Source organism: Tamandua tetradactyla, chromosome 13, assembly GCF_023851605.1.
Source record: "Tamandua tetradactyla isolate mTamTet1 chromosome 13, mTamTet1.pri, whole genome shotgun sequence".
Lineage (NCBI taxonomy): Eukaryota > Metazoa > Chordata > Mammalia > Pilosa > Myrmecophagidae > Tamandua > Tamandua tetradactyla.
The window spans coordinates 90670795-90742618 of NC_135339.1; the positions used below are offsets into that span (position 1 = coordinate 90670795).

The 71824-nt window shown below is 42.2% G+C and overlaps 1 protein-coding gene and 1 long non-coding RNA gene across 5 annotated transcripts; both read right to left on the minus strand.

Moving 5' to 3' along the window:
* Window positions 1-2054: 2054 nt before the first annotated feature.
* On the minus strand, window positions 2055-30218 carry MKI67 (marker of proliferation Ki-67). 2 transcript variants are annotated; one of them, XM_077126410.1, is made up of 16 exons: window positions 30106-30218; window positions 29343-29531; window positions 26521-26599; window positions 26278-26393; window positions 23198-23264; window positions 20944-20989; window positions 19375-20469; window positions 17860-18038; window positions 16418-16739; window positions 16210-16325; window positions 15930-16098; window positions 13284-13439; window positions 8525-11301; window positions 7610-7664; window positions 5376-7321; window positions 2055-2307 (listed from the first exon to the last, which is right to left on the minus strand). In XM_077126410.1, the coding sequence occupies exons 2-16, from the start codon at window positions 29432-29434 to the stop codon at window positions 2248-2250; spliced, it is 7275 nt and encodes a 2424-aa protein (XP_076982525.1). In that variant the 5' UTR covers window positions 29435-29531; window positions 30106-30218; the 3' UTR covers window positions 2055-2247. The 2 variants fall into 2 exon arrangements, with proteins under 2 accessions (XP_076982525.1, XP_076982526.1); XM_077126411.1 differs by lacking the exons at window positions 2055-2307; window positions 5376-7321; window positions 7610-7664; window positions 8525-11301; window positions 13284-13439 and adding an exon at window positions 14756-15019.
* A 37899-nt stretch (window positions 30219-68117) lies between these two features.
* On the minus strand, window positions 68118-70040 carry LOC143653297 (uncharacterized). 3 transcript variants are annotated; one of them, XR_013161233.1, is made up of 4 exons: window positions 69541-70040; window positions 68837-68933; window positions 68639-68735; window positions 68118-68486 (listed from the first exon to the last, which is right to left on the minus strand). It is a non-coding gene; the product is annotated as an uncharacterized LOC143653297 (long non-coding RNA). The 3 variants fall into 3 exon arrangements; XR_013161232.1 differs by having other exon boundaries at window positions 69332-70040; XR_013161231.1 differs by having other exon boundaries at window positions 69329-70040.
* Window positions 70041-71824: the final 1784 nt, after the last annotated feature.

The following is a 71824-nucleotide window of genomic DNA, read 5'->3' on the forward strand; positions in this document are numbered from 1 at the left end:
AATGAAAATACAGACAATTCCTAGGCTTTGGGTAATGTACCACCTAAGAATAAACTCAATGAGATGCATTCTAAACGCATAGTCATACTGATTAATCAGCTGGGGAAAATATATCTTATTAAGAATTAACTCTACATTGATCATTTCTCCTGGACCAGGTGCGGTAACACCTGAATTCCAGCACTGGAATCTGCAACATCAGGAGCTATTATCAACAGCCAAATATCGTTTACAGGGCCAAACTCCGGAGGGCAGCCGAGAGGCGGCTGCCTAGGGGCGGAACCCTCACCCTCGCCTTGTTGCCATGCAGCGGGAGGAAGCAACCCGTGGGCGTAGGGGCGGGGCCTCGGACCCAAAGTGCTTGGGGCCTGGAAGTGGGGCAGCCCCGCCGCCCCCGCAGACGCGGAGGTGAGCCTCGGCGAAGGCCTCGGGTTCCCTGCTGTGTGCGCTTCTTCCCGAGCCCAGCTGGGCGCTCGGTCCGGGAGGACCCGGCGGGCGGGCATCCCAGGGCAGGGGGCGCAGGGCCCTCGGAGTCCCGGGGCTGCGGTGCTCGTGGACCTCTTAGATGCGGAGAACCCCGGGGTAGACAGGTGTCCTCGACGCGCAGCAGCAAGCCCGCGGCTTACATGTGGTGCGCACGGTTACACACGGTACACCCGGTTACGCGGCTCCACTGATGACGTGTGCACAACCGCCTTCCAACGGTGCATCCCGTTAAGGGATGAGGACGCCACGGACTGGACGGTCCACGCAGGTGACCAGTGGCCCTGTAGGCGGCCCAAACGCTGTTTCATGAATCCAGTTATTTGTTCATTAATCTTTCCTGAGCACCTACTCAGTGTTGGGGCACAGGAATGGAAGTCCCCGCCTTTCGCCCGGGACGCTAATGAGGCGCAGCCCGGCGAGTGCTGCAGTTTAAGGACTGCCCTGGAAACTCGGCTCCATTCTGCCCAAGTGTCTCGGAGCCTCGCATGCCTCCCTCTGCCTGGACACCAAGGCGAGTGAGCTGTCTGGGTTGGCAGCACATACAGAGCTGCTGGGAGACTTCGGCATGTCCTGTGCTACTCCACTGGGGGAAACTCTTGGAAACCTGCTCCTGGTCTCTCCCAGGCCTGGTCCCATGCGCCTTTTCCCTCGTGGCTGCACCTGTTCGTGGGAGTAACTAACCAGGAATATACAACTTCAGAGTCCACAGTCCTTCTAGTGAGTCATTATCAAGTTTTAGGGTGGTCTGGGACCCCTGGCACTGGTTTAAAACAGTGAAAATAATGGGAAAAAAAATTTAAAAAGAACACTGAGAACTAAGAAGGGAACATAGCTAACAAGTGTCTCTTGTGTAAAGCTATTTTTTTTTGTATCAAGTACACCTGCATGAGCTCATTTCTTAAAATCATCCTGAGAGGTACTATTATTATTTCCACTTTACAGATAAGTGTGAAACAGAAGGGAGGTAGTCAGAATTCAGACAAAGGCAGTCTAATCCCAGAGCCTGCCTTCAGTCACCACACTTCATGGTTCAAGTCAGTTCAAGCCACAGAATTAAAAAGGAAAAACACAAGACAGGAAAAATGTGAACTAGATATTGAGTCAAAAGTCAAGCCAAGAACATGTAAAACCAAACTAAAATCAGAAACCGAGATGAAACCTAGTGTGTCAAAACAAACCTCTCTAATCCCAATAATTTGAATTACTGAATAACTTAAAATTGTTAAGTCAAATAAACTAGGCAGGCCCCACGGTATTATAATGAATGTACAATAGGGTTTTCTCGTGGAGGTCTCTGGGCCTGGAAAGGGGAACCCAACATGCTTGAGCTGGAGCAGCACAATGTGAAAAAGGGAGTGTGGGTGTGTCGGGCTGCACTGCCTTCACTTCCAAACAGCACCCCAGCGGCAGAGCCGGTCAGGAACACAGGCGAGGGTTTGGTGCAGGACCGCGGCACCTGGGGCAGGCACATTTATCATCTTCTTTTATAAAACAGCTTCTCCCTAAAGTAAATTTCAGTGACATTATCTAACTTCCCAATTTTATCTCCATAATTACAGAAAGCTAAATGGCACAAGAGTTTATAGACATTTGCTAAAGACAAATTTATTGAAGATTTACATGGAATACAGAAGGGATTATACCATGCCACATAACATTTCCTATAGAATTTACTTTCAATCTTATTGTAAAAAATTATGCTATGGGGATACTAATACTTAACACTAAGCTAGTTGTGTTTTTTCCTCTTCCGCTTCTTAGCTAAACATCTTCGATGTCTTTTCCAGTTTTCCTCTTTTTGGTTTGAATGCTATTCTTTTCCTGTTTGGAAAGAAAAATATCTTGTCAGTAATTTATAAAGAACCATTTTTTTTGGTCATCAACCCTACTCTGCAAAACAAAACAAATTCTTACCAGATGTCATGCAGATCTTTAGGTCTAGAAAACTGATTTTGAGGTTGGAAATGAGTTTTAAGATAATCCTGTTACTTTTTTGTGGTTAACTGCTTTTACTGTTTAGCTTTTAAAACTTAAAATTTTTGTACTTTCAAAGAAAAGTTTGTAATCTGTCTTTTTCAATACAAAAGGGAAAAAATCTGTACCCATTTATACTTCTTTTTACACTAATTAAAAATACCACTTGGATCCAATAGGAAGCTCTTGATTTTCAGCTGCTTCAGGGGGGGATAGAGAAAAACACCCTCATGCAATGGGGGTAAATAAATGTTCTTACTCAGAAGTGATGGACCGAATCGTGTCCCCCACAAGGACATGCTCAGGTCCCAACCCTGGATCCTGTGGGTGTGGCCCCATTTGTAAATAGGACCTTTTAAAATATTTTAATTAAGGTCAGACCAAACTGAATCAGGGTGGGCCCTAATCCAATATTATTGGAAGAAATTTGGACACGGTAAAAAAAAAAAAAAAACCACTTGGAAAAAAGTGGACTTAGATGTACAGAATATAATCAGGACTAAATCTTTTGGGTCTTGTAAATCAAACTACCTCTATGAAGGCCAGTCAGTGCCTCTACCGTAGTGCAGAGACAGCCTTAAGGAGCCTCTAAGCAGGACAGGCTCCTCTGAGCAGCTGGAGGTGCAGGGGCTCCTGGTTGAGTTCACTTTCCCAAGGCCTTTATGTAACAAACCCTTTCCTTTTGATCTTTCTTGGCTGAACTCTAATCTGCATAATATACCCAGGGCTTCCTTACTTGGCAGACTCATCCATTTAAAGCATTAAAATCTGAAAAGAAAAAGATGACTCCTGGCTTTTCAAACTGGGATCCCAAAGCCTTAGCGTGTGTGCTTTAGTACTAGAAAGCTCCTCAAGTGTCTGCTCTCACACTTTAGTTTCCTGAAAGAGCTAATTGTGATGTCAGGTATACTTTCAGAAGCAGTCAAACTAACAACTCTATCAAGTGACCACTGACAAGTGAGGGGAGAGAGTTAGAAAACAAAAGACAAGAATTAAAGACGTCTAAGATTTCATTTGTACGCAGTGCTCTGAAATCCCTCAATGGGTCTGAAGACTTCACTGTATCAGCCCAAACGTTCCCAGAACACCAGGAAGAGGTCAAATGACTGGCTGAACACTCATCCAGAAGGCTGTAAAGTCTAGTCAGACAGTAACGCTACGAGCAAATAGCTGAGGGGGTGGGATCCTCTGTGCTGCAGACCAAGCAGCGCCAGGGCTTGGCTCCCCGACTCTATCAGGCTGGTTGGGGACAGAGGTGAGATTTTGGATGGAAGTGTATGTCACTGTTGTCTCACTAGGCCTAGGCAAAAGAATATGTCTCTTCTGCTTGCCATGGGTGACCATTCAGACAGCCATCTGCAAAGCCAGCCCTTCCACCCGGTGCCTGAGCATGGTCCCATCACATGACGCTCTCCCAGCCTCAACTCACACAACACGTGTGAAGTAGTATTTCATCGAGCCAATGTTTTCATTTTGTCATCAATACCAAGATAGGTAAATCTTAATGTCAGTCAATTTTTACTAATTCTGCTCCTTGCCTTTCATTATCAGGCTGGTTCTTAATCTCTGGAGGCCGAGGAGGCACCACTTTGAAGATGATGAAGTTATAAATCTTTTCCTGGAAAAATACATTTTATATATGCAGCTTCTGGAAAAGCCTATCAGTGGACATCAGGTTAAGAACCAAGCACCAGAGAAAACTACGGTTCTGTGTTTTAAGAAAGGATCCCCAGGCATGAACTCTCTGGGCTACAGCTGAGCCCAGACCATGCTAACTTATGCTTTCAGTGCCTAATTGTTGTCCCTAGGAATCATCTAAAGAGTATTTGCTTTTACTAATTCTTAAATTTCACTTGGGCTAAAGCACTATTTTCCAAACTATCAATTTTGTAAATATTTAGAATTTTATTTAAAAATGGAACACATGGGGTGAACTATATGTTCCCATCAGGGAACTATAGGGGAACTATATGCTCCCATCAGGCCCTCTGCATTTCTTTGGTCCCTGTGATCATGTCTGGCCATTGTTACTGCTACTGCCGGCCAGACCCTGGTTCTTTCACTTCTGACATTTGTCTGGGAATTGATGGCCTCCTCCCACCAGGAGATAACAGGAGGCAGCTCCTGCCCACCGCCTGTAACGCAGTCCTCCTTCCAAGCACGCTGCCTGCCTGTACTGCACGCCAGGATGGCTGTGAAGCACTGGCTCTTCTCATTCTAGAGAGTTAGCACTAGTCTGGATGACTGGAGTTGCCAGAATTCTGGTATCCGAAGAGATTATTGCTACATTCGGTTCATTTGCTGAACTCAGAAAATTGTAATTATAGGCCCACATTTTGTGTACTAAGAAGCAAATTTATACCACTCATGAAAAGATTAACTGTTCAACCTATTTGTAAAATAGCTAAATCAAGTATTCCCCAGAACACTGAATTTAATCATGCATTATGGATTTATTCAAATGATAGACAATTCATGTGCTCCTAAATTTGACATTACTTTAACAGCAGTTAAAGTTCCTTGGCTCAATACTCTTTTGTTGGGGGTGGTGGGCGGAGGGGGAGTGGATACAAGCACTTCCTACTGCACAAGAACTTACGGAGTTCCATTTGTTTTATGGACACCCCCAACTTTTAATTTAGCTTTCAAAAGGAAATCCTTTGTAAACCAGACATAATAACTTTTCTCTTTCAGTAAGTTTAGGTCAACTAGTATGGGGGTATATCATAAGCAGTTGAAATGTAATAACTAAGTTAATTCCTAGTTCTTTCTAAATTAAGTATTCATTTTATGGATTTGCTATTTTAAGTGAAATTCCCAAAACAGATACATTTAAAATAGCTACGAAGACAAAATGTATGATGAGAATATAACAACAAATTCTGCACTCATCCAGAAAGCAGTAAGCTGCTGACCTGTTTTGGGCTTGGGGCCACTGCCTCCACCGCAACACCGCGCTTAGCGCTCCGCGTAGCTCTCTGGCTGTGCCTTGGTCCTTTAGGTGAAGTGTCAACTTTAGAGACCAGGGAGTTTTTTAAAGTGATCCCTTTGTTTGCCGTCTCTGTGACTGAGACTTTAACTTTTCTAGATCTCAGACACAGCTGATTTATTGTTGCCTCTGGGTCTTCTGGCTTTGTTGCCCAAATTTTCTTCACTGGATTTTCTTTGGCTTCCCCCATCTGTATTATTTCTGAAGGCAGTGTGGCTGCATTTGTTTTTCTAAATCTAGAGGGTCGGAGTCCTACAGCATTTTCTTTCTCCCAAGAGGGGTGCTCTGCTCTATCACGTAGAGACTCCTGCACCTTTGCAGTGAGATGGTGCCTACTTCTGTTGCTGGACCTTAGACGCACTTCTTTGTTGGCTGCTGTGCCCTGCTGCTCCTGGCTTTTCCCAGGACACTCTGCCATCTCCTCCACATGCGGTGTTTCTGTTATGCTAGATATGCTCAAAAGTCCCTCAGAGTCTGTGCTTGCTTTGCTTTTAGCTCTCATAGACCTACCATCTTGAGTTTGAGCTTTGTGCTTTGCCCGCCTTCTCTCTTTATCACTGTCTTCTATGGGTGTTTTTTCAAAAATAATGGGCAGAGAATTGGAATGCTGCACTTCTCCCTCAAGAAATTTAGTTTGGTATCTTGTCCTTACTGATGTTGCCTCTGGTTTCGTCGCTCTTTCCTTGGGCCTGTCTAGGGTTTTCCTAGCAGGCTTTTCAAATTCCTCAAAGCCTGTCACCTCGGATGTACTAAAGGATGACTGGGGGTCTGGACATGTTTGCCCAGTTCCAGATCTTGAGGATCTAACCTTCTTCTCTTTTAGGTTTTCCTCTGGTTTCTCCTCATCCTTGCTCACAGGCATTCTATTTGTCGTACCAGATAAAAGATCAGTAGGAAAGACCTTACTTGAGCCTCTAAACCTCAAAGATGACCCTGGAGTTTCACGTGCTGTATCTTTGACATTCCTACGGGTTTTCCTTATGGGCTCTTCAACTTCTTCTGTAGGTGGGATCTTAGTAATAACAGGTAGACATGGAAATACCTCTGAATTTATATAGTTTTTACTCCTGCTTCTAGAAGTTCTTGAAGTCGTGGTGCCCTGAGTTCTTACTGCACTGGTTAAGACTTTAACTGCAGAACTGTCAATTTTATCTTCTGCCTCTTCATCAGCTACCTTTGTTTCATTGGAGGGAGGATTAGAACCTTCCAACTTCATGCCTTTTTTACTTTGCCTTCTAGAAGAGAATACTTTGTCTTGATTTATTTCCATGCCTTCTAAGTTCTTCTCCTGTACATTATTCATAAACATTACAGTTTTGGGGTGAGTTTTCTCTTCATAATTAGCTTTGATTCTTTTAGATCTTAAAAACATCTCTTCATTTATAGATTTAACTTTTTCTTGCAAACTCTTCATTAGTTTGTCATTGTTCTCTGTTATACTAGCCAAACAGCCAGATTCCTGAAGATGTATACCATGCTTACTTTTGCCCCTAGATCTTAGCGTCACTGTCTTTTCTTTCATCACTCCATCTTCTGAGTTCTCCTCTTGGAAGTGCTTAGTAGTCTTTTCACTTTTATTTATTTCAATCTTTTCTGACACAAGTAACTGAGGCTCCTGCAGTTCTGCATCAGTTTTGTATCTGGGTTTAGAACGTAGGGACATTCCCTGACTCGGTTTCTTGTGTAAATGAAGCTCAGCTTTGACATTTGTCTTGGCCAACATATGCTCTGCTTGACTGGGCAAATGTTCAGATTCTGGTGATTTTCTGGCACTTTTTTTCCTGAGGACATATCTTGCCCTTTGACTCACAGTTCTGCTTTGCAATTTCTCTGGCAATAAATCTTCAGATTTGGAGGCACCAGTTTTGGATTCTGTTGAACACAGAGGGACATGTAAATATTTATAGAATCAATTTCAAACAAAGCATCATAGAAGTACAGGAACTTCCTTTTCATTTCAGTTACTTTTTACACTAATATGAAATCCCTGGCAGCCTGTGCTGACACAGGTGTACAGGAGAAAGGAGCAACATGATACAATAGTAGTCTATCCTTTGGACTTTTTAGCAATTCCTAAAAAATAATTGTTCCAGTTTTATCCAAACCACTAAATGTAGTAAGTGTTGCAAAGAATCCATGTCCACAAAGGTTTCCACTCACCACTGTTAGGTGGATTATGAGAGGAGTTTCTGTGAGAGAGCTCCCCGGGCCTATCCTAAGGAGAAAAGAAGACATCCATAATGAGTAGAACGTAGCTCAGGGCTCAACATAGACAACAATCAAATGCAAACCCAAAGGGGGAATTCATTTGAAAACTTTACATTGATTTATTTTCTAAGATGCCTCTAATTTAAAATTTTCAAGGTAATGCCTTCCTATTCTGTTCCTGTGGAGAAATGATCATCTTCACTCATCAGTCAAAAACAGTATAGTTTAGGATACTCTTTAATCATAATGCCTGAATGCAATGTTAAACTAATCTGATTACAACACTTTACATTATAGTAAAGTGTCTGATTTTATACAGAGCAAATGCATTCCTAATCCTTTAATAATGACTTCTGAAACTGAACAGGAAAAACCTCAATTTTGTGGAATTCTGCCAAATTTCTCTCAAAGCTGTAGTCTTTCCATAAACACTCCTGACAGTCAAGTTCTCCTCAAAGAGCCCACTCCCTATTTGTACTGCCCTGATCTGTGCAATTCATGACCTTGATTATCCATTTCTACCCAGTAGGCCTGGCAGTAGTGACTAGACAACCCAGAATTACTGATTTGCCCGCCCCTTCTTGAACAACTTCTCACACATCTGAAGACAAACAAAATCCATCCACTTCCAAGAAACTCCTCTTAAAATGTATAATCATTTGGCTAATTCTTTTTCTCAAGGAGTCTGCTCACTCCATAAAGCCCGACCTGAGTGCTCCCCAAGGCCTGCGATCATTCAGTGTCACAGACCCCTTTGAGAAAAGACATCCAATTAAGTCACCTACTTAAAAGTAGCTATCCTGAAACTGAGAGCATACGTTCCAATTAACACCGAATCATCACTTTATGATCACTGAGTGTGCTTACCTGATTTTTGTTTCCAAGATCAAACATTTCCTGAAGCCCCGTATAGTCAATTTCCAAACAGGGTGTTTTTTGTTTGGGTTCTGCCATTAACCTCTGTATGCCCAAGAAACCTTCAATCGTACTTTTCCTTTTCTTCACTGGTTTCAGTGATTCACTGGTAATTTTTGGCTCAGGGTGTTCTTTTGATGTTCCCAAAGGTCCTGTCAGGTCATCCACCACATTTTGTTTTGATTGGAAAGCATGGATGCTCTGGGGATACTCTACAGTTGCTCCCATGCCCTGGGTTTCTTGAGTAGTATTTTTCACATCTGTTATTTCAGGAGTTTTAGGCAATGGTATTTCCTGTAGTTTCTCTATGTTTGAATCAGTGCCAAGTCTTTCCTTTGCATAAGTTTTCAGGACTGTGGGTATACCTGAAGCATCTTCTACTGCCTTACTTGGAGTTGTCATAGGTAATGTTAAGTCTTCTGTGGAATATACCTTGGTAGGAGTTTTCATAAACCTCTTCACGCTTGTCAGGTTTTCTATGGATTCCCATCTCCGCTTTGGAGTTCCTGTGAGGCTACTGACCCTTGTCAGTCCTTCTGTTTGATTTCCCTTTGCTTCAGGAGATTGCTGTGGTCTCTTGAGGCCAGACAGGACTGGTACTAGTTCTGTTTTTCTCAAAGAAGTTCTCAGAAGTTTACTGATGTCTATCAGATCTTCAGCTGACTCACCTTTTTCCCTGGAAGCTCTCTTGAGTTTGCTGATTGTCCTATCTCCTGGGTCTACCGTTTGTTGCAGAGTTTCTGACCCCTCAGGTCCAGCTAGGCTGCCCGCTGGATCTGCCTTTTCTTCAGGTGTCCTAAACAGTATCTGGAGGCCAGTTAGGTTTTCGCTTTTTCCGCGTTTCCTCCTGGGAGACAGGGAATTTTTGCTGCTTTCATTATCTGGACACATCGTTTGTTTTGGAGTTTGCAGGTCTTCTACCGCGGAGCCTGTGTTTTCTTTGGGCGTGGCCAGCAGCCTTCCGAGTACTGCTAGATGTTCCACTGGCTCCTGCTTGGGCTGCGGAGTGTTCCTCGCCCTTCTGTTGGTGCTGTCCCTGTTAATGGGCTCCTCTGGTTCCTTTGATGCTTGTAGCAACATTTTGACACCTGTCAGATCTCCTGCAGATTCTGGCTTTACTCTAGGTGTTCTCAGCAGTCTCTTTAGCCCTGTTTGACTTTCTACTGGTTCTGGTTCATGCTTCGGCGTGTAGTTCAGCTTCCTCTGGACTTGGTCACTGCTCATGGGTTCCTCGGATTGTTTTGGTGCTTGTGGGGATGCTGTCGCACCATCCAAATCCCCTGTAGTTTCCAGTGTTACTATCGGTGTTCCAAGCACCTTTGTGAGGATTCGTGGAGTGTCCGCTGGACCCTCTTTGTGCTTTAGAGATGTCCTCAGGTCTCCCACAGGCTCTGGTTTGATTTTAGGTGTTCGGAGCCATTTCTTAAAGTCCATTGGAGATCCTGCCGATTCTCGCTTCTGCTTTGGAGTGTCCCTAAACTTTCTGGGGTTTTGTTCCTCTGGTGGTTTTGAGGCTGGTAGGGACTCTCCGATATGTGCCAGCTCTTGCACAGGGTCTGTTTTTCCTTCAGATGTCCTCACCAGTCTTCTGAGGAGTACTGGATGCTCTCCCAGCCCTTGCTGGTGCTTTGGAGTGCTCCTCAGCCTCCTGTGGACACTGTCACCACCTGCCGGCTGCGCTGCTGCTGGCGGAGTTTGTGGGTGGCCTTCAGCAATCACCAGACCTTCCACAGGGTGAGACTTTTCCTTAGGCGACTTCAGCAGTCTCCTGCTGTCTGTTAGATTTCCTTCTGGTTCTCTTTTCTGTTCTGGGGTTTTCTTAACTGTTTTGAGGCCTTTATTATCACTTATTGGTTCTTTTGCCTCTTCTGCTGTTTCCATAAGCTTTCTGAATGCCAATGATTTTTCTACTAATTTCCCCTTCTCAGGTGTCTTGAACAGTCTCTCAAGGCCTGTTGGGGTGTCTATGGGTTCTGCTTTCTGCTGTGGAGACTTATAAGGGTCTTTAGTGACTCCATCATACTTTATTGTTCCCTCTGTTTGCTCTGGTGTTTGAAGGACCTCTCTGGTAGGTGTGTGGTCTTCCACAGGCTCTACCTTGGTCTCAGGAGTGCTCTCCAGTCTGTGAGTGCCTGCTGAACTTCGTACTGGCTCTACTTTGCTCTGCCTTGGAGTTTTCTGAAGCTTTATGTCAACATCATCATGGGTTATTAGTTCTGCTGGTTGTTTAGGCATTCCCATAGACTCTTCTATTTGTTCTGTCTTTTTACTGGATGTCGGCAGCCTCTGCACAGGGATTGAGTCTTCAGGTACACATTTCTGCTCCAAAGTTCTTCTCGATCTTGTGACAACCACTGCCTTTTCAGAACTGTCTTTTGATTCAGCGTTTTTCTTGGATGTTTCGCCGGGTCTTTCACTTTTTTTTATCTCTCCCTCAAGATGCCATTCCTTGGCTGGTGTCTTCCTTGGAGTCTTAATCCCTACGTTAAACTCAGCAATGTCTTTTTCATTATTCATCTCTATACGTATCACCTGAATGTTTCCAAGCTCTGCAGACCTTCTAAACCTATCTGCACTCAAGACCTTCAGAGGCTCTGTCTCAGATTCTGGAGTTTTCACCTCAATACTTGTCATGGTATGGGCCTCAGGAATTTTCATTAATGAGCTTGCAGAACTCTTATCAGATGGCTCTTGTGCGACATTCTGAGTACTGGGAAGCAGATTCTCTTCTATAAGAAACAAAAATATATGCAATAAGTATATTCTGTTCACTTTGTGCTGACTTAGTGTATTTTCTCATAAAATACTGAGTAAAAGCATCAATCACCTTCATTATTTGACAGACTAAGCACATCAGGCTACTTATATAGCCTTAAAACTGTTTTATGTATGAGCCGTGCACACTTTAATGTTCTCTGGTGATGTGTAGAATACTTAACTGAAAGTTAGAATCTTTAGTGATTGCATAAGGGAAAAAGGTCACAGTAAAAAAGTATGCATCCAAAGTCCTGAAGAGGGGGCTTTCTAAAAACTGACATCTGTATCTCAACAAATTCAAACATTTTTCTTCAAATATAAGAAAAATAACTATTTCCTCTGTTGAAACTTCCAATGTATAACATGGCTCATATTTAGTATACTTAAGATCTGTTACATAGGCAATAGCTAACTTTTAACCACAAGAATTGCATTCAGTGTAGCAAGCCATGACGGAGCACAGAAACCAGTCCCAAGTGAGAGGAAGGCAGATTCATATCTCCTTTCTTCTACTACCAGTGGGGCATGCTGTCAGCAAGATGAGCAGGAATAATTGCAGGGTATACAAAAGATTATTCTTCCATAGGTATGCCTGAGAGTTACTGCTGGGGTGCTCTTTTGTTGCTCAGATGTGGCCTCACTCTAAGCCCAACTCTGAAAGTGAAATCACTGCCCTCTCCCCTACTTGGGACATGACATCCAGCGGGGAAAGAACCCCTGGATCCATGAGAGATGATTCCCAGAGATGAGTCCAGCCCTGGCACCATGGGATCAATGATGCCATCCTGACCAAAAGTGAGCAAAGTGTGACAAATAAGGTATCAGTGGCTAAGAGAGTTCAAATAGCATCAAGAAGCTACTTGGGAGGTCACTCTTACGCAATCTTCAGTTAGATATAGCTATCTATCATAACTTGACAAACCCCAACCAAACTATTCCAGCCAATCCTAAAGAACACCTAGGGCAATATATAAGATTCTACAAAAGTTCCATGCACTAGGGTAAATTTCCAGAAACTTAGAACCTCCAGATAGGTCCTTGGACCAGATAAGTCTTAAAACCTAGAGGGCCCAGCCTCTCTAGAACATAATCAATCTAGTTGCAACTCTCTACCCTGTATTATTGCCACCCCCTTCCAAAATAAGAAAGTTAACATGGGCATAATTCAATACCCTTAAAGAGTGGGAGAAGATCCAAGGTGAAGGTGGAGTTATTCAGAGAAGGTAGGGTTTAACAAATAAGTATGATTGCTGAATCATTATATTGATATTTCTTTCAATCTCTAGTACCTTAGAGCAACTAGAAGTAAAAACCTAAAATTGTGGAATTGTAACCCATACCCAACTCTGAAATCTGTTCTACAACTAATTGTTGTTCTGAGCTGTGAGATTTATTGCTTTTTATATATATATATAAATTTTCACAAAAAAGAGAAAGTCAATTGTGATAATAAAAAATTATTCCTTCTAGCCTCCAAATGTTCTGGAGCAGCTAAAAGAAAAATCTGAGATGATGGTATAGTAACTCATGACCAAATCTGGGATCTATCCTGTAACTGCTTCTTGAAGAGTACTCTGAACATTATTGCTTTTTTCTTTCTTTGCTTTGTATATGTTATATTATACAATAAAAAAAAGTTAAAAAAAATTATTCTTCTCTTTTGTAATTTGCACTGACTCTGAGTACTTCATATATAAAAGTATGATGAGAAATCATTATACTATTCTGCTGTTATCCCTTCTACTTAAATAAAGAAGCCAAAAGTATACACAAGTAGTGTAACTTATTAACCAAGTATTTATGTTTGCCAACAAATGCCATGCCAGTTCAACTGATGAACAGAGCAGAGAAACTGGAAATGGTATATTAACAGGACATCTGTTGTAAAGAAACAATAGCATTCACAAGCTCCTATCCAAAAGCATCATAGTGCTAGAAAAAAAATTAAGCCAACCAAAATTTTCTGAAGTGCACAGCAGAGGTTCTTCTCCTGAATTAGTTACTTGAAATTCTTCCTCAAGCAAAATCTTGGAATTTGCAACAGTGTCAGGATTTATGTTTATCTCTTGAGGTTTCTCTTTAGCTGGAGTTTTAAACATTTCTGTTAGTCCTGTTATAAGAAAATATTCAGAGAGCAATTAGTATATTACTTATACATATGCAAACAACCATCCCAGTCCTCACAGCAACCTAAATGGTGGGAAATAAACAGATCACTCTCTAGCACTCCTGGCAGATAGGGCCTGAGCCCATTAATATTGAACTCTAATATTAAAAAGAGACTAAAGAGAAAGTATATGCATACACATTTTCTTTCTCTTTCCTTTTTAGAAAGGAAATCAAATGAAGGAAGCAAAATCTTTAGTCTTCCAAACTAGTATCAAAACTCAGGTACCATACCTCTCAGCCAACACAGCAAGCAAACTTACTGCCCTACTCCTCTCTACATGGGACATGACTCCCAGGCGTTTAAACCTCGCTGGCAACATGGGACAGAAATCCTAGAATGAGCTGGGACTCAGCATCAAGGGATTGAGGAAACCTTCTTGATGAAAGGGGAAAAAAGAAATGAGACAAAATAGTGTCAGTGGCTGAGAGATTTCAGAGTCGAGGGGTTATCCTGGAGGTTATTCTTAGGCATTATATAGATATCCCCTTTTCAGTTTAAGGTGTATTAGAGAGGACAGAGGGAAGTGCCTGAAATGGCAGTGCTGTGTTCCAGTAGCCATGTTTCTTGAAGATAATTGTATGATATAGCTTTCACAATGTGACTGTGTGATTGTGAAAATCTTGTGTCTGATGTTCCTTTTATCTACGGTATGGACAAATGAGTAAATATGGATTAAAAATAAATAAATAAAAGGGGGAACAATTGTTAAAATAAATTGTGTAGAGGGAAATAGTAGTGGTCAATGAGAGGGAGAGGTAAGGGATATGGTATAAATGAGCTTCTTTTTTCTTTTTATTCCTTTTTCTGGAGAGATGCAATGTTCTAAGAAATGATCATGGTGATGAATATACAACCATGTGATGATATTGTGAGCCATTGAATGCACATCAAGTATGAAATGTTCATGTTAAGAAGGTTTGTGTTTGTATGTTCTTTGATTTTATCCATAAAAATTAAAAACAAAAACAAACAAATCTAAGGCAGCATCAGGTTGGCAACTGGTATTCATCAATGCCTTCCCCTCAAGCCCTCCCATCCAGGCATCCAGAAGCTAGTGCCCTCATGCTGTCTTCTAAAAGTCGTGAATCCCACACTTACGAATTTTATGTACAGATAAAATATCCCCAACATTTTAGAAAATGGCATGGGGCTGCCTACTTTTAGTACTGTAAAGTAATGATGTTTTACAAAAAATAAATCTAATATCATCATCTTTCCATTTCAACACCAAAAAAGTGTGACTGAAAAAAATATAAGAAAAAAGTAATAAAATACTTTAAGTTGAAGATCTGACTTTCTAGAAAACAAGTTTTTCCGTGTTATTATTTTTCTTATTCAGGCATTATGAGAAATTACTTTCTCAATTTGGCAAAATGTGTTTTATGAACCTTGACTAAAGCTTCCCATCCAAACTAGCCCACCTGCTTAGAAGTCTCCTGCTTCTGCCACCTCTCAGGCCTCATTGAAAATATCCAAGATTAGTCTTCAATAGATATTAACAGTATATAAGCTACTGACACCTAGAGGTCAAAACGATTTGAACAAATGAACAAATTTCAAATGAACACCTAAGACAATTGTGTGCTGAGTTTTAAACCTCTATTTTATCTTAAAAACATGTGTTTTTAAATGTTGTATAACATGCATTAGTACTGATAATACAACAGATACTTGAGAGACGTGAGCACACACATACACCTACATATACACGTGCACACACATGTACGCATATTAGGCAGCATATGCTTGAATTTTTTGTAATGATGGAGATGCTATTAATATTTGTGGATACCAGTGGCTCTAGATGTTCAGCTTTGAAGATAAATATTTATTAATCCAGATGTGATCTAACTGTAGGGGACCTTATATGGATTATACTGGGGAGCACAACTCTTCCAAGTACCAGCGTTGGCTCAACTATCACTGGCTTAAGGAAACCTTTTCACAGGGCTTAGTGTCAAGAACCTGTTAAGCTAAGAAGGAAAGCAAATCTTGAAGCAGCAAAACATTGCTCAAAACAAAAATAAAACCAAAAACCTGCTCCAACTCTAGGCTAATATATTAGTGTAAATTAGGGAAAGGGGCAATCATAACAACTTAGGGAAAAGTTGTTTCTTCACTGTAAAGCAGCTTCCAGTTTTCTATATATATGCTGCTCTCTAAGGTAAAGATTTGCATCTGACCTTTTCATACCTATTTCATAAAGAATATATGATTCCAAGAATTTGTCAGAGTTCTGCTCCTGAACTCCAAACCAACTTTTTCTTCCCTATGACCCTTCTTTCTCTTATGACCCCAAGAAGTTCTCTACATTATTTGTTTCCCTACCCTACTCACAGCAGACAACTAAATTTAGCACACATCAACATAGTTACAAATAGCAGGCTCATCAGGGGTATGATTTTTAAGAACACCAAGGCATGTTTTTACCTGAAAAATCTTCATTGCAGTCCCTTTTGTTCCAAACAAAAGTGTTAGGCATTCTGTAGGGCCAAGGAGGAACATTAACTTTTTTAATACGTGCTTTCCCTATTACTATGGTACAAGGAGAGTTTGCATGGCCTGTGCTAAATTGATTCTGAATGTCGTTTGTAGGTTTCTGTAGAAAAAAAATAACAAAATTAGCAAAACTCCAAAGCATAAACACATGATGTAACCTTAAATAATATGATTATTGTGCAAGAGAGCAATTCGATATGGAATTTCCTACCTTTGGAGTATTAGTTCTTTGTTTTCTCTTAATCCGTCTTTGATGGCCATGTCTTTCAACTTTCGTTTGTGGTTTCTTAGCTCCCAGTTTTACAACATCTGCCCAAGATCTTGCAACTGTTAAAGGGAAAAAATATTGTGAAACTTTTCAAAAACTAGCATTAGAAAGAAAATTCACCTTAAAATATATTTGCTAATTAAACACTAACCAATTAAATTGGCTTCAGAAGCACCACTCTGTCTTTTGGAATAAATCATCTGTAAAGTATCATGTTTGCTTTTATCAAAGGACCTTCTCTTTAAAGATAAGTTCCCACTCTTTCTCCCTCCTTTCTTAGGTGTCTTTCTCTGAGGAGGAGATCTGCCTCTAGAGATTGGAGAAGCCTTGGGTGATGCAGGACTTTGATCACTTGCAGCTGGCAAAACTGTCTTAGAAGTAAAGGCTGAAGAGCTCAGAAACATATGTGGTGCAGAAGTCACTTCCAAATGGATTTCCGAAGACTCTTCTTTGCCTGGTGTTTGAGGTTGCACCTGACAAAATCAAAATATTCATAAGAAATCAAGTATGTATATCATTTCTGCAATGAATGTTAAAAGCCTTTTCAGTTAGGAATTTCAGCTTTTGAAATCTTTAAGGCCCAAAGGTTTAAACTATGGTTTCACTGTGTCAAATCTGAGGTTATGGTGGGAGTCCATCCCACTTAATTAAGGAAAAAAAGGAAAGAAAACAAAGGCAGCAAGCAAGCTTTAACTGAGCTATGTCTGGTTGTAAGAGGAAGGAACCACCTGATGACTGCAGTGCTTGCTGGCCTCAGTCTCTGTGGAAGCAGGGCTGCTCCCTTCTGTGAAAAAGCATAAAGAAGGAAACTGGACACACCTTACCACTCCTTGTGGTACAATAAGGAAGTAAAGACTGCATAGGCAGTGTGAGCTTTGGGCCATACATAACCCTCCTAGACATCTCTGAACAAAAGGTGACACCACAGCCCGGGGGAGGCAATTAAAAGTTTGGAGTTGATGACAGAAAAGACATGTTTTGCCATCAAAGATCTATCTTTATTACCAGTTAAAGACCTGAAATATTGCCTTATAATTCTAAAACAAAACAAAAAACTTTGTGGTTATGTTTTGTGATATGTCCAAATTATTTTTATCCGTAGGTTTTTTTACTATAATCATAAGTTAATTATTTGACCCTCTAAGAGCCCAATCAATGGATGGAGGTGGCTGAAGCACACTGACTGAGAAGAATGGCAAACTGATGTTTATATATGATGGGACAGTGTGTGACTACAGAAAGGAACGAAGTTGTGAGGCCTGCAATGAGGTGAATGAACCTGGGAAATATTACGTGATGCAAAGTAAGCCAGAAACAAAAAAACCAGGAGTGACCGTCCTTTTTTTGGAAAGCACTGCACACATGCCTAAAGCTGGACTGCACACATGCCTAAAGCTGGGCCATATGAGAGCCATAGTTAAGAGCCCAGGTTTGAGTTTTCCAGCACCCAACTAAATGAGCTTTTCTAAAATTAAAAACAAAACAACAACAAAAAATCATTAATTATAATTCTACCTGAGTCAGGAGTTAGGAAACAGCATGTACCAGGTGTACAAGCATTAAATAGGAGTAATACTAGTTGTTAAAACTTACTTTGATGATTTTCTTCAGAACAGCTGGAGCATGGGTTCCAAGAGACTTTCTTTTCCCCGGAATTTCTCCTCTTTTGAGAGGTGTATTGGGAGGTAAATTTTCATCAAATAATTCGGGTTTTAGACGACCACCAAAGGATACCCTCCTCCTTTTCAGAGACAGTTCCCCATTCTTGTCAACTTAAAAAAAAAGGAAGTACAATGAAAAAAACTACACCAACACAATTTGTCTCACATAACCAACAAAAACCAACTAATTTAAGTTACTGAAACTTAAAATCAATAGCACACTTTTACATTCTCGCATCACGCTAAAGAAGCTACTGCTCTAAGAGTTCATGAGAGAGCTGATGATAAACTATTACATTCACTCTCAATTTGACAGTGCAGTGATTTTGCTTAGAATGCTGAAAATCCTATCTAGACATAATTTAACAAACTGATTAGTCTAAGGCAGGAGTTTACACCTTTGCGAGGGGGGGAGTGGTGGTGGTGGGGGATATGGATAGAAGCTTTGGCAGTGACCTGAGCAAACTGGACACTACTTCGGGCTCATGCCAGACCTACATGGTGAGTAGAATTTATGACCTGTGGACATTTCTGCAGGTGATTCTGACAGATAACTCCCACAACTCACCCCTCACCACTAGTAAGCATAAATCCCTCATCTCATTGATGCTTCTCCTTTATGAGACAAAGAGGAAAACTCTCAGCATTGTGTATATTACCTGATTAGTCACATTCCTTCCCTGCTTATCAGTCCTATGGGGAAATTAATATTGCTGCATCAAGATAAGCAGCTTTCCTTTCTAAGGGCCAGCCCTGAGAAGTTCACAGAGCTCCAAAAAAAGTTATAAAAGTCCTATCCCTGCCACTTACTGTGTGACCCTGGGTAGTCAGTTTCCCATTTGAAGTTAGTAGGCATCCTACCTCATGGGAACTTCTACTGCACGGAAGATCTAAAGTGTTCATATCTCTAAACATGCAGGCCAGTGGCTGACACCCAGCCCTCTGCCAGTCTTAGCTGTTTCAGGTTGAAGTTGCCCACAGCTGTAGCCCAGTGTTTTATAATCCCATGCCTATCAGAAAGCTTGAGAGGAGATCACAGATACCTGAGAGCCTTCCCTGCCATCCAAAGATTCCCAACAGGTTTCCTTTGACTTAAACAGCATGTCAAACTCAGGTGATAGAGGTGCTTGTAGTTCAGAATGAAACCCCCTTTGGAAGGTAATTACACTATTTTCCTTCCTGTTTTGTTGATGGAACAGAACCCAGTGGTTTGGATGCCCTCTTTCCCTAGATCCCACTCGCCTCCTATGCTTCCCTAAGAGTTTGCGGTTCTTCTATCACACCTTGTTGTAAGTTTCCACACTGTTAACCAGTGTGAACGATCACATGTCTTCACACTGGACCCACATGGCTAGGAGAGTGTCGACTAGAGCAAATCTTACTGACTGAATCTCTGGTAGATAGAAGGAAGGTGTAAAGCTTTGGGGAAATATAAATTTAAACTTACTAGAATCTGAAATGGAATCATCACAGCCGCTGATATCAAGCGAACTAGAACTGGGTGAGTCGGTGCATATCTGCCCAGCTTTGGCATTCAGATTCCTAGGCTTGCCCAGGGTATCATTCTGCATTTTCCTTTCAACTTGAGCAAGGAATTCCGTCAGAGATGTCTGTCCCTGCAGCTGAGCTTCTGAAGAGTGAGGAAGAACTTCAGCACATGAAGGAATACTTGCCTTCTTTCTGGAAGAGGGCTTTTTTGGTGTATTTCCTGAATCATCAGCACCTGCAACTTTAACTGGTGTTTGTTCTCTACTTAGTAACTTACTAGGAATAAGTGTCAAACTTTTTGCCCCTGAGCCTTCATTTTTCTCAAAGTTCACAGATAACCTTCCACGAGTAATACTCAGTTCCTCACTCTTACGTTTCCGTGAAGAATTTTGTGGTTGTGAATATTGAACTGGGGTCTCCATTTTCATCATCTCAGCGAGAGGAACGCTAGAATTTTGGGCCTCTCTGGAAATCTGACCAGGTTCTACATTTGTTCCCTTTTCCTCCATCTGGGTAGTTTCTCGCTCATACAATGCAGGGTTTGCTTTTTGGCTTCTTCTACCTGATTTCTGGTTTGATTTAGGTCTCTCCCCATGTAAAGCACTTTCTTTTCCTGAAACAGAAGTCGGTGTTCCTGATTTCCTATGAATCAGTGCCACATTTTCCTTTTGTAATTTGACGTCAAACTCCTCTTTCATCAACCCATAGAGTTTCCTAAAGGGAGATTCATTTTTTTCACTATTCTCCAAATGCTGCCCAGCGTGAACTGACTCCAATTCTTGATTACAACTAGTTAACGTTACCCTGGAAATATTTCCTTTAAGATCCCCAGGAGTGGGATTGGTTGCTGCTCTGTCCTTTTCTGGACATTCTGGGTAACGAGGATGACTCCCATCTCTGTGAGCTGCCTGTGGTGTTCTCCTGGTAACACGATTCTGTGAGCCATCTGACACCCTATCATCTTCTCTGATATTCCTGAGAGGCACTGGAGACCTTCCTGAAATATTCTCTTCAGTGAACTTTGAATGGGCACTGGGATCCTTATCTTTTCCATCTAGGCAATGAGTCAGGAAAGAAGAAACAAAAGTTGAAAATTTTCTCAATGATTAATGTATAGTATGCAAATCTAAAATTATTTCAGATTGACTTGAAACCTAGATTTTCACTTAGTCGACAAGTTACTCAATACCCAAATGTCTAATAATGTCTGACATTAGTGTTACGATCCAAATAAGCCAGTCATGTTACCCTCCCATAAGCAATGGGAGGTTGTCTAATTCCTACTTGGAATTAAGCTGACAACTGAGTAAGCAAATTTATGTATATCTGAACTCTCCTGAAAGCAGGGTGTCCCAACAATCACTTGGGAAAAAGCCAGCTCAGGTTATCTGCTTCTGTATGCCACATTAAACAAGACGACTTCCTCAGACTTCTATACAACACATTTGTCTTCTGGCCTTCCCTCCTCACATAATACCACCCAGTTGTCTGATTTTGAAGGATCTCAGAGCAAAAGCAAACCACTAACCAGGATCGTGAGACAAGCTCGATCTTGAGAGGCGACGCAGCAATTCCTGTGAATGAACAAAGTAAAAAGAACAATTTAAAGGCCTTCACAACAGTGACGGGCATCATTATGAAAATATTCTTCCTATTGATCATGCTCCTCCCCAAACTGCTCTGATGGGACTCCTTAAAACAACCTTTTATTATAGTGACACATTCAACATTTCCCATGGTAACCACCACGAAGTGTGTGAATCAGTGGAAGGTGTTAGCTACATCCACAACATTGTGCCACCATCACCAACACCCTCTACCCTTTTTCATCACCTTACTCTGAAACTCTGCCCCCATAAAGCAATAACTCCCTCTCCCCCACCTCCACATGACTTTCAGATTTCATTTGAGAAATACGCCTAAGACATTTAGGTGTTAGTGATCATAATACAGCACTTATTAACTAACTTAAAATATACATATATATATAGTAAATGATGAATAAACAAATTCGAGGCTTAAAATTAATGACATCAAACCTTCCTTCAACTTGCTTCCTAATATCACATGAAAGAAGAACCAAAGCTAAAATTAAACATCACCTATACTGAATATGTTAATTCAACATAGATGGAGAACTGTTGACTTTTTGATCAGTTTAATCAGTTATCAGCGATTGGACCTGTCAGTGAATTTAGGGTCTATTTAACCTAAGTACCCTCTTGGCTGCCAGACATGGAGGGTGCATGTGAGAGGCCAGAAGTTAAGGCAAAGCAAACACAGTGCAACCGCGGGCACCACAATCTCAGACATACCAACCTGATTCAGTGCTACCACTCAGCACCCATAAACAGTGCCTTCAGTCTTTCATGTGGGAAAAAGATTGGGGGCTGTGGTGAAATGGAAGGTAATACATACATAAAATATAAGCCCAATATTGTTTCAGAGTAGGAAAAATATATCATCTGAATTACTGGGGTGTGGGGAAGGGAGCTCCACAAAATATTTTCAAAGGCAAAGAATTTAATTTTCTCAATTTCAAATTTCTTTCAAATCTAACCCAATGCTTATCAAACTATGTGAGGGACAGCTTTCTATTTTCAATCTGAGGTGGAACAATAACCTTATAATAAACAATAAAAATAAAAAGATGTAAAAAGTCTTTTTTGTATTATTTTGTTCAATAGCCATAAAATGATTGCCAAATTGCTGTAACATTTTCTAAAGATTCAATTTCAAGAGCTATTTTATCACAGCCCAATAATAACGAGTTCACAGACTGCTGCGTGGCATTTATTTAACCCACAGTCCATTCAGATAGCCTTTTGGTTGATTTCTTTATACCAACTAACAAGTTAAGATGGTGGCCAGTGTTGGGGTATCACACAAACGAGTTTTCCCCCACAGAGGCTGATGAGCAAGTTCAACATTCAGGCTATTCCTTGAGAGAAGAGTCTACACTCAGCAGTGGCTGGGGCCTTGTAACTATCATACCGATTGCTAATTTCAGGTGTACCTAAGCCAGTAAATTGTACCTAAACCAGTGAATTCTATTTTGCTCATAGTTAGACTAACCTGGGAAGCTTCCTAAAGAACAGGAAAAACAGAACCTCTCAGGACATACCCTAAACCTACAAAGTCAGAGTCTCCAAGGATGGGCCCAGAATTTTGTTTTAATAAACTGCATAATTTAGAATATCCCTTTTCCACACTGACACACTCATGTAATGGAATTCTCTCCCATGACAAAGCATGGCGAACCTCTTCTGGTTTCATGGGTCCTTTGTTTACCAAAACAGGGATGTTTCTTTGATACTCAGAACTTTCACAATCTGATTATTTCAGACATAGAAAGGGTTGGGTACAATGACTGGACAAGGAGATAAAAGGAGCCATAAGATAAGTCAAGTAGTTCCCAAATTTTAGTCCATGTTTTGGGACTGACCTTAACCACAGAAAAACCAAGATCATAAGAAGCTCTATGAGTCTTTTGAGGGCAGAAGTTTAAGGCCAATTTAGTACTCTCATTTTGAATAACAAAGGATCTATAGTTTTAGATTTTAATATACTCAAAGTGCAATTAATTCTATTACCTTATTAATCTTCTATTCTGATCAGTAAGTTATACCCTTCGTCAATGATTTAAAATGGTTAAAGTACATAAATGATTTCATATTATTTAAAACTATTGAAGTACATATAAATGTACTTTGATTTAAAACCATTAAAGTACATATAAATGATTTCACATCATCATGTAAAAGAATGATAGTTCCCATCACCTTGTCACTTCTTCGATCTGGAAATTCAATTGTTGTGATTCCTTTCTGATGACTTTCATATTCAAACCTGAAGTGCACAGAATGACAGGCTGAAATTTAGATTCGAGTTTTGTACCCTATATTTAAAACCCCCATATCTGACTAATGTCCAAGGATCAAGGAAAAACTTCACTTTGTTCATTACTTTATTCAGGAAAATAAATTTAGAGTTAGGAAAGTGCTTTTACACTAAAAACTTCAATTGCCTCAAGTATTTTTTACACATTGCCAAAGGTTGGGGCAATACTAAACTAAACTGGTTTAGTTTACACTAAACTGGTATATGACAATACCCTGAGCCCCTTCTATATACAAATAATGCAGGGGAGAACAGACCTAGGTTACCTCCATGAAAATAACTTCCTGCTTGGAAGGTCAACTAGCACGGCTGGTGGCAATGGTTCATAGTTCAGCCACATACTTTGTAACTAGAGAGCCATCCTCCCACTTCAGAGCACACTGATCTCTTTAGTTTCCCATTTATTCAATCTATGTCTGCACAAACATAAGCACATCTTACAAAGCTGACGTTTGGCAAGATACATACTTGTTCTAATAGAAATCAGGGATCCATTCACAGAACCAATCTGTTATTTGACGTAATGAAAAACTGGGCATCTCCGTGAGATAGCTTGATTTGAATTTAGATGCCATCTTAATACAACTGGAAGCAGTCCAACAACTGGAATGTTTCCTTACAGTCAAGTTCTGATTCAAGTCCTTCTCCCTAAGATCCATGTTCTATTCTTTGTGGGAAGTCTTCGATCATCTCAATTGTCCTCAATTTGAATGGCACCTCCTTTGGGAGGGAGGAACAGTGCCCATCTCTGTTCCACATAAAAGACTTCCTACCTGGAGGTCTCCCTTTTGAATGCATTGTACAGATACTCATTTATTCAATATTCATTCAGCACATATTTGAGACTCTCACATGTTCCAGGTCCTGCTTAAGGCACTAAGCTACAGTACAGAATGAAAGGACACCCCTGCTCTCAAGGAAATTAAACTGTAGTGGGAAGAAAAATATACACCCATCAAAGGATGGTGAAGTGTCAGGCAGGAAACAAGAGCAGAGCATACAGATGGACAGACTTGGGGGGAGGTGGTGCTGGTCAGGGAATCTCTCCTGGCTCACTTTGGGAGGTTTGAAAGCAGAGGATGAGCCAGAATAGCTAGAGGGAGAATTCAGCAGCAAAGGGAACAGCAGAGACAAACGCTGTGAGGCAAACGCATGCTTCTATACTCAGCCACAGTGAGGCCAGTAGGCCCAAGATGTGAAGGGAACAGACAGAGGAGAGGTGAAGGAGCTAGGAGGGAGAAAAGCACCCAGGGTCTTCTGAGCCAAGAAAGGAGACTGGATTTTATTCTGAGTGAGACAAGGAGCAATTCCAGGGGTGGGAGTGATGTGACCTGTTTTGAGAGGGCTCACTCTGGTCTCTGGGTGGACCCTGCAGGCTTAGAGATGCCGGAGGCTTGGTCTAGGGTAGAAAGAGAGGTGTGCGCAGTAGTCTAATCTTGAAATTAAGACAAGATAAGGACTTCATGGATCTTGAATAAACAATGGAATTGCCATCTTACTGAGATGAAGGGACAACACAAAGGTTATCAAGACTTTGATTTCTGAACATGTCTTTGAGGTGCCTATTGGGTATCTTGATGTAATGGTCAAGAGGGGAGTTGAGTATACACGTCCAGAGTTTCCAGGAGAGATTAAGATCACAGGAGCAAAGAAAAGGATGGAAAGCAGCAGAAGTCCAAAGACTGCACTTTGAGGTTTAGAGGTAGACAGTAGACTGAATGAGTAGTCAGTAAGGTAGGGATGACAGACTAATGGTTCAGTCTTAAAGTAAATAAAGCAAAACTTGAAAGCTAAATAAGAAAAAGGGGGGAGGAGAAAGGAAAGAAACAACAAATCCCAGTCTTAATGGGAGACTTCAACATACCTCTCCGAGTAACTGACAGGGGGAAAAATTAGTAGGCATATAGAAGGTGTGACTCTAATGGACACATATAGATAAAAACACTATACCCTGGTATGGTATGCATGATTTTTTTGGTTTTCTTTTTCTTTTTCTGAATTGATGCAAATGTTCTAAGAAATGATTATGATGATGAATATACAACTATGTGATAAAAAAAACCACTATACCCAATAGCTGTAGAATATATTCTATTCTTTTAATATTAACATTAAAATATTAATTTAATTTTAAAACTATACATGTTAACTGATCATAAGCAAGTTTCGGCACATTTCAATAACTAGAAATATGCAAATAACCATCCAGTAGAACAAATCGCTTGCAGATAATTGTGTATGCTGCTGTGTATACCATCTCAGTGAAATATTTATGCAGTGAGACGAAACAAACTACAATTACACACTGTGATGAATCTCACAAGTCTAAGAACTAAAGAAGTCAGACACAAATACATGCTTCACTATTTCATTTACATGAAGTTTAATAAAGACAAACAAAACATAGTGTTTAGAAATGTATGTTTAAGGTAGTAAAACTTCAAAGAGTTATGATACCATAAAAGCTACAATAGTGGTTTACTTGGAAAGAAAACAAAGTGATTAGAAAACAGCATGAAAGAAGCTTCTGGAAATGTTGTATTACATGACATGAGGGTAACCACAGTTATTCAGTTCATGACAAATAGAGCTGGACATTTTGTTTTGTTCCCTTTTTTACGTATTTTACTTATAAAAAAGTAAAATTTACTAAACTAAAAAACTCATGTACAGCTTCCAATACAATGGGAAGTAACTAATTTCCCTCCCATATACAAAAGGAAATAACAAGCTTCTTTATGACCAGGTCACCCTTCTTTGGCATAATTATGTGTGCGTGAATCCTTAAGCCCCAATTCTCATTCTTCCTAGATCCACATGCTTTTACAGTAAGAATCTGTGCTGACAATGGCAGTCTGACACACTGACATCCAGAAACATTAAACAATGATCACATTGTTTATGATCACATAATGGCCTGATTGTGCCACTTATTTTTTAAGCCCAATGAGTTTTCACCTACCTGAAAGATCGGTCAATAATAGTTATTATATCACCATGTTTTAGCTTTACTGGCTCACAAACAGCAGCTCCATTTAATTGTGTTGGACTTGTGCTACTGAAATTAGTCAACACTACCTACAAGCAGAAAGGAAGGAGAAAAGTAAGAAAAGTGAACTAACTTTTAGTTCCCTAACAAATAATTAACAAATAAGTAAAAAATGAAATAAAAAGTTTAAAAATGACCTAGCAAAAAAACACTTACCTCCTGCTCAGTGATCTCAACTTTGCAGTGTTGTTTTGACACTACAGGAAGCTGGATACGGATGTCACATTCGGTGCCCCTTAATTCAAAAAGAATTAAGAGTTTATTTTGGTTGCTGCACCTTTTAAGAAAATCACCTCAATTTTTCAAAATAAATTTCAAAATAAAAATGCATTTGACTGGCATTTTTGATCTGCAAATGCAACTGTTTATAAATGACATATTTATAATTCATAAATATTATATTAGCAACTGTTTTAGATCCTTAAGTATTTGAGTACTTAAAAATAATCATAATAGGAAATACTAAAATACAAAATTTAATTTCCTTTCATAAACCAGCTAAGGTTATAAGCCACAAATAAAGGAGTACTTTATCTATCTAATCTATCTATCTATTTATTTATTTGTTTTGGCATGGGCAGGCACTGGGAATTGAAACCAGGTCTCGGGCATGACAGGCAAGAATTCTGCCACTGAGCCACCGCAGCACTGCCCTCTATTTATTTTTAATACTTGCACCAGATAGGAGTATTCCTAAACCTACACAGAAATTATTTCAAAACAATTTATTAGTAAGCTTAGATTTAGATTACAATCCCTTAGTTTTGAAAGTCTGAACATACTTCATAACATTCTCTGTTCTTAATGTAAACCTTTGGAATCTAGGAACACCTCTTCCTATCCATGTCATACGATGGACACTTATGAATTGGCTTCTAAATTACAAAACCTTACATAAAAATATATTTCATCATTGCTATATAGTAACTAAACTTACTTCCATTTGAGACTGAAATGTTCAGGTTTTTTTTTTTTTTATCTTTAGAAGGGAATGGAAGCTATGGAAAGTAAACAGCTACTTTTAGTCAAAGAACAGAATTTGGTTTTTAGATACAAAACCATCCCAGCAAAAAACAGACTGAGAATTTGTTTGGCAGGAAATGGCTAACAATCACTCTCTTTCAACCATTTCTCAAACTCCGGGCTGTGGACATTTGGGGCCACACGTATCTTTGTTGTGGGAGCCGCCCTGCACACGCCATGTGGTTTAGCAGCATCCCTGGCCTCTACTCCCTGATGCCCAGTAGCACACCTTCCCCCACTGCAACAGTGAAAAATGTCTTCAGACCTTGCAAAATGCTTCCCGGAGCCCCACATTGCCCTTGCTAGAGAACCACTGTTACATGCTGATTCCAAATGCAAATCTACTGAACACTTTACAGAGTGCTAAACAGTGACCATCTCAAGATGCCAGATACCACACCAAGCACTGAATACATAATTATTAACAAGACAGGCCTCACCCTTGGGAAATTCTGTTGAGTGGGAGAGACCAAAAGCACTCATCACTGGTAAAGTGGCTATGCAGGAAGAGAAGTGCTCACGAAAGGCTTCTCTGAAGCGACATGTAAACTGTTATCTGAAAGCGGGAAAGCAATCTCACGTAGGTGGGGAGGGAGAACATTCTAGGCATAAAGTCCATACTGTCCAAACCACCAAGCTGAACGTGAGCCTGGTTTGCCCAAGGAGATGCTGACTTGTGGCTGGGGATGGGCTGGGAGCACCAGGTAAGATGGGAAGGAAGTCAGGGGCCAGAGCACAGAGCTCCACGGGAGGGTGACCGTTCGATAGGATGGGCATAAACTCCGATGGTCCCTGATGAACTGATAAACTGTCCCTGATACATGGGCATCTACTTACAGGCTGCAAAACCAATAATTCTTATTAGGTAACGTGCTCTCTCAGTCCTCATAACCTAACGAATTAGGCAGCACTATCTCTTTCTTCACAAACGTTGAGGTAAATGAAGAGGTGAGAAGTAGCTTGCCCTGTCTAACTCTGGCAGTCTGATTTCTGGGGCCCCACCCCAACCCCTTAACAGTTAAGCTACACTACCTCCAAAGTGTTGTGCATTTTGGTCATTAATGGAAGCCTCAGAGCCGTTCTCAACAAGGAAACCGTATTAAAATTAAAAACTGCACTGGCTACAGTACCAAGAACAGACTGTAGAAGAAAAAGATGCAAGAAAAAGCAGTGAAGAGGCTATTGTGATGGTCCAGTTGGGAACTGGGATGATTTGGGAAGAGAGGTTAAACAATTATCCCCCTGCAGTTTCCAATCTCTGTGGCACTAGCGGCTGCATGCCTACTTTCTGTTCCATCTGAGAGAAGCAGAAATGCGAGATGTATTTTAGAGACAATCTGACATTAAGTATAACCCTACTTAAAAGACAGCAAAAACCTTAGACGTCTGTAAGACAGCTAACCGCAACAACCACCAGACTGGACATGGCTGTATCCAGATGTGGGGATATGAGAAACTGCAGTTCTAGGGCAACCTTTTACTTTTTCACATTTAAGGAAAAAAAGAAGTTCTTTACCTGAGGAATTTTAAAATGTAGACTCGTGTGATATCATATAGCAATGGAAATTCTGTCAATTCTGTCATTGAAAGCTGAGCATGAAAATCCAGTTAATAGCGCCACCAAAAGAAAAAGGCAACCTTACAGGAAAACTTATCAAAATACAAGCAGCATGACTTTCCCATGCTCATTTTTTTTCCAAAAAAAACAAGGAGCCAAACAGAGGCTCCTTCCTTCTCCACCCCAAAGTGTGCCCCGAGAGCCAGGGGCAGCGAGTCAGGGCTTCACACCACCCAGCTGCCTTCTCAGGACTGCGTCAAGGGCACCAAATGTGAAAACCTCTATCCTTCTCCATCTCAAGGCTTTCACCAAATTAAAACACTTAATGTATTTTCAAAATCTCATTTGGTAAAAAACAATTGCCAAATTAAAAGAACAGAGGAAGTACCGAGCTCACCTTCCAAATAAGCAGGTTTCCCGCCGCAGCGGGAAATGGGTACCGTCGATCCCGCTCCTTTTGATGACAACGAGGTGGCACAAACGACTCATTTTCTAAACTATATGCAGAGCACGGTCCATACAGGAGCGTCAGGTTTTACAAGGTTTGTCAAAAAACGATTTACCAATAACTCTTTCACCGCAAAAACTGAATAAAACAAAAGGAGGGAAAGGTTACTCTCAAAGCAAGCTTGCTAAGAAGTCACTTTTTAAGAGACAAATCAGAGGCCCCTGGATGTTAACCAAAGCCCCCGCTGCCCGAACCCGCGAGGGTGCCCCCAGGCTGTACCCCCTACCCCCGAGGGCGCCCCCCCGGGCTGTCCCTCCAGAGAATGCCCTCACGCTGCCCTCCCCCATCCACCGCAGCGCGCTCCTCGCCCCCACGCTGTCCCCCGAGCGCAGCCCCAGGCTGTCCCCCAAAGGCTCCTCGCCCGCCAGGCCCCGAATGTGGGCCCAGGCTCTCCGTCAAAGGCGACTTCGCCCACCGGCCCCAGAGTGCGCGCCCACGTTGCTACCCCTCAGGGAGCCTCGCCCGCTGGCCCCCGAGGGCGCCCCCAGCACCGCCCTGGGTCGCCCCGTCCCGCACATCGCCCACCCAGTCAACACCCTCCGAGAGCGCCCGAGCCCCTCGCCTTCACCGGGGCCCACCCGGGACCCAGGAGCCAATGGCACCAGAGACGCCGCGCCACGAACCCCGCCTCGAGGCCCCCGGGCCGGCTCACCTAGACCGACCGCGGCCCGCTCCTCCGGGCCCGTCACCGCCGAGTCCGCCCGGAGCCCCAGCCGCAGCCCGCTCGCGCCACAAAGCGCCGCACCCCGGCTCCGCGGCCGGATCCCTCCGCGCGCCCGCGCGCCACTACCCCGAGAGCCGCGCTTCCTGTCGTTCAAATCCAAACAGCGATTCGAATTCCGGCGCTAAGCGCTGTGATTGGGCGGCGCGGGCCGCGGGCCGGCCAATGGGGACGCGGAAGGGCGGGAGGAGCGCACCGGGCGAGGTGGGGGAACCCAAGTTCGAGGGGGGCCCGCGACCCCGATGCTCACGACCGCCTGGGGTTGAGCGTCCGGGGAGAACGTGGTATTCTTGTCCTGTAGAGGAAAACCTAAAAACACCGAACGTGGGGCCTGATCCCAGGGCGGAGATAAACTTTCCTGCCTCGTCTTTTTTAGGGCCCGTACGCGGCGCCCCTCCTTGCTACAAGGCTAAAATGTTGAAGTCCAGCTTCCCTCGCCGGTCCCTGCCTCTCCCGGAAGAGAACCAGTTATTTCCCGCAGATTCTTGTGTATTTTCCCAGCATGTAGTCTCTTTTTCAACATTACACAAAAGAGCATATACACATTATTCTGTAGTGTTCTCCGCTAATGAATCCTGAGGTCAGCTCCTGTCAGCATAAACTCGGCTTCTACTTTCATTTTGACGCCTGCACACCATTTGCTTAATTTACTTGATCGTGCCATTGCTATTTCGGTTTATAAAGCTTTGCTACTAGAAACAATTTTACAATTAGAAAATCTTACGTGACCACTGGATGAATCTTAAAATAATTATGCCGAGTGGAAAACAAATCCATGCTGACTGATCCCATTTATATAAAACTGTAGAAAAGGCAAACTAGTCTATCGTAACAAAGCAGATCTATAGTCCTTTGGGGGTAAAGGGGATGGTGGAGAGAAAGGAGGGGGAAGTATAAAGAGGGCTGAGTAAACTTTTGAGGGCAATGGATATATATGTTCACACTTTTCATTGCAGGGATGGTTTTCACAGATGTGTTCAGCCTAACCAGATTTCACATTTTAAATATGTGAAGTTTATTGTACATCAGTTACATCTCCATAAAGCCCCTTTAAAAAAAACCAGTGCATGCTGGCAGGCTTTGCTGAATACAGGAAGGCAAACTCCTATCAACAAATCTGTTGGGTCAGAAGACATGCATATGTAAAATTGTTACGTTTATGACCAAACTTCTTTCTAAAAAGTTTGAGCTAGTATCTTCTTTCCCCAGTAAGGTGCCAGAGTGTTGTTTTCCCTACAGACCAGCTCAAGTATATTGATGACGATCATTATTATTTAATTGATGTCAATCTAAGAGGCAAAAAAACGAACAAAAAAAAGATGAGCTGTTTGGTTTCACGTCTTTTTTTTTTTGGTGAATGAGATGTTGGTGTCAGTATTCGTTTCCTGCAGCTGCTGAAACTAATGACCACAATGTAGAGCCTTACAAGAACACGAATTTATTATCTTCCAGTCCTGGAGGTCAGACGTCTGAACGAGTCTTTACTGGGCTAAAATCGAGGTGGACTGCTGCATGTCTCATGGAGGCTCGAGAAGGGAGTCCAGCATTTCCGGTTGCTTTCCTGGGCTCCTGCAAGCCTCTCATCTCTAAAACCTGGGGCTGCGGGTCTTTCTCCTAAATCATGCTGACTCTCTCTCCTCTTTCACTTACAAGGACCCACGTGATCACATGGGATCCGCTGGAGTTTCCCCTCAAGGTCAGCTGATTAAAACTTAATTCTATCTGCAACCTTAATTCGCTGTTGCCATGTGACATAACACAGTCACAGATTCCTGGGATAGATGTGGGCAGTTTTGGGAATGGGAGAAGCATTATTTGCTGACTGCAGTATCCACTATATTTGTTTTACTTATATGTTCTATTTTCCATTTTCTCTTATTTTTGTCTATCTTTTTACTTAAGTTTTTCTTAAGGAAATTAACTCTCACATGTACTGTAATTTTCTTTCTCTGTTGGCATTTGCTTTTGGTTCAATTAATAGTCCTTTAAAAATTGTTATACTTAAATGTTATTGTGTCCTGCTTAGGAGAGGCCTGCCCATTCCAAGATTATAAAAATAACCTCTCTGAATTACATTGTAAAAGGTACCTCTGCCTTTTGCAGAAAAACCAGATGGTAGAGGTGAGAAGCAGGCAGAGACCAATTGGGAGACCCCTGCAGGAGTCCAGGGTGGGTGGTGAGAAGGGCGGGTTGTTGGATCTGAAGTGAAAGGAGAAGTGGCAGGATTTGCTGAGGAATCAAATGAGCCGGGGGGGGGGGGGGGGGGGGGGGGGGGAGTCAGGGATACTGCTCAAGAGTTTTGGCTTGAGCAACTGGGTGGGTGGCAGTTTTGTTTACTCAAAGGGTCAACCTAGGGAGGGTTTTCGGTTGTGTTTTTCATGTCTTGTGTGTGTGTGTATGTATTTGAGTGTGAAATAATCATGAGTTCAGTTTGCGTTTGAGCCCCAGCAGTTGGATATATGTGCCTGGAATTCATGGGCCCAGGATTGAGTTATGGGTTTACTAGAGTGCTAGTAAGCAAAGGGTTCAGGGTTGGAGCCTGGGTGCCCTCTGGCTGCAGGGAGAGAGCAGGATTCAGCAAAGGAGGCTGAGAACGAGCAACCAGTGAGACAGGAGGAAAACCAGGAGAGCTTGTGCTTCAGAGAAGAGGTAGGAGGGACAAAAAATGCCATGCTGCTGAGGTGCTGGGTGACATGCGACGGAGACGCGACCTTTGGCTTTGTCAATTGGAGGCCACTGGTGACCATGACATGAAAGTGGCATGGTGGGAACTGGTTGGAGGGGACTCCTGGGAGAACGGGAGGGGAATGAGAACACTTCTTCCCGGGAGTTTAGCTGTGAAGGTCAATGAGGCACTTGCTAGAGGAAGCTGGCCGTCCAGGGAGAGCTTTGTAAGGATGGAGAGAGGTTCAACATTCAGTAACATGCTTATGTATATAGTTTTACGTTTACATTTATGCTGTCTTTACCTGTGAGAATGAAAGACACACCTTGAAGGCAACAGGGGAAAGCAGAATAAAATTCCTTAGTATTTTGAGGTGTTTTCTTTACGCATACAGTTTTGTTCATAATTTTCACATTGTGCATAATATTTTCCTACTGTGCTTTTTAAAATTTTTTCATTAACTCAAAAAATTGCACAGACTAAATTGAGCTCTGATTTTAAAAATCATATGAGTTTGTTTCTTCAAAATAACAGACTTCCTAGATGAACACACTGCTTTTTATCTTTCTGAGGCCCTTGGCTCATGTTATCCCTTCCTGCCCCAGAGTCACTCCTGTCTTTTTTGTTGTTTTCTTCAGAGACTGTGGGGGCAGCCTGGTGGCTTCCTTTCTGGGTGTGGTCCAGGTGGGCATACCGGCCAGCCCCGGGGGGAACAGCGGCCCGCCACAGCGGGAAGGACGCCCACAAGGGACTGTGCGGGGCCTGGCGTGAGAAGCCCCTCCCCACCCCCAGCCCAGGCCTGAAGGGTGAAGTGGGGAGTTAATGAAATTGACTGCTGGGGAGGACCACCCACCACATCCCACAGGTGACATTATGGGGACTAAGTACCTCCACCTGACTCAGCCCACAGGTGATTTCCAATGGCCCAACCCCCTGGGTGCAGAAGGTCATAGCCTGGGAATGGGGCACTAAGAAGCTACCCAGCAGAGTGGGTGAAAGGGCCTGTCTATCTCAGGTTAAGGCTGGCGCAGGGGGACTGGGGAAGGAGTGGGTGGCCCAGGATTGCTCCCTGGGGCTGACCAAGTGGGCCAGCATGGTGTGGTCCTGATGGAGCCCGAACATGTCCCCGGCAATGCCCAGCTCTGCTGATTTGAAAGATGTGTGTCCCCTAGAAAAACCATGATTTAATCCTAATCCCATTTTGTAAAGGCAGCCATTTCTTCTAATCCCTATTCAGCATTGTATGTTTGAAACTGTAATTAGATCATCTCCCTGGAGATGTGATGGAATCGAGAGTGGCTGTTAAACTGGATTAGGTGAAGACATGTCTCCACCCTTTTGGGTGGGTCTTGATTAGTCTCTGAAATCCTATAAAAGAGGAAACATTTTGGAGAATAAAGGATTTGGAGAGAGCAGAGCAGAACGACGTAGCCACAAGAAGCAGAGTCCACCAGGCAGTGACCTTTGAAGATGAAAAAGGAAAGTGTCTCCGGGGGAGCTTCATGAAACAGGAAGCCAGGAGAAGAAGCTAGCAGATGATGCCAGGTTCGCCATGTGCCTTCTCACTTGAGAGAGGAACCCTGACCATGTTCACCATGTGCCTTTCCAGATGAGAGAGAAACTCTGACTGTGTTCGCCATGTGCCTTCTCACTTGAGAGAGAAACCCTGAACTTCATCGGCCTTCTTGAAAGAAGGTATCTTTCCCTGGATGCCTTAGATTGGACATTTCTATAGACTTGTTTTTTTAATTGGGGCATTTTCTCACCCTTAGAACTGTAAACTAGCAACTGATTAAATTCCCCTTTTTAAAAGCCATCCCGTTTCTGGTTTATTGCATTCCAGCAGCTAGCAGACTAGAACACCACCCTATCCATCGCCTTCCTCCCTCTCATCCACACTCCTTGGAGCTGAGTTTTTGTTGCTCAGGAGCGGTGGTTCTCCATGTGTGTGGCGGGGGCCTAAGGGTCTCCCATATCCTTTTGCGGGGGGTGGGGGGGGGCAAAGAGTTCAACACCATGTTCCTAATAACACTAGACATTGTTTGCCTGCTTCGCTCTCATTCTCGCACATGCGTACAGTGGAGTTCCCCAAACGCAGGTGCAGATGGGAGAATCCAGGTGTCTTCTAAAGAGATTTGCAAGAATGGAAAATAATGCCCCTCTTCTCACTAGTTTTTCTAGGATGTTGGTTAATATAGTTATTTTTTGTAAAAGTACACTTTTAGGGTTGACATGAAATTGGGTCATCATTATATAAAATGAATTATTAAGTAAATACTTTAAACATTCCTCTGTTTTAGCTTCAAATGGAGTTAAAGTATCAATGGACATAATCCACATAATAAAATTTCTGGTGGTCCTCAATAATTTTTAAGAGGGTGAAGGGACCTTGAGACCAAAAAGTTTGAGCAGTTCTGCTTTAAAGCAACAACGCAGTGATGGGCTGCTGGGGGGAGTACGGAGAAGCCCCCGAGGAAACAACCTGGATTGTTTAGGACCACCAACTTGTAATCATCTGGGACAAGGTCCACGTAGATACTTTAAATACACAGAGGCTATAAACCTTCTTTGGGGCATTACTTTCCATTTCCTCCCCAGTTCAACTATCATACGAATCTCAACTCTGAATAACCCTGTGAAACGAAAGCTTTCACTCCAATTACAGCTTGTTACGGAGAACTAACTGTCCTTTGCCCTTCTGGAAGGCAGTCTCATTAGAACCAGGAGGGGCTAGACGTCCTGTCAATCTTACAAACACTATGCAACACTTACATGCGATTCTCAAGAGAGAGCAGGAAATTGAAGGGAAAGCTTAGGGAAATTGGCAAAATGGTGGGTCCAGAAATTAAAGAGTCTTAGATCTGTGGCAGAGCCTATCTTTAAAACATTTTATGATGTAGTTTACCAGTTTTGTTTTCCTTTGAACTGGAAGTTTGACCCACAGCCTAAGATCTCAGCACTGTGAGGAGTATGGCAAGCTTCTTTTACCCAGTGCTTTCTCTCCAGCATTGTGAGTGTGGAATAGGGCATGAGATAGAGACCCAGGAGTTAGAGCTCTGGGACCCAAAGTGGGTGGGAAGTCCCCAGGGAGCATGAGGTTAGGGGGAGTTTTCAGGGAATATATTTCCAGGTCTTCTCAGACTACATACACTTGTGCCTAAAGCATCAGCAACAGACAACGTCTCTGGGGTGTCCTCTCACCCCTTAGCCCCTTCACACCTGCATTTCCTTCTCCCATTTTCTCCATGCACCATATAAGGGGAAGATTCAACAATTCCATTACCAGAAGTACACGGTAAATGCCACCTGTTTAGAGGATGTATTTCCAATATACTTTCATTTTTTATGTTAAAAAATTATTTATTCACTTTTGAAACATTTAAGTTGTTTTGATCAGCTGTAATTTAGGAAATATTTGTGTGTGTGTGTGTATTTATGTGTGCATATAGGTAGAGTTGGGGGGGATATGTTTTGGATAAGTCGTATGGGAGTGAAAAAAGGCTCTTAAGCACAAAATTACCTTGGGATACAATTCGATGGAGGAAGTGGAGTGCAAATACAGGTTCAAGGAGTGAAAGGAATGATGTAAAATTCCTAACTGCTAAAGAAAAACTTCCTGTATTTTTAAAATAGATGGTGGTCAGTATCTAATCAGCAGGCCATATAGTAGTCCATTGGATACTTTTGAAAAGAGTGACGCACCATTTTGGTCTAATATGTCAGTATTTTCAACTTGCCATAAATCAATGCTCTTTGCAATGATTTAAACTTAGGATGGAAAAATAATAGATGTCTACTTAAAAATGTGTGAGGACGTATACAAGCTTTCCTTTAGGAGTATGGAGCAAAAGAATCTGAAGACTAATAGGTTAGAGGAAAGAAAAACTGAATGAAAATATGTCTAAACCTCTGGATCTCTTTACTCTTCCCACTGAACTATTCGGCGGGCGCGGTTCATCTTTGTTCCCACCGGAAGAGAAGGCGTGGTGAACACCGTGACTTTACCTGTCATGAATTACACTAGCCCAAGGAAGCTCCTGAGGGTGTTTTAGATAGGAGCAACAATTAAATGGTTGTTTATTTCCAAAGCTGTCTCACATCATGAATTTTGTGTCAGTAAACGTAAACATACTCATTTATTTAAACACACACAACGCACCAGTCGATCCCAATTTATCTGTTGGGATATACTTTTGTATGTTTAAACAAGGGCAGACCTCTGTAACGTCAAGGAGCCTTTTAAAACTGTGGAGAATGTCATTCCAATATCCTATCAGTCTTTTGATAAACTACACTGCCTGGGGTTATTCGGTGTACCTCTGAGTTGTGAGGCCTCCTAGGAGGCAGCCAGCTATTGTAATTTTATGTTTTGAGGTTTTTCTGGTCGTATTATTCAGCTGACAGCCAGCCCTCCAACAAACATTTAATGAATGCCTATTGTTTGCCAGACTCCGCGTTAGATCGCGCTGTAATAAGCGTGTTTTACCGAGTGCCTAAGGGACAAAAGCGGGTGCCTTCTCCTACAGCTCCCTGAACCCTCACTAATGCCTGGGGGCACTATTCTTGTTTCTCTCCATTCCGCAGCCCAGGATATTGGGGTGGCGTGCAGCTGGGGGGGGGGGGCGCGGGAGGAGGCGGCGGCGAAGTCAAGGTTAAGCCGCGGAGCGCACCCGGGGCGGGTGGCTCTAGGACACGCCTGACGCCCAAACGTGGTTTACACCCGGACTCAGAATCCTCCCAGGCCCCTCCAGGGTCGTGTTTTTGCAAACGCTCTAAGCTCCCCCGAGGCAGGTTTTTGTAACCATTTTCCCCAGGAGTCCCCAGCGCTCGGCTAGAAACCGGAACCTCGGCCCACACCCGGGCCCCGGCTAGACCAGCCTCCGACGGGGCGGCCACGCGCTGTCACCACGTTCCCCCCCCCCCCCCCCCCCCCCCCGCCTGCTGGCTTGCCGATTTTCTTCTTAACTTGACCCCAGGCTGCAGACCCCACCTCTACCCCGTCTTCCAGCGCTGGGCGGCTTGCGGGAGGGGGTGTCTGCCCCTGAACCCCCGACGCCCGGGCCCCGCTTGAGGGGGAGGAGAAAGGTTGGGGTGGTGGGGACAGGACGGGGCACGTGGTCAGTCCAGGCGTCCCCGTCCCCGACCCGGCACCCCGCTGCCCCCATCCCCGGTCCCGGGAGCCCCAGCTCCCCAAATTCACTTCCCCTCCCCTCGCGTTGACTGCCTACCCACCCTCCGCCCAACAACCCGGCCGGCCGCGCCCGCAGGTCTGCACTGTGGGACCCGGCGGCAGGAGGCGCCCTGCGGGAGGCGCCGCCCCTCCCCCACTCTCGGGGTCCCTCTGAAATGGGCCGCGAGGCGGGGGTGCGCGCTTCCCGCGGCGGCGGGAGCCCGGAGCTCCAGGCGCGGCCAGTGCAGCCCCCACTCCGGCGCGCAGACCCGGCCCAGGGCGGCTGCGGGTCTCCACCACCCCGCCCCGACGCCGAACTCATCTCCTTGGGTCGCGAGTCGGGGTCGGCGGTGTCCCCAGCTCCCCCGGCAGCGCCCATCAGCCCCGCGCGCGGACAGAAGCCCTCGGTGGGGTGGCCGGGTGGCCGGGCGACCCTGCTGCGGGCCTCTCTGCCGGGGCCGTCTGGTGGCGTCCGTCTGAGCGGCTTCCACCGCGAAGCTGTGATGTAACCAGTGCCCAGGGTCCGCAGGCGGCTGCATCACTTAATCCCGAGGAACAGGGTCTGTTAGAACTCGAGGTGGGAAGACCGGGGGTCGGGCGGGTTTCGGAAAAGTTGCTGTGATGGAGACCGCCTGGTGGGTGTCGGGCCGCAACCCGGCCCGGGGTAAATTTGCGCAGGCTGTCCCTGCTGCTGCTGCCCGGAAGATTGACATCGGATCAGGTTACTCCACCCCCCGCCCCCCACTTACACCCCGCAGGGGCTCCTAATTCCTTTTAGGCCCCTCCTGCCTGCATCTCTCCACCCGCCGCCTGTGCAGGGCTTCGCGTCCCTGCAGGTGGGTGGGGAGGGGCGCGTTAGAAACCGGAGGAAGCTTCGAGCGACGGTGGTTTAAGAAGCCACCTGGACACGATGGACCCGAGCAGCGAAGACTGCCCCCGCCCTAGGGGGTTCTGCTGGTGGAAAGGGGAACCAGGATGTGTATCTCAGCTCTCTGAGTTTAGAAAAAGAAATGGGGACAAAACAGGGTGCCAAAAAAATATGTAAATTAATGAAATTAAAAACATTTTTTTAAGTTTGCCTAACATTTTATTACAGACAGCACTGTGATGAACATCTTGAGCAAAAACTTATTTTGAAGTTCAGATCTCCCAAAATCTAGGTGCAGAATCAAGTAGCATTTGCTTTATATACATCAAATTACTTGCTTTCCTAAAAGATTATAACAATTCCATCCACCCAGTTCAGTGCAGAGCATACCTGTTTTAAAAACAAACTCTCTGCATTCTCGTTTTAAAACTCTTGCCTATTTTGACGAACCAAAAATGGAGTATTGTTTCAATTTGCAATTTCAAATTACTAGTAAATTTGAATGCATTTTCTTATATTTTTAAAACTTTCATCTTTGCTTCTTTTTGTGTCATTTGCCAAATTGTCTATTAATGTCTTAGGGCCTTCTTTATCTATTTAATCAGTATATAAATCTTTATTCTACAGAGTTAGCAGAATTTTAAAAGTCAATCATAAGGCCAAAGAATATTTAAAGCCAGTTTATTGGAGTCCTAGGAAAAATATGCGTAAAGAATACAAAATATCCAGCACTTCAAGAAGATTCTGCGTGTGACTGACATATACCTTGGGCAGTGGAAAGGGCTGGAGTGAGACCAAAAAAAAACCATCCTTCAAAGATGATCAAAAGGCCATAATATAATGGGCATAAAATGGAAAAAATAAAAGTAAAATAAGACTAGAAAGACCTTTAGGATACACTGTGATCCCAGTCTAGAGATGGCTTCAATTTGAGTGAGAGAGACTGACAGATAATTTATAGCACATTACTCTACCAGTTTATGTAGATACCCCGTGTTCCCCCCCCCCCCCCCCCCAATGCTGAATGAATGAAATCACTGCTTCAAAGGGCAAGTGAAAGAGAAGAAAAATTTAATGGAGCATGTTGTTACCTCTCTACATAAATGATGTCCCTATAACTGGTCCAGGAATATAATTAATAACCTAATACACAAGGTCATTGTTTCCACACCAAATGTTTTGAGTAACTAACAACTTGAAACTCTCACGTCTGTAGTCGTGATAATTCTTGGATAATTCTTAGGGCTGAAAACTGTTTCAAGAAATCACCCGCAGATCCTCCTTCCTAAAGATGACAGTGTTTCCTTGTTGACATTCTTGTAGAAAGGAGATTTCACAAACTGTTTTTTTTAATTAATTAAAAAAATTAACTAACACAACATTTAGAAATCATTCCATTCTACATATGCAATCAGTAATTCTTAATATCATCACATAGATGTATGATCATCATTTCTTAGTACGTTTGCATCGATTTAGAAAAAGAAATAGCAAGACAACAGAAAAAGAAATAAAATGATAATATAGAGAAAAAATAAAAATAAAAAATACAAAAAATATAAAAAAAAACCTATAGCTCAGATGCAGCTTCATTCAGTGTTTTAACATAATTACAATACAATTAGGTAGTATTGTGCTGTCCATTTTTAAGTTTTTGTATCCAGTCCTGTTGCACAGTCTGTAACCCTTCAGCTCCAATTACCCATTATCTTACCCTATTTCTAACTCCTGATGGTCTCTGTTACCAATGACATATTCCAAGTTTATTCTCTAATGTCGGTTCACATCAGTGGGACCATACAGTATTTGTCCTTTAGTTTTTGGCTAGTCTCACTCAGCATAATGTTCTCTAGGTCCATCCATGTTATTACATGCTTCATAAGTTTATTCTGTCTTAAAGCTGCATAATATTCCATTGTATGTATATACCACAGTTTGTTTATCCACTTGTCTGTTGATGGACATTTTGGCTGTTTCCATCTCTTTGCAATTGTAAATAATGCTGCTATAAACATTGGTGTACAAATGTCTATTTGTGTCTTTGCCCTCATGTCCTCTGATTAGATACCTACCAATGGTATTGCTGGGTCGTATGGCAATTCTATATTCAGCTTTTTGAGGAACCGCCAAACTGCCTTCCACAGTGGTTGCACCATTTGACATTCCCACCAACAGTGGATAAGTGTGCCTCTTTCTCCACATCCTCTCCAGCACTTGTCATTTTTTGTTTTGTTGATAATGGCCATTCTGGTGGGTGTGAGATGATATCTCATTGTGGTTTTGATTTGCATTTCTCTAATGGCCAGGGACACTGAGCATCTCTTCATGTGCCTTTTGGCCATTTGTATTTCCTCTTCTGAGAGGTGTCTGTTCAAGTCTTTCCCCCATTTTGTAATTGGGCTGGCTGTCTTTTTGTTGTTGAGTTGAACAATCTCTTTATAAATTCTGGATACTAGACCTTTATCTGATATGTCGTTTCCAAATATTGTCTCCCATTGTGTAGGCTGTCTTTCTACTTTCTTGATGAAGTTCTTTGATGTACAAAAGTGTTTAATTTTGAGGAGCTCCCATTTATTTCTTTCTTTCTTCAGTGCTCTTGCTTTAGGTTTAAGGTCCATAAAACCACCTCCAATTGTAAGATTCGTAAGATATCTCCCTACATTTTCCTCTAACTGTTTTATGGTCTTAGACCTAATGTTTAGATCTTTGATCCATTTTGAGTTAACTTTTGTATAGGGTGTGAGATATGGGTCCTCTTTCATTCTTTTGCATATGGATATCCAGTTCTCTAGGCACCATTTATTGAAGAGACTGTTCTGTCCCAGGTGAGTTGGCTTGACTGCCTTATCAAAGATCAAATGTCCATAGATGAGAGGGTCTAGATCTGAGCACTCTATTCGATTCCATTGGTCGATATATCTATCTTTATGCCAATACCATGCTGTTTTGACCACTGTGGCTTCATAATATGCCTTAAAGTCAGGCAGCGTGAGACCCCCAGCTTCATTTTTTTTCCTCAAGATACTTTTAGCAATTCGGGGCACCCTGCCCTTCCAGATAAATTTGCTTATTGGTTTTTCTATTTCCGAAAAATAAGTTGTTGGGATTTTGATTGGTATTGCATTGAATCTGTAAATCAATTTAGGTAGGATTGACATCTTAACTCTGTTTAGTCTTCCAGTCCATGAACACGGTATGCCCTTCCATCTATTTAGGTCTTCTGTGATTTCTTTTAACAGTTTTTTGTAGTTTTCTTTGTATAGGTCTTTTGTCTCTTTAGTTAATTTATTCCTAAGTATTTTATTCTTTTAGTTGCAACTGTAAATGGAATTCGTTTCTTGATTTCCCCCTCAGCTTGTTCACTGCTAGTGTATAGAAACATTACAGATTTTTGAATGTTGATCTTGTAACCTGCTATTTTGCTGTACTCATTTATTAGCTCTAGTAGTTTTGTTGTGGATTTTTCTGGGTTTTCGACGTATAGTATCATATCGTTTGCAAACAGTGATAATTTTACTTCTTCCTTTCCAGTTTTGATGCCTTGTATTTCTTTTTCTTGTCTAATTGCTCTGGCTAGAACCTCCAACACAATGTTGAATAATAGTGGTGATAATGGACATCCTTGTCTTGTTCCTGATCTTAGGGGGAAAGTTTTCAATTTTTCCCCATTGAGGATGATATTAGCTGTGGGTTTTTCATATATTCCCTCTATCATTTTAAGGAAGTTCCCTTGTATTCCTATCCTTTGAAGTGTTTTCAACAGGAAAGGATGTTGAATCTTGTCAAATGCCTTCTCTGCATCAATTGAGATGATCATGTGATTTTTCTGCTTTGATTTGTTGATATGGTGTATTACATTAATTGATTTTCTTATGTTGAACCATCCTTGCATACCTGGGATGAATCCTACTTGGTCATGATGTATAATTCTTTTAATGTGTTGCTGGATTCGGTTTGCTAGAATTTTGTTGAGAATTTTTGCATCTATATTCATTAGAGAGATTGGTCTGTAGTTTTCTTTTTTTGTAACATCTTTGCCTGGTTTTGGTATGAGGGTGATGTTGGCTTCATAGAATGAATTAGGTAGTTTTCCCTCCACTTCGATTATGTTGAACAGTTTGAGGAGAGTTGGTACTAATTCTTTCTGGAATGTTTGGTAGAATTCACATGTGAAGCCATCTGGTCCTGGACTTTTCTTTTTGGGAAGCTTTTGAATGACTGATTCAATTTCTTTACTTGTGATTGGTTTGTTGAGGTCATCTATTTCTTCTTGAGTCAAAGTTGGTTGTTCATGCCTTTCTAGGTACTTGTCCATTTCATCTACTTTGTTGTATTTATTAGCGTAAAGTTGTTCATAGTATCCTGTTATTACCTCCTTTATTTCTGTGAGGTCAGTGGTTATGTCTCCTCTTCCATTTCTGATCTTATTTATTTGCGTCCTCTCTCTTCTTCTTTTTGTCAATCTTGCTAAGGGCCCATCAATCTTGTTGATTTTCTCATAGAACCGACTTCTGGTCTTATTGATTTTATCTATTGTTTTCATGTTCTCAATTTCATTTATTTCTGCTCTAATCTTTGTTATTTCTTTCCTTTTGCTTGCTTTGGGGTTAGTTTGCTGTTCTTTCTCCAGTTCTTCCAAGTGGACAGTTAATTCCCGAATTTTTGCCCTATCTTCTTTTCTGATATAGGCATTTAGGGCAATAAATTTCCCTCTTAGCACTGCCTTTGGTGCGTCCCATAGGTTTTGTTATGTTGTGTTTTCATTTTCATTCGCCTTGAGATATTTACTAGTTTCTCTTGTAATTTCTTCCTTGACCCACTCGTTGTTTAAGAATGTGTTGTTGAGCCTCCACATATTTGTGAATTTTCTGGCACTCTGCCTATTATTGATTTCCAACTTCATTCCTTTATGATCTGAGAAAGTGTTGTGTATGATTTCAATCTTTTTAAATTTGTTGAGACTTGCTTTGTGACTCAACATCACAAACTGTTTTTAATATCAGCTTTTTACAAAATAAAGGGAAAGATCTGTGAGTTTGAATTTAGAGATTTACATTGCTTGAGAAGAAAATTCCCAACAACAACGATCAGTGTTCTAATAATAGTTCAAACAAGTTTCTCTCGTACTATTTTCTTTTTAAAAAAATTTACTTCAACAAGATCTTTGGAGATCATCAATAATAAATTATATGTACTTATAAGATTTTACAATTCTAAGTATATACTATAATTTTAAAGAGCATTTTCTGTATTCTTAAATAAAATTTTGCCTTTGATACATTGGAAACTTCTGAGTGGGGAATGATTATTTTCCTTGAGAATGACCTCTTTTGCCAGTTTGTAAAAAATTGTCATTAACTGATAGGCTCTTGCAAAAGAAGACTGTTCTGTGATGTATAGACAAGTTGCTAACTTGGCAGGTCTTGGGAATTTTCTTTACAAACATAGAACACGGACAGCCAGACAAGTTTCCAAATGTTGCTGGGGCTTAGAACCCAAGAAGATCAGGACAAAGGGGCAAAGATACGAGGAGGCCAAGGTAGAAGTCAGGGAAGTAGCAGGCAAGTTGAAAAAAGGACAGGCCATTTTTTAACACTTGATAAAAATAAAAATAGAAAAAAAAATTTTACTCAAGCTGTAAAAGTCATCTGGCCTAACCTCCTATCCCAGCAGCGTAGGCCAGCCCTCTCGCTTAAATAAGACAGAAAAGAATTGCAGTGGAATCGCCTACAGGTTTATCATAACAAAAGAAAGAATAATGATCAAAATGACTTCCCTAGAGAACAGTGCAAGCACACTAGAAAGATAGGTCCACAAAAGAGATGAAAATTTATAAGTGAATATTTTAAAAAAGGCATAAGAAGTTATGAACATGATAAAAATGAGAAACAATAATATATATCAGGATTGGAAAATTTTTAAAATGAGCTGACTGAAGGAAGATTTAAGAGTTGGTGGAACTCGGTAAAGAATTATAAATAAAAAGCCCCAAAGTATTTCAGAAATAAATAATAAACTAGAAAGAGCACAAAAGCAAATAGTCACTGTGGATAATGCCATATGAAAAATAGGAAATAAAAAGAAAAAGTAAGAAAGACAGAGATAACAAATGAGACTACAGAATATAGGCAAAGCATATCCATCAGTTGATTAATAAGTCTTCCAAGAAGAAAACAAAAGCAATAAAAAAGAATATACATCAAAACTATAGTTCAAGAAAATATTCCTCAAATGAAAATACTTGAAATCATAGTTTTAAAAATATCTTATTTTAGTGTAATTTTATTGAGATACATATTCACATATCATATAATCATCCAAATTGTACAATGATTCACAACATCATCATATAGCTGTGCATTTGTCATCACAAATAGATTTTTGAACATTTTCAATACTCCAAAAAAATTAAAATAAAAGTAAAAAAGAACACCCAAAACATCCCATACTCCCTTTATTATTTATTTATTTTTGACTTACTTTTTTCCTTACTCATCTGTCCATAAACTTGATAAAGGGAGTGTCAGTCCCAAGAATATACTTATTTTTAACGCAATTTTACTGAGATATAGCCACACATCATACAATCCATCCAAAGTCTACGATCATGTGACATCACATGGTTGTGCAGTCATCAACGCAATCAACTTTAGAACTTTTGAAGCCATAGTTTGAAAGTAATTATATTCTTGAAAAATAGAATGGCCAACACAAAGATAGATTCTTGTAAAGCTACTGTACTTCAAAGATCCTTTTGCACCCAAGCAAAAAGATCAAGTCACTTATAAGGAGGAAATCAGACTGACATCAGACTTTTCAAAAACAGAACCATAAGGGAAAAGACGTTGCAGTAACATATGCAAGCTTCTTTGTAAAGAAAACTTTCCAAAGGAAAGAAAACTTGAGCAGAGTTTTTTTTTTTTTTTTTTAAATATTCAGGCAAACAGACTGTCTAGTGTAAAGGCTGCAGGAAAAAAATGCTATGCCTACAGATGGGCTCAGTGACTGTGGTCCCCACAATCCCTACTGAAAGAATTTACTAGAGAACGAGCTTGGAAAAACCAAAATGATGGGCACATTTAGAAAGCATCATTGTTGAACATTAAGTACATCTTCACCTGCAGAACTAAGACCAATAGGTTTAAGAGAAACAGTGTGTTAGGTAGTAGGTTTAAATCCTGACCATGTGCATATAACACAACAAGCAATAACTGGGGAAGGGGAGAGATAAAGGAAGTTATGTGAAAAATAAAATAAGCTCTTGCTTGCCTTATAGGTTTTAACTGTGAGTAGAAGGATATTGCTCAGATTTAAATATTGTGAGAGGAGGGGAAGGAGAAGGTCTTTGTTACTTTTCAAATTTGCTCATATTAAAGAATCAGTAGCCTTGAAAAGAAGGGGCTATGGTATAGAAAGGTGTACGTGTTAACACAAATATTCTTAAATACCAAAATACACAGAAAAAGAGAGGTAAAAAGCACAGACAACACAGTAAAATTACACATCGGTTTATATCTATCCAGAAAACAATCTGTTTTGTCTGATGCCAAATGTGTCGGTTGATTCAGTAAATGTAAATAGCCTTAACTAACCAATTAGAACAGAAGGCTTTTAATATTTCTATGGACTGCTATGGAGTGATTGCCTCCAAATATTATTAAACGAAAAACATAAGATGGAAATTTTTTTTATAGAATGTTACGCTTATCTAAGAGATGGGTTTATGGATACATATGCATATTTGTTTCATTAAAATGAAACAATGGGGGGCGGGATGCCAGGGTAGGTCAGTGGTAGAATTCTCACCTTGCCATGTGGGAGACCTGGGGTCAATTCCCAACCCATGCACTCGGCATTCAAAAAACAAAGAAGCGGGCGGGCCGCGGTGGCTCAGTGGGCAAAGTGCTTGCCTGCTATGCCGGAGGACCTCGGTTCGATTCCCGGCCCCAGCCCATGTAACAAAAACGGAGAAACAGAATACAGTAAAACAAGAAAATGTTTAAAAATGTTTCCCTTTCTTCCTTCCTTCCTTCCTTCTATCCTTCCTTCCTTCTCTCTGTCTTTCAAAAAAAAAAAAAACAAAGAAGCAACAATTCAACAAATGAAAGGATAAGCTATACAACGAAAAGTGGAGGATAGAGGGGATAGGAAGAGAAGCCAGATTTCTCTAACCTACCTTCTTTGGAGTATTTGTCTTTGGAACCATGTAAATATTTCCATAAATATAAAACTAGTTAAATCGGAAAAGAAAAAAAAGTAATCCCTAAAAGTAAAAATGAAAATGAAATTAACTATATATCAAGTGAGTACTACAGACACACAGAGAACAATCATTTAAAGCTATTTAAAACTTTCTCTAAGGATAAAATGAACTGAAAAATAATATTAAACAGATTTCAGTTATTGTGTTGATAGTAATTTTTTTAACTTTTTAAAATTGCATAATATAACATATATACAAAGCAAAGAAAGAAAAAAGCCGTAATTTTCAAACACTCTTCAACGAGTGGATACAGGACAGATCCCAGAGTTTGTCATGGGCTACCATATGATCCCCTCAGATTTTTACTTCTAGCTGCTCCAGAATATAGGAAGCTAGAGGGCTTAAATTTTTTTTTAACATCATAATCAGCTTTTTTCTTCTTTTTTGGTAAAAAATAGCATATATACAAAAAAAGCAAAAAATTTCAAAGCACAGTACCACAATTAATTGTAGAACAGATTTCAGTGTTTGGCATGGGTTACAATTCCACAATTTTAGGTTTTTACTTCTAGCTGCTCTAAGATACTGAAGACTAAAAGAGATGCCAATTTAATGATTCAGCAAACATACTCATTTGTTAAACCCTCCCTTCTCTGTATAACTTGGTGGTAATATTCATATTACTCTGAACTCCATAAATTACAGTAGGTTAGGGCGGTGCGGCGGTGGCTCAGTGGCAGAATTCTCGCCTGCCATGCCCGAGACCCGGTTGGATTCCCTGCGCCTGCCCATACCAAAAAAAAAAAAAAAACCCCACCAAAAAACATATGGAAGGTTAAAGCAAATTAGAAATTTCATGACCATCACTGGGAATCAAGCTCTTCAGTGGTATAAACATAGAATAAAAAATGTACTAGTTCTGTGGCCATCCTACAAAATCAGGAGGTACCCCCACCCCAAATTTGGCTTTGATGTAGACTGATGATGCCACACACACACCTGGAGGGTCTGAAAAGTTGCATTACCTCTATAATTGAGAAGACTGGTTGGGATTTGGTGCAGGACAGATCTGAAATGGATTGAGAAAACAAAACAAAGAAAGGGGACAGGCCTGGTTTTACTGTGGCTGGAGCGGAGCAGAGTACACAGCCCCAATCACAGTCAGGGGCTTGTGTAGTTTGAATCTCCCACTGAGGCGCCAAAGAAGGAAGCACCCAGCCTTTCTTACCAGCCTGTCCAGATGTGGGGCAAAGGAGAAGTGGGAGGAAGGGTGTAGCTTAAAAGCTGGCAATAGTTAAACAGCAAAAAATGAAGTCACACAGGACCAGATGGCTTCACTGGTGAATTTTACCAAATATACCAAGAAGAATTGGCACCAGTCCTGCATCAACACATCTAAAAACTGAAGAAGAGGGAATGCTTCCCAACTTATTCTATGAGGCTAACATCACCCTAAGATCAAAACCAGAAAACGAAACCACAAGAAAAAATTACAGATCAATATCCCTTATGAATTCAGACGCAAAGAGCCTCGACAAAATGCTAGCAAACCGAATCCAACAGCACATTAAAAGAATTACATACCATATCAAGTGGGATTTATCCCAGGTATGCAAGGGAGGGGGGGTTTCAACATAAGAAAATCATTAATGTAATACACCACATTAAAAGAATAAAGGGAAAGAACACATGATCATCTCAATCGATGCAGAAAAGCCATTTGACAAAATCCAACACTCTTTCTTGATAAAAACACATAGGGCATATTGAAAAACCCACAGTTAACATCATACTCAATGGTGAGAGACTGAAAGCTTTTCCTTTAAGATATCAAACAAGACAAGGATGCCCACTGTCACCACTGTTATCCAGTACTGTATTGAAGTTCTACCCAGAGCAATTAAGTAAGAAAGTAAATAAAAGCCATCCACACTGGAAAGAAAGAAGTAAAGCTTTCCCTATCTGCAGATGACATGATCCTGTATATAGAAAAAGAGCCCACAATGCTTCTAGAGCTATAACAATACGCAAAAATCAGTAGCATTTCTATACCCTAGGAATGAACAATCTGAAGATGAAATCAATAAAACAGTTCCATTTACAATAGCAACTAAAATAATCAAATATCCAGGCATAAATTTAACCAAGGATGCAAACGTGTACACTGAAGACTACAAAATATCACTGAAAGGTATCAAAGAAGACCTAAATAAATAAACAGAAAGATATTCTGTGTTCATGGACTGGAAGATTAAATTTTGTTAAGATGCCAATACCACCCAAAGCAATTTACAGATTTAACACAACTCCAATAAAAATTACAACAGCCTTCATTGCAGAAATGGAAAAACCAATTATCAAACTTATATGTAAGAGTAAGGGGTCCCAAAGAGCCACAACCATCTTGAAAAAGAAGAATGGAGGTGGAGGACTCACACTTCCTGATTTTAAAACCTATTTCAAAGCTACAGAAATTAAAACAATATGGTATTGGCGCAAGGTCAGCCATATAGATGAATAGAATATTATTGGCCAATTTTAACAAGGAGGCCATGTCCACTCAATGGGTAAAGAATAGTCTCTTCAGCAAATGATGCTGGAAAAGTGGATATCTACATGCAAAAGAATGAAGGTGGATCCCTACCTCACGCCATATCTAAAAATTAACTCAACATGGATTAAAGATATAAATTTAAGAACCCAAACTATAAAACTCCTAGAAGAAAATATAGGGAAGCATCTTCAGGATCTTGAATTAGGTGATGGCTTCTTCAAAAGTATGAGCAATCAAAGAAAAAATAGATAAATGTGACTTCATCAAAACTAAAAACTGTCATGTTTCAGTGAATTTTATTATGAAAGTAAAAAGACAACCCAAAGAAAGGGAGAAAGTATTTGAAAGCCACATATCTGACAAGGGTATATAAAGAAATTCTACAAGTCGACAACAAAAAGACAAATAAACCAATTTAAAAATGGGCAAATATCTTGAACAGATATTTCTCCAAAGAAGATATATAAATGACCAATAAGTGCATGAAAAGATGTTCAACATCATTAACCCTAATTAGTATTAGGGAAATACAAATTAAAACTCGAGACAACATTTCACACCCACTAGAATGGTTACTATTAAAAAAAAAAAAAAGAAAAATAGTAAGTGTTGGAGAGGATGTGGAGAAATAGGAACACATTCATTGCTGGTGGAAATGTTACCTGGAGGAGCCACTGTGGAAAACAGCTTGGCAGTTCCCCAGAAAGTTAAGTGTTGAATTACCATATGATCCATCAATCCCATTTCTAGGTATATATCCTATAAGAGTTGAAAGCAGGGACTGGAATAGGCATTCACACACTGATGCTCATAACGGCATTATTCACAATTGCTAACAGGTGGAAGCAAGAGATGAATGGATAAACACGATGTAGTAAATGCACGTAATGGAATATTATTCAGCTATAAAAAGGAACGGAGTTCTGATACATGCAACAACATGGATGAACCTTGAAGATATCATGTTACATGAAATAAAAAAAATTGACAAATATTGTATGATCTCACTGATATGAAATAAATTAGAATAAGGAAATTCATAGAGTAAGAAACTAGAATATAGGCTATCAGGGGGCTAGGACGGGTGGAGGGAATGGGGAGTTAGTTAATGCTTAACTGGTGTTTTAGAAATAGTGTGTTTGGGGTGATGAAAACATTTTCCTAATGGGTGGTGGTAATGGCAGCACAGCACTGTGGATGTAAGTAATAGCACAGAAATATATATTTCAATATGGTTAAAGGGGAAGTTTTAGGTTGAATATATGCTATAAGATAAAAATTCTTGAAAAGCATAGGACTCTATAACTCAGTGAACCCTAAAGTACTATGTTAACAGTGTAATTAAAATAATATTGTTCTGGGCAGGCCACGGTGGCTCAGCAGGCAGAGTTCTGTCCTGCCATGCCGGGGCCCTGGGTTGGTTTCCTGGTGCCTGCCCATGCAAAAAAAAAAAAAAAAAAAAAGCCAAACAATACATATATTGTTCTTATCCATTATAACAAACGTACCACACTATTGCAGTGTTAACAACAGGGAAAACTGTGTGTGTGTGTGTGAGGGGTGTATATGGAAACTGTATGTTTCCTGCATGATTTTTTCTGTAAACCTACAATTTCTCTAATTAATTTAAAAAAGAAGCAGCAGCCAGACTCTTTAATACATTAAATTTTGAGTTGGAAATGTCAGTGTGAACTCCTTCCCCACCAGGTAATTCTCAGGTGTCCTGCTCCTCCGCAGCCCGGAGGTCCAGGCCAAGGCCCCGCCCTGCCCGCCCCTTAGAAAACATTTTTCATTAAAAGTTTCAAAAATACATTAATCGCCAACATTTCAAACACGGGTCCAATTTGGCGGTTTTTCTGGGCCCAGCCTGCACGATCTGCTGGAGCCGAGTGGCCGGCGCCGCAACCCCCGCCAGCGCGCCCCGCGCCCCGCAGCGCGCGCCCACCGCTGCCTCTCCGGTCCTTGGCCGGCAGCGCCAAAGGGACCCGCACCCGGAGCCCGCGCAGTCTGCGAGCGCCGCCGCCGAGCCGAGGAGAGCGACGGCCCGGACCGCAGCGCCCTCTGGCGATCACGCAGGGCCACCGCGCCCCGAAGGCTAGGAAGGTTCGCTCCTTGGGTGGAGGAGGGCGCAGGTGGGCGCAGGTGCCGCTCCAGACCTGGGGCCCGCCTCACCGATCAATGTCGTATCAGATGGGGCCCGCATCAGTGCGACGCTAAAACAAAGACGATTTCATGCTTCCACTTACTGTTGTTGCGTGTCATTGCACTCTGCTGGGATGTGCTGTCCCAGGGGTCTGTCCTGTGGGGTGGGAGGTCAGGGCAATATGAGTCTCCCAATATTTTTGGCTTAAGGTTAAGTTGCCATTAAAAAATTTTGGGGGGGGGCAGATGTCTCAATTATCGGCAGATTACTTGATCACAAAGCAGGGATGTGAGTCTCTGCTTGGACTGGGAATGGCAGGTGCGTATGTGGGTGGGTGGGGGTGGTGGGGGCTCAGATGCCAGGGATGAATGACCACCTCTGGGCCGAGCATCCAGCCTGGCAGGTGAAGGGCCTCTGCGTCACGTGGACAGGGTGTCACTTTTAAACGACGTCAGCCTGGCCTTGCCCATCAGCCCTGCCCAAAGTGAACTGGCCTTCACACTTCATTTCCCACCCCGCTGGGGCCACCCTTTGCCTTGCTGCTCATCAAAGCTTTATTTAGTACCAGGATTTAATGCTAATAATGATCTGTTAAGGCTGATCATGGTGGTGTCACTGCAATGACTGCCCCTGTCCTGAGACCTCAGGCACGCCACTCCTTGCATTTCCTGTGTCCGTAACCTTCACTATGGCCTCACGGGAGAAGGATCATCCCGGTTTTACAGGTGGGGAATTGAGGCTCAGAGAGTGAAGTGGCTTGAGCTGCCTCCCCAGCAGGCCTGTCTGAGACTCTGCTGCTCCCGCCCCTAAGTGAAGGGGACTGCCGCTGCCTCATTTGCTTTTTCTAGTTCTTAGGCTAATGCCCCACTACGGCCTTTTCAAAAGGGGTTGACTAAGCAGTGTGGAAAGAAATGAAAGAAGTGCTCAAAGAGTCAGGCTGTTGACAAGTAGGAATATGGCAGGGAGAAACCAGACTCTCCAGCACAAGGAGTTCACTGCCCCAGAGCAGGTGTATCTGCCTGGGAAGGGACTAAGCAGTGGAGGAGGGAACCTGCCTGTTCTCCATGTGAGATGGGAATTAGAAGCTCAGAGCATCTCACTTGGGACTTGTTTAAAATAACCACATCATTAAATTTTTGGAAATATTCTTTTTGGGACATTGGCAATGCTCATTTGTAATTGGATATTTATTCCAATTAGTAATAATGATCAGATTATTCCATCTCTTCCAAAAAAGTGAAGCTACCTGATCAGACTCTAAAAGGGCTTGTTAATCCTTATTAATGTATTCTTAGGAGTGCAAAGGGTCAGATTTAGTTCTAAAATATGGCAAAGATGACAAACTCTCTTTTTTTTTCATATTCTGCAGAATATTCCTAAATCATCTGTACATAGAAATGCATCTTCAAGAATTAGCCCTATAAAAAAAGATAAAAAATAAACAACAACAAAAAGAATCAGCCCTTTAAGAATCCTGTATTTTTATGCCTGATTGTTCTGTAAACCCACGGCTCCTCTCATAAAGGAAATGAAGAAAGAAAGAATCAGCCCTAGCTTTGGAGGTTGATAAAGTGGGCTTTGGAGAGATGTGGAAGTGGATTTAAGTTCCTTTTCCACTTCTTATCTCGGCCTCAGTTTCCTCAGCTACAAAATAGCAAAGACAATACTGATTTTGGGGATTTACTCTGAGTTTTACGTAAGATGAAACAGGTGAAGCAGCTATCCCAGTCCGAGGACATATTAGTCCCTCAGGAAGTCCTGGTCTCTGTTTTCTTTTCTCATCCGCTTTTTGAAGCCTCCAGATTTTATTAAATCCTGGCCTTTCGGAGGTCAGGAATGTGTCAGGCTCATTTTATATTGGCAATGTCTAACAGACACTCTAAGTTTGTGGCAGGAATGAATTTAGACACCATTTCTCAAGGTGTGCTGCCTGACGTCTGGTCCCATAAGAAGCTCCATTTGAAAAAGGGTCTCCTGGTCAAACGACTTCGGGCAGCATTGCATTCCCCGTCTGCTGCCTGCAGATTTATCATGCACACGGCCTGCAGCACGGGAAGGCCTCTAAGAGGAGCACAGAAATACGGTGCTGAACCCAATATTTCCCGAGCTTAGTTGGCCGTGGGAGTGTTTTATAAAACCCCTCTGGGTGTGCTGGGGAAAGGTGATCTTCCAGAGTCGCCTCAAATGACCCGAAAGGACCAGCTGAATCGATGGCTTTCACCTTTCCCTCGGATCCTCAAAGCTGCAGGCCATGCCTTTGACTCACACATAGTTTTTTATTATTTATTTATTTATTTTTGACTCACACATAGTTTTAAGTGGCAGGTTTTAAATGGACACATTTTAGTGAGAAGGGAAGGCTGCATGGTATGGGCTAGACACTCATCTGGGCCTTTTTTGTTGTTTTTAAAGCTTTATCTAATCGAGTTCTCACAACGGCCTCTCTTCTCACACTTTGCATCTAAAGCAACACATTGAAACAGGGAACTACTGGTTTTGTCCATTTTCCCCATTAACATCAGGCAGAAAATTCTATTCCAGTTCAAATCCTTATTCACTAAAGACAAATGAAGGCGGCATATTTTAAGCAGCCAAATAAAAGAAACTCTCCAAATACTTGTCAACAAAGTGCCAGAGAGCGGTGAGAAAGAACGAGCCCACAATGACATGTCCCAGCGTGGAGGTGTCTCATAGACCTCACTGTGGTGATTCAAAGCCGTGTGGACCCCAGAAAAACAGGATCCAATGTCTAATCCATCCCTGGGGCGTGGGCCCACTCGAAGCAGGACCTTTGCCGAGGTGGCTTCGGTGAAAGTGAGGCCCAGCGCCAGGGGAATGGGTCTTCGTCCTATTACTGGGATGTTTTACAAGGGGAATGAAACGCAGACACTTTAACTGAAGTCACCTCAGCAGAGCATCCCACAGCGCTGGAAGCAGACATCGCCCCTAGAGACATTACAACACAGAGACGTCCTGGCCCACTGGCCATCAGTTTAGCTGTTTGTTAGAAAAATATATTTTTTCAAAGGGAATTGACATTTTCACGTTCCTGAAGAAGTTACCAATTTCCTTAGAATGAAAGGATTCCCACCGACTTAGGGGGTTCATTTGTCCATCCTTCATGTGATCAGCACACGTGCTGTGAGCCTGTCCTGAGAGGGGGCCTTAGGGTGGACGCTGGGCCTCGGCAGGGAAGGAGGCTGGACTGGCTTCCCGAAAGCCCACAGGGGGGCCTCTGGAATCGCAGGGTAAGGGAGGAGCCTTACCAAAGGGCAAGTACATGGGGCTGAGATCCCAGGGCCCACCCTCTTTTTTTTTTTGCATGGGCAGGCACCGGGAATCGAACCCGGGTCTCTGGCATGGCAGGCGAGAACTCTGCCTGCTGAGCCACTGTGGCCCGCCCTTCACCCTCTTTTTTATTGGGGGGGGGGGAGGGTGCATGGTCTGGGAATCGAACCCGTGTCTCCTGCATGGAAGACGAGTATTCTACCTGGGCACCCTTCCAAGGCCTATCCTTTTTGAAATAAGAATTGTAGTTATTTAAGGAATCCTAACAATTAGCATCAGCTGCTGAAACCTGAAAGGAATAAATTTGCTTAAAGCTTTTTTCCCAATTTGCTGGTATTTTCTCATGAACTTACTTACGACTTGGGCAATATGTCTTTCCATTTTTTTTCCTCCCAAATTTCTTACAGTTGCAAGATTATAGTTTTGGCTTCAAACTGTATTATATACTTTTATTTAAAAAAAAATCACAAAATTCATGAGCCAAGGTGATTGAATTTATTTTGAAGATGTAGCCCATTGCTTGTTTGAGTACGTTTTGTCCCCTAGTGGAGTTTACTGTGACCCGGTGATGTTTTCTTGAAGATTCGTTTTCCCGGTGAAAAAAACCCTGCAGGTACAGCGAACTTTAGCATTCTAGGAATGTTTTCGTCGCATTTCTCTTATTTGGCAGCTGTTGTAGTCCAATGTGGTCTAAACTGACTTGGAATTTAGCAGTGCTTAATTGCTGTCTCCTTTCTAAATAGGCTGTGGATCTGTCCAACTATTGCTGTCAGAATACTGTGTTTGCACATGTAGATTGCTTAAGTCAGAACTAAAAGATTTGTGTTAACTGCGTTTTGTAGGTTTTAATTAACTTACACATTTTTTCCCCACGGTGTTCTTTTTAAAATAAAAGCCAGTAACTACCTCATATTCTCCAACCTTACATGCGTTTATTTTAGAGACAATGCATATTCCTGTTTGTGCCCACCTCTCAGTGTAGCCTGACTGCAGAAGGGGAGGTCTTTGGGGCTTTTGTTGTAAAAGCATTAGGGAACCTATAATTGGTGGCTTTGGCTTGAGTTAAGACCGGACAGGGGTGGGGGTGGGGCACGAGATGCTTTTATTTGTGCCTGGGTCCCTTCCCCCCAAAGTTTGCAGGAGAGCAATCTCCCCAGCCCCTGCTGTCCCCTTGTCCCACCTGAAAGTTGTTAAAAAAAAAAAAGGCTGGCGTTTATTAAGTGCAAATGATCTGTCAGGCATGTGCTGAACACGCACGAAGTATCTTGTTTTATCTTTGTGCAGGCTCTATTAGGAAGAGCCGTTTGTAGGGAATGACTCAAAGATATTACAGTTAATGGAGCAAGAATTTGACCTTTTTTTTTTTTTTAACATGGACAGGCACCAGGGATCAAACCTGGGTCTCCAGCATGGCAGGCAAGAATTCTGCCACTGAGCCACTGTCACACCACCCTTTTTTAAAAAATCAAAGTTGTATAGGCACCTGATTTAAAAAAAATCAAATGGTTGAACAATATTTGTTAAAAGGCACACATAGAACTCAAAGTTTCCCCATTCATCCGCCCGAAATTATTTCTTCCCTTGAGATCATTGCTTTCAATTCTTTTAACTGATTCTTTTAGCTGAATACCATTTTATTAATGCATCCTTTGTCTATTCTATTACCCTTTGAGGTCTCAGTGCTAAGCCTAATTTTCCACTATGGAAGATAATTTACACCCTTTTCTTCCCTCTGTCCCTGCTATACCCTCATATTCTTTATATCCATCCACATTCTTAATACACATACTGTAATTTTGGCTAGAGCATTGTACGTTATTGTAACTACATAAAGACTATTCAAAATTAAGCCTGTAGTACATTATGATGAACTTTTTCTTTATTGTACAATGTTTTGTTTTTCCTGGAGTCAATTATCTTACTTTTTCCATTTGCTTGGTTTGTGCACTCATCACAAAGCCTTTTATCTTAACCCTCAAGACATCTGCTATTCTACCAGTTTCATCTTCTTGAGGAAAATCTCTCTAGGAGTTTCTGACCTGCTGCCTCCAAACTGCACCGTTTGTCCTCAGAACTGATGCCTCATTGTCATCTGGGGTCCCCGGCATCACCGCCCTGGAAATTCCCTTTTCCTTTTCCCCGGGCTGTCCCTCTTTTCCTCTATTGTGGAAATGTTTTCCTTCATGATATACTCTGAAGCACACCCCCTGGTGGTCTCCTAAAAAAGGTGCACGGGCCGTAAAGATTTTAGGGGCTTGTGAGCGAAAATGTCATTATTCTACCTGAGACTTGCGTCTTTCCTAGGTAGGAAATATTGTCCCTTTAGAACTCTGGAGGTTTCAGTCCATTGTCTTCTGGCTCCTGGTTTTGTTGTTAAGAATTCTGAAGCCTCTCTGATTCCTGATCCTTTATCTGTGTTTCCTTTCTTTTTATTCTTTCCTCTCTGGACGCTTGTCTTCACAGCTCTGACTTTCCATCACGATGTGCGTTCCTATGGGCATATGTTCGTCAATTGTACTTGGGCGATAGCTATTTTAATCTAGAATTTCATGTTATGGGGACATTTCCTAGAACTCATTTGTCAGTTGATAACCTCCACTTGTTTTTCACAATTCCTTCTTTCTGGGAACTCCTATTATTTGGATATTTGACTTCCAGAACTGATTCTCTATTTTCCTTACGTTTTCTCTCTGCTAGCCATTATTTCCTTTTCTTTTTGCTCTCTCTTCTGGGAGATTTCCTTGATTTTTTGTTCCAACCGTTTCATTCACTATTTTTTACCTGTTATAATATTTGCAATTTCTAATAAGTCTTGTTTGCTCTCTACATATTTCTTTTTTATGATATCCTTTATTGTTCTATGGTTGTAATATCTTCTCTCATCTCTCGGAGGATATTAATGATTGCTTCCTCAACCCCCCTTCATCTATAATCTGTTTTCCCAAAGTTGCTTCCTTCTGTTCATTTGTCTTGTCAGTCTATTTCATGTTATTTGCTTTCGGCAGCAGTCTGGTGGCTCTTCAAGTTTTTAAACATGGGGGTGAGCAAGTTGATGGGTGCAGGGGACTGTGGGCTGGCAGCTTGGCTGTAGGGTGTCTGCCTGGGTGGTCAGTAGGAACGCCCCCTCCCCCAGCTGTATCTTTAGGTTTTCCTTCTTGGGTGGTCAGCTTCCCCAGTAGATGCTTCCAGCCTCTTGCATGAAGCACAGAGGGCTTCCATCAGTCTTCTGAGAGCAGAGGGCTGGGGTTTCAGCATCTCTAGCTGTCTTTGCACTTCATCCTTCCATTTTCAGAGGACCTCAGTCCTCGACTGTGGCCGGTGTGTCCCAGATCAGGGACCCTGTCATAGACCTTCGCTGGAGTGGGGAGGGGCACGCTCCCAGACAGCACATTGCGAGAGGGAAGCGGGGTCTCAGTGTTTTGTAGCAGACTTTCTTTCTTTTTAAAAAATATTTTTATTGAGATATCTTTACATGCACACAGTCTATCCAAAGTATACAATCAACGGCTCACAATATCATCACATAGTTGTGTATCCATCACCATGATCATTTTTAGAACATTTGCATCATTCCAGAAAAGAAATAGGATATCCTTTTTTGTTTTATTTTATTTTTTCATTTACTACCTTTTTGCAGTTTTATTGAGATACATTCACACACCATATAAACCGTCTGAAGTATATAATCATTGGCTTACCAGTATCATCACAGAGTTGTGCATACAATTCCATGATCAATTTTAGAACATGTTGTTTACTCCAGAAAAGAAATAAAAATAAAGAAAACCTAAATCCTCCATACCCCTTTAGCCCCCCCATTATATTTATTTATTTATTTATTATTGAAAAGTTTCTCACACATACATTCTATACGGTGTACAATAAATAGATCACAATATAATCACTTAGTTGTGTATTCATCACCATGATAATTTTTTAGAACATTTGCATCACTCCAGGAAAAGAAATAAAAAGATAAAACTCATATATACCATACACCTTATCCGTCCCTCTCACTGAATTAGTATTTCCATCTACCCAACTTATTTTACCCTTTGTCTCCCTTATTATTTATTTATTTATTTTTGGCAATATTTTTTACTTATCTGTCTATACCCTGGATATAAGGAGCATCAGACACAAAGTTTTCACAATCACACAGTCACATTGTAAAAATTATATCTTCATACAATTGACTTTAAGAATCAAGACTGGGGCGGGCCACAGTGGCTCAGCAGGTAAGAATGCTTGCTTGCCAAGCCCGAGGACCCGGGTTCGATTCCTGGTGCCTGCCCATGTAAAAAAAATAAAAAAAAATAAAAAAAAAAGAATCAAGACTGCTGGAAGAGAGCTCAACAGTTTCAGGTACTTCCCTCCAGCCACTACAATACTCCACAGACTGAAAAGGGATAGTCATATAATGCATACAATTAACCCCCAGGACATCCTCTTGACTATTTGAATTCTCTCAGCCATTAAGACTTTATTTTGTGTCATTTCTCTCTTCCCCTTTTGGTCAAGAAGGCTTTCTCATTCCCGTGAAGCCAGGCCCTGGCTCATCCTGAGCGTCCTGTCCCACATTGCCAGGGAGATGTACACCCTGGGACTCACGTCCCACGTTGGAGGGAAAACAGTGAGTTCACCTCCTGAGTTGGCTTATAGAGAGAGACCACATCTGAGCAACAAGAAAGGTTCTCTGGGTGACTCTTGGCACAAACATAAGCAGGCTTAGTGTCTTCCTTTGCAGGGATGTTTCGTAGGGGCGAACCCCAAGATTGAGGGCTCAGTCTATTGAATTGGTTGTCCCCACTGCTTGTGAGAATATCAGGAATTCCCAGATGAGAAAGTTGAACATTTCCTCCTTCCTCCCCAGTCCACCAGGGGGACTCTGCAAATACTGTCTTATTCATTGCCCAGATTACTCTGGAATGTATTGGAGCATCACACTAAACTGTACAAACCAGCAAGATCTCATGCCCTATTCAAGATTCTATGAAATCATGGTGTTCCAATAAACTGACCATACACATTAAACTAGGTAATACATAAAGCAGAATTTCAGTGCTGTCCACCTTTAAACTCTTTCCTTCCTTACTCTCCGCTTCCAGAGGTCCCTGAGCCTTCAATTCCGAAACCTCTTGGGCTTCTCTGCACAAACTGGGTCGACTTTTGGCTTTCCCTGGTTAAGTTAAAATTTGACCTTTAGGGACGGCTTCTGCGCTGTTCTTGCCAGTGCCTCCTCTCCCTATTCTTTGCATCGTCGTTAGTATTTGTGTTTGTTTGCTTGTTTGTTTAGCTAAAAAAAAAAAAAAAATCTCCATACTGTTGTTTCAGTGGATTTTGGGAAGCCAGTATTCAACCTTTTCTCTTTTCCTAGACAAGTTTCGCACAAGTTTCTGGGATTTAGACTGAGTGCCTCTCCCCCTTTGAGATCACAGTTTTTCATTCCCTGGGACAGAGAGGTACTAATAGTAAGTGAACAAAATCCCAACAAACTTCAAATATCATTATCAGAGTAAGGGAAAGAGACAGAATTTACAAGCTAAGTTGAATGGGTCATGTGAGCAGATGCTCCAGGAATGTCTGCCTGGTGGCCCGGTGTGTGTGGGGGGGATATGGGCAGCCCCTCCCAACCAGCCCATGAGAACACACCCGCTCGTGAGCCATGTCACGGGTGGGCCTGTGACTTTGGGGCTTTCTGACTCGGAGTGCCTTACTCCAGACCAAAATCCAGCTGGACCCTGGGGAAGCCTTCCCTGAGTGCATTTTCTGATGATTTCAGAGCCTTAGCCCTCCTCCAGATCCACCAGGCCATAACCATGCACAGATAACTTGAGAGTAAAAAGAAGGATGTGTGCACACAGCAACTTGGCTCAGAGAGAATGCACATCTCCGTTTATCCCTTGGTTCGGTGTAGGGGAATTTGAGGCAAGCTTGCTTGGTGGAGCTGAACATAACTAAAATCCCCCCTCCTCACAATGAGCTCGGCACTGGACTCCAGAGACCCTAAGCCTGTGCCCAGCCTCCTCCTTGGCTCCTGGAGATTTTGTTCCATTTACTGCACCTGGGGTGTTTCGGTTTACTAAAGCTGACAGATTGCAATATACCAGAAATGGACTGTCTTTTACAAAGGGGATCTATTAGGTTACAAATGTCATGTTCTAAGGCCATGAAAATGTCCAAATTAAGGCATCAACAAAAGGATACGTTCACTCAAGAAAGGTTGATTGTGTCCAAGGTTTCCCTGTCATATGGGAAGGCACATGGTGACATCTGCCGGCCCTTCTTTCCTGGGTTGGCTTCCAAATGACTGTCTCAGCTCCTGTAGGTCCTCTGGCTTTTGCTGGGACATTTTCTTTCTGCATCTCCAAATCTCTGTGTCTTAGCTTTTACCAAAATGCTTCTCTCTTCAAGGACTCCAGTTAGCAGATCAAGACCCACCTTGAATGGGCAGGGTCACATCTCCATGGAAACAACCTAATGAAAAGGTCCCACCCGACAATGGGGCTGCCCCCACAGATTGGATTAGAAGAGCATGGCTTTTCTGGGGTACAGAACAGTTTCAAACCAGCACCAGGGGTCTCAGAAGAGAGGTTGTTTGAGCTGGAATTAAATAGACACAGCAGGTGCTAGCTGTAGGAAGTTTTACACATTTTTTTTTTCTTTAATCAATTATTTGCTGCTCTCCACAGCAGTTCCTGACACCTCAGATGTTCAGTGATGGGTATGAGATGTGCAGAATTTCCCCTGGCATTTCCCGTTACTTTCTTCTGGCTTCTGAAATTCAAGGGGTCAGTTGATTGAATGAATGAATAGGATAGTAATAATATGCTAATGTTAATAATGGTATGGCATTTATGAAGTGCTTGCTGTATGCCTGATAATGGGCTAAGTAGCATATAGACTCATGTTTCTCAAACCTGGCATCATGTTGGAATCCCCTAGGATGTTTTAAACAAAAAAAAGTCTGGACCTTGCCCCAGATCAATTGAATTAGAATCTCTGGTTTACTAACTCCTCAGGGGACAGCCAGGACTGAGAGCCCTTGAGGTGGATTTTCTCCTCTAAACCTCAAACAAGGGCAGCAGAACTGAGCCCAGAAGGTGTGACTTAGCCAGTGGTGCTGGGGCGTTGGTCTTTGCAAGTCACTTTGTGGGGCTCCTGGAGACACAGAGTCAGGAGGAAGCTTGGGCAGTGGCTGGGAGATTTTGATTGGCAGGTTGGCAAGCGACACCCACCCATAAGGTGGATGGTGAACGAGTACTTGAGGGATTGGGCGAATTGGTTAAAAATTGAGTAGGGAACACTGTCATGCCTAGTTTGCAAGTGCTCTGTGAGGGAATATTTAACTTGTTCAAGTAAATAAGTGCAATCAAGAGCCCCTCAATCTGAGGGATAATTGAGAACATGGTTTCCTTTTCTTTTGCTCAGTGGAATACCCCTAACCCCACATCTCTAGTTGAATCCTGTCTCTTCTGATTATCGTGTGTGACTGTAGACCCTTCATTCTCATTGCAGTGTCGTGTTTGTTGAATAGACTGCAGCTTCTTTATCATTTGCATTGTTGATGGACATTTGGGTATGATTGTGGACAATTATGACGCTGTGAACATTCTTGAGCATGTTCCTTGGAGCATATATGTACTCATTTCTACTGGGTTGTATCTAAGAAATAGAATTGCTGTATGCGTTCATCTTTAGTAGCAGAGTTTTCCAAAGTAATTGTCCCAATTTACCCTCCTGTGAGCTGCATGTGAGATTTTCCATAGCTCCAAATATTCACTTATGCATGGTATTTTCCAACTGAGCCTTTCTGATAGGAGCCAGTGTTATTTCATTGTACTTTCAACGTATTTCCCTGATGACTGATGATAGTGAGCACACTGTCATATGTTTAATGACCCTCAACTGTTTCCTCTTTTTAAAGTATCTGCTTAAGTCTTTAACTCATTTTTCTGTTGACTCGTCTGTATTTTTCTTGCTAGTTTGTGTTTAAAATACATTCAGAATGCCAATGCTTTATGATTATATTAAAGTTATGTGCGTATAAAGTATTTCACTCTGTGGGTAGGCTTTTCATTCTCTTGACAATGTTTTTAAATTTATTCTTTGTTGTACTAGAATGATAATTATTAATCATGTTTGTTGATGGTCAGTACTTTAATTTTTGGTTCAGTTTAAGAAAGCTTTGCAACTGGTAAGGTCACGAAAATGTTCTCTTAGGTTTTCCCTGAACCACTTTATTTCATCTTAGTTCTGCAATCCATCTAGAATTAGTTACTGGGAATGTATGAGGTAGGGGTCCATGGAAACCACCTAGTCAAAAGGTTCCACCCACAGTTGGGTAAGTCACATTTCCATGGAAACAATTTAATCAAAAAGGTCCCACCCAAAAATGTTGAACCAGGATTAAAGAACATGGCTTTTCTGGAATACACAATAGCCTCAAACCAGTACAGACATTTTTGTCCGAAGTCAGGTGAATGCATGCAGGCATACATACATATATACATATATTTCTGTTTTGAGTCTCTCTGTTACATTCTACATAACTACATACATGTTAGTCAATTTGTCTATCCTTGACTAATACCAACACTGTCTTAGCTACAAGGGGGTTTGATTGGGACTGCATTGAATTCATAGATAATTTGGGAAGAAGTGACATCTTAACAGCATTCAGTCTGCAATTCAAAATCATGGAATCTTCCTTCATTTATCATTAGTTATCCTAATAATATTGAGTCAGATAGTTTTTTGAAGTTTCCCATATACTTACTACTACCATTGTTGCTTCATCAATTATTTCCTTTGTAACCCTTTCAGTGCCGTAGAAGTCTTTGACAGAAATCCCATTCCCAGAGACCCATCATGCTTCTTTTTAATCAATCCAATAGCCCTTCTACTTTTGTGTTCTTCTAAATCTCTCTGTAGTTTTTGACACGAGTGAACACCTTGCAGATTCTGACTTTCCTTAGAAGTGCCTTCTGTACAAGTTTACAGTCTTGTGCCTGTTTTAATTCAAGTCTGCATTGTCATAGTTTGAATTTTAATCTCGTTCTCACACATGGTCTTTTGTTGTTTGTTATTTTGTGCCTTAAAATGTGCGCTATTTTCAGGCTTACCTGTTAAGAAATGCCTGCCTCCATCCTTACGCTAACATTTTCTAGCACCTGCTCTTAGATTTACATGCTGCATGATTGTGTGGAAGATCTTGATTCTTGGGTGATAGTGTCTTCATTACAAACTGATGCCCTTTCCATTTTTTTAAATCCATAATTCTGTAATGCATGCTTTTAATTCATTTATGACTCTTTTCAACTCAGAGAGAATGTAAAGTACTCCCTGAACCTCCAGCCCCCCATCTTAACCTCTCTTACCACCTCTAGGTGCATTTATGCTTGATCTTTTGTGTTTTCATTGCAAACCTTGCCACCTGTGTGTGCGATCTCTGGGACACTGAATCATGTGCTGGGCTTCTCTGGCAATTCTGTCCCACTGGGTATGGGAGTCAGAGAGGCAGGCGGGTCTAATCAGGTTGGACTCAGGCCAGCTGTGTAAGTTTGGTTATTGAAAGGAAGAATAAGCAAGAGACATGGAAAGCTCAAGTTCAGGTGTAATGCTAAAGGAACATGGGAGTGAAAGGAAGTCAAATATCTGGAAGTCTAGACATTAGGCCAGACAGAACAGAACATGAATGGGTTAGATGGTCTGTTCTGGTTTGCAAAAGCTGCTGGAATGCAGTATAACAGCCATATACAGAGTGGCTTTTAAAAAGGGTAATTTTATTAAGTTGCAAGTTTATAGTTCTAAAGCCGTGAAAATGTTCAAATTAAAGCAAAACTATAAAAATGTCCAATCTAAGGCATCCAGGGAAAGATACCTTGGTTCAAGAAGGCCAATGATGTTCAAGGTTTCACGCTCAGCTGGAAAGATCTGCTAGCTTTCTCTTCAATGGCTTCCCAGGGTACTGTCCGTTCTGTTGGCTCTGTCGGTTCTTGTGGGTCAGAAGCTTTTTCCAAAATGGTTCCCTCTCAAAGGGCTCCAGTATGCAACCCCACTTTGAATGGGTGGAGACACATCTCCATGGAAACGATCTAAACAAAAGTTAACACCCACAATTGTGTGTGTCACATCTCCAAGGAAACAATCAAAAAGCTCTCACCTGGCAATATTGAATGAGGATTAAAGTACTTGGCTTTTCTGGACTACACAACAGATTCAAACCAGCCTGTGGTCTTAGAGAGTAAGGTCAGAAGTGCAGAATTCAGCTCATGGGAGATGATGAACAGAAATAGCTAAGTGAAACTGAACCAAAAATGAAGGCCTTACGAGACCAATTGGCTAGAATTCACTATGTGCAAGGGAATATAATCATGGAGGATGGCCAAGCATGGTCTCGATGAGAAAGGTCTGAGGGTCCTGGCCTACATGAGGCAGATTTTCTTAATAAACCAACTGAAAATGAGAAGGCACTCAAAGAAGTATGACTTTCTGGAAGCAGAAAGTTGGTCTGCTGTTGAACCCCAAGCTGGCATTAGGTTTCATTAGAACGGAGTTTCCCACCTGTGTGCTTTATGTAGCAGGTGAACTGAGACATTAGTTTTTATGAACCACTGGGGGTCTGCAACACCTTCCATGAAGACCAGATGTGTCCACTTGCCCTACCAAAGCACATAAAAGCCATCAATGTCTATGTGTGCCATGACCTGGAAACAGAGGAGAATCATCTCAGTAAAGGTTTGAATAGTCTGTCACTGACATGTCTTAGGAAGGATGTGGAGACATCTTCAAAGAGCATATAATGCCATTTCCAATTGGAAAATGATGGATGAACCTAGTATATGAGAGCTAAAGACAGCAGGAATGCAAAGCTTCGACAGTGCACTATTCATTGATGATTTGGGGTCACCCATGTGACATGCAGGTTGCCATTTGCCAATCCCACTCCCATGGCAGACATCTCAGTAGACAGCACCACCGTTTCCTGCTGAGATCTCATAAGCCTGCATGTTTCTTTCGTGACATGACTCCAGATGACCCAGGTGGACAATTGCAGTTGATTTAACTCCCCACCACCTGTGGTCTTGTGTCTCCTGAACTTGTCTGAGTACAACAATATGTATATACATGTGTGTGTATGTGTGCATATATATATGTATTTCTACATACATATGTATGTAAAACACAAAATGTTTTAGAAATAGCATTTTTTAAGTTTAATACTTTAAAAACAAGGACAGGAAATGTTAACGACATGCAAATAGAATTTCTAACCGTGAAGACATGGAAAACAACAGCAAATGGACAATTTCCTCTTGTAGATAGTTGAAAATTTACTTGCTTAAGGTTTGATACACCTGGGACAGCTGGCCTTTTGTGTAGCCCTGGGGCTTTGTGACCTGGGAAGGAAAGGTCTTTCTTTTCTTCATCCCTGCCTAGTCTGCCTGTACCACTTAGTAGCTTGGCAGCAGCTCAGGTTCCTCATCTGTAAAACGGGGATAACAATGGCATCAGCTCATGGGCTCTGTTATGAGGGTAAAGAGTTAATGCAAGTAAAGCATTTAGAAGACAGACCTCCACATCCAAATAGCCTGATGAATAGTGTTATATTAATGTACTTGAGTGATGGTATAACCAATCAGCTGTTTCCATGCAGACTAAATCCTCTCAGTTATTGAATAAATTAATCAATTAAAGTTTAACACAGCACCTACAGTTATAAGGTGTTGTGAAGGACGTAGAGAATGTGGTTTCAGTCCTTAAGGAATGTGACCTTCTTGTGGTGCAAGAATCCCATGCAAAGGCACTGCCTGGACTTTATAGTCCAATGGTGGCGTGGTGGCCCCATCTCCATGTCCTGGAAGATTTCCATGAAGAGTGAGTGGTGTGGAGAGAAGGAGCCTTCTCGGGGAGGGGGGGAGCAGGGGAAAATGGAGGGGCGCATGGTGGAGAGTGAGAGGGGGTAGTGTGGAGAGGGGTGACCAGAATCTGGGGAGTCTCAAAAGCTGGGTGAGTAGTTTGTTTCCAACATTCTTGCCGCGACCCCAAGACTCTGGAAATGGAGAGGAGCTGGGCAGCCTAGAGCAGTGTCAAACCAGTGGGGGTGAAGGAGTGTGGGCACCCAGCCAGGATACATCAGCAAAGAGTGCTGCCATGTTGGGGTGCTGGGGACACCTAGGGTCCCCTTCTTCTTAAGCTTGCAAGGGGAACAGAGAGAAGAGGAAGTGGAGACAGACACAGTAAAAGAAGGAAGGCCTGGCTTGATGCCTGGTCTTTGAGGGTAAAGACACACCTTAAGTTGGGGCCTGGCCAGGGGAGAATGCTCATCTAAGATGGGGTTCTGGACACGTGCAGTGAGGAGGTGATAAGCTTGATTCAGCCTTCCTGAGGAGCCCGACTTTAGCCATGTTCCTTACATCTCCCTTGCTCTCCTGTCTTGGGACCTGATGACCTCATTTCCCAGAAGAGGGCACACAATCCTACCAGTGCCGTTAGAAGCCATCTCTCTGCTTCGCTCTGGCCAGGTCCGTGGCCTTTGGTTTTGGTCCCAGCTCTGGAGTTGAAGATGTCTGGAGCAGACACCAATCGTCCCCAGAGCCAGAGGAGCACCATTCTTTACGAAAATGACCTTCCCTTGCAGAAGCCATGCTGCCTCCCTCTAGTTCATTACAGTTTGCTTTCTCTGGCCCCGTGGCCCAGCTCTGGCTCACTCCTAATTGATAATGGGTGCACTAATAAAGCCCGATCATGGGAGTCGCTGCCTTCTGGAAGCTGGGGAGGGCTGGGCAGCGGGAGGGAGCAGGAATCAGCTGTGTTTGGGAAGGAATCACTCCCAGAGTGCAACTCCCCTTAGGTTTGCAGCAGGAAGCATCTTATAACCTGAAAGCAGCCTCCCCTTTAGACTGGGAGCTATCAGACCAGGTGAAGCTAAAGGTAAATGACTGTCCTGGAGTTGTCTCTTCATCATTATGACACTTCTTCCAAGGTGATTTCCTTTGTAAACACAGAAAGTGATTATATAAATTGCTCTTGGCAAATGATTGGGAGCTGTTTACTTCTCATTTTATGTTTTACAGCAGCTCAATAACAGCCAGGCCTTTTCAGAGCTCAGCACACAGTCATTATTAAAAACAAAAGTTATTAGTTTTACGTGCAAACAGTTAATCAATGTGAATACTTTGCTGGGCCTTGTAAGGAAAGTTCGCTGTGTCCTGGGTCCTGGAAGCACAACAGATGTCACAGAAGAGACTGCTGGGGGAATTCACACAGCTTTAACCATCATCCCCTGTTGGGGTTGATCATTTCCCGCATCTATTGGTGTTCAGAGTAGGGGTGGAGTTGCATGGGTGCCTCTAATTTGAACAGTTATGCTCATGGGCACTGTTCCCCCTTTCAGCTTTTCCTTGCAAAGGATTATCCTGCCAATTCATGGAGAGCAGAAAACATATTAAAATGAAGTTAGCTGGAAAGGTGAGTCGATACCGTGCCCACACCCCCATGTTCTCTCTAATCCCCTGTGTACCCCATTTCTAACCCTCACATTTCTTATCTCCTTCATCGTCCTCTTTACCTTTCTGTCGTCATTGGGTCATTGTGGCCCTTGTCTCAGGATCCTCCGAGAGGATTCTTGCCATGATGAGAACATGGGGGGCCACAGGCCGCTCTGGCTACGGGAACAGGCAAGGACCTCACTTGTGGTGGGTCCCCACATTTCCTGCCGACTGCTGCACAGTCCCACTGCATGTCCTAGAACTATTCCCAAACTTACTGTGCTAGAGGAGAGGGCATTGACAAGTTTGTGTCCTTTCTAGGGCTCAGGTTCCCATCTTCAAATGTCATTGTGGTTTTCCAACTCTGTTCTTTGTCTATCAAGTTCATTATTCAAATGAATAAGAGCAGGAGGGTGTTTCATGTGGGTGAGGTGGGGTGGGGCAGGAAGCAGACCCAGCCAGCTCAGCCTTTCCCTCCTAGCCCTGTGCCACCACCCCGGGGCCTCCAAGGCTCTGCTAGAGGACCCCAGGGATCCTAGGAGCAAAAGCCACTGGTCTAGATGGTCCCCATTAGTCCAGCGGGCAGGTTCACATTCACTGGGCCTAAAGGTCAACTTCTAAAATCAAACCCATCAAGTTCAGCCTCAGATCAGCTGCTTCCTTGGACTTTCCTGTGTTGCTTTGTGGTTGCAACCCCCTCCCCGCCCCTCCCCCCACCCCTCCCCCCAGATGCTGTCCCCCCCAGGCCCAGCTTCCTGATTCCAGCACACCACTTTTGTGAGCAGACTCCCCAGGGGAGGGGTCTCGACTCTCCTTGCCCACCAGGGCCACATCCTGCCGTTCCTTCATCCTTGATTCTCCCTGCAGCTGCCTCTTCCTCCTCATTCTCACCGCCACCCTGTCACCTTGGGAGCTCATGGCTGCGAGTCTGGACAATTCTAGCGGCCTTCTAACAACTTCTTTTCTGTCCTTAAATCCTTACATCTCTTTGTCTTCCTTTCCATGAGTCCTGCCCAGGGCTTCCAGACTCAGCCTTTTAAGACAGAACTTTTCACAGGTGACTTTGCTTCTCAACATTCCCATTGGCTCCCCAGTGAAATAAGGACTTCATCCCTTAGTGTGGCATTTAAGCCTGAGCTGACTCCAGGTGCCACTTGTCTTTATAATTTTGTCCCTTTTGGCTCTGGACCTCTTCCTCATCTGCAGCCATGCTGGTTTAGGAGGAGAATTTAGTAAGTAGGGGCAGGAAAAAGAAGAAAGCAGGATGCAAAGATAAAGAACAGGAGGGAAAAGAAATGAAATTGGCTGCTCCTTGTCATCAGGCCTCCTCCTTTGTCCCTGGCCAGCTCTCCTGGGATCCTCCCTCCAGCTGGAGGACAGGGACCTGTGGCACCACCATGGAGCCCTCAGAACATTTTTTTAAAAAATTTCACAGATTTAAAAAACAAGAGCTCAGGGTAATGGCAGAATGTTGGTATCCAAATGAATTTACAAAGAGTTTAATCATAATTTACCAAAAACCTCAAAACATATCACAGTGCTTCTGGTTCTGTTCTTTGTGAAATAGAGTATGATGTAACAGTTATACATAAATACACCTGCTCTATTGCAAACTGAAATATCCTGTAAACAGTAATATAACCTCTTGTTAATGTTAGCAAGGGTTGCTGCTTCATCTAGGGAGTAGCACTGAAGCAAATACTTATTGTCCGTCTATTTCCAAAGTGCCATGCTGGGGATGATAGGAGAACACAATCATGAACAGCACAAGAGAAGCTCCCGCCTCCCAGGAACTCCCCAGCGGGCAACATTCCTTTGCATCCCAGTTTCACACAGTTTGAACCGTCTGGTTCTACAGGGAGATGGACCCTGGTTTTGCAGGTGGAGTGGGCTGGGTGGGGGGGAACCCAAGAGGGCAGCAGATAAGCGGGGTACAGGGCTAGCTACTTGAGCATGACATTTCCTCCTGAAGAGTGCCCCTTTGTTGGAGGGCATACAGCAAGGAACCCAGGGTAAGCTGAATTCCAGCTGCCCCACTTTCCACAGCCACTTAGCCTGCCTGGAGCTCGGTTTCTCCATAAAATGGGAATCATAGTGACCCTGCAGTGTGGCTAGAGCCTCAGTGGACTGGGCCATTCCTTGGCAAAGCTTTAGAGCTTTCCTTCTATCTGAATCTAGCCCTTGGTTTGCCATTTACAAAGTCTCTCAAAAAGGTAGGGCAGGTGAGTTCCCTGATCTATCAGGGGGCCTTGGACCAGCAGGAATGAGAAGCTGATTTGGTTAGCAAAGGCTACAGGTATCTTAAGGTTCAGGTTAGAAGCTACCATGGAAAGGCTGTGGGCTTTGGAATGAGGCAGATTAGGTTGGAATCCAGCCTCAGAAGGTGCTGTGTAGCCTTTTGCGAATTTTTTTAACTTTGCTTAACTTGGTATTTTCTCCTCTGTGAATGGAAAATATGCTTCCTAAGGAGCTTCTGAGAATGAAATGAGCCGACCTGTGAAACACTTAAGCAAAAGGCAGGCAAGCCGCAAGCACTTTTCCCATTTCTTCCTCCCCTTAAACCAAAGCCCTGTCTGCTCTCTGCTCCGACCCTCCCCTGTCCTGCGTGTTGGGATCTCAGGGTTGCTCCAGCTCTGGGACTGGACGGTCCAGGAGGGAGAGAGTGGGGAAAGCGGAAGGGGGAATGATGGGATGAGACCTGAGGAGCGTATCGCTTGATGCACGGGCAGTAGGGAGTCTTGGGGAGCGGCTCTGTCACCATGCAGCCTGAGAGGCCAAGAGACTTCTAGATGCCAAGATTTAAGATGGTCAAAGTTTCATGTGAGGTGAAAACACAGATCACTGGTTTCTCATAATTTGTAAGAAAACGTCACCCACATTCAAAAGGAATGGTTGCTTTTATTAATGTAAAAGCTGGAATGTGGAATAAGCAAGTTAGGAGATTGTTCTTCAGAATGTGTATAAAATTTTGTGTTTGGCACAGAAAGTCTTCCAAACTCCATCATATCTTGAGAAACCGTTGCAATGAAATAAACAATTAGAAAGATCACTCATAACAGCCTGTGGAAAATTCAATGATTTCATGAGAAATGTATATAGTATTTTGTTAAGTGAAGAAAAAACAATTTCTAAAATAAGAATGTGCAGTATGATCCCATTTTTGAGGGAAAAAATAAAAACCAAGGAAACACACATATATATATATTAAATATACTCTTTACCTCTTTTGTATTATTTGTAGTGTTTTCTTATTACCATTTTTTTGG

What these genes read in the sequence shown, in the direction of transcription:
- MKI67 (XM_077126410.1), bottom strand. Translation starts at nt 29,434, where the DNA reads ATGAGTCGTTTGTGCCACCTCGTTGTCATCAAAAGGAGCGGGATCGAC. An exon ending in TTGAGATCACTGAGCAGGAG is followed by an intron (nt 26,394 to 26,520) that starts GTAAGTGTTTTT and finishes TTCTGCTTGTAG; the next exon opens with GTAGTGTTGACTAATTTCAG. An exon ending in TTCTGAAGAAAATCATCAAA is followed by an intron (nt 16,740 to 17,859) that starts GTAAGTTTTAAC and finishes TGATTTTGTCAG; the next exon opens with GTGCAACCTCAAACACCAGG.